At 47.7% G+C, this 55,314-nt stretch overlaps 1 protein-coding gene across 2 annotated transcripts; it reads right to left on the reverse strand.

Moving 5' to 3' along the window:
- Positions 1 to 562: 562 nt before the first annotated feature.
- Positions 563 to 50,844, reverse strand: PTPN9 (protein tyrosine phosphatase non-receptor type 9). 2 transcript variants are annotated; one of them, XM_048867035.2, is made up of 13 exons: positions 49,943 to 50,844; positions 25,052 to 25,195; positions 23,620 to 23,709; positions 22,518 to 22,642; positions 17,054 to 17,159; positions 15,534 to 15,644; positions 13,102 to 13,430; positions 12,183 to 12,276; positions 9,852 to 9,921; positions 5,435 to 5,513; positions 3,871 to 4,021; positions 3,082 to 3,289; positions 563 to 2,358 (listed from the first exon to the last, which is right to left on the reverse strand). In XM_048867035.2, the coding sequence occupies exons 1-13, from the start codon at positions 49,973 to 49,975 to the stop codon at positions 2,144 to 2,146; spliced, it is 1,755 nt and encodes a 584-aa protein (XP_048722992.1). In that variant the 5' UTR covers positions 49,976 to 50,844; the 3' UTR covers positions 563 to 2,143. The 2 variants fall into 2 exon arrangements, with proteins under 2 accessions (XP_048722992.1, XP_048722993.1); XM_048867036.2 differs by lacking the exon at positions 49,943 to 50,844 and adding an exon at positions 25,490 to 25,641.
- Positions 50,845 to 55,314: the final 4,470 nt, after the last annotated feature.

Consider the following 55,314-nt stretch of genomic DNA (forward strand, 5'->3'; position numbering starts at 1 on the left):
TAAGGGGTAGGAGGTCCCGGGGGGTAGTCAGGGGCGGTTGGATGGGGTGGAGGTTCGGCGGTGGGGGTCGGTTAGGAGACGGGGGGGGAGGGGCGGTCAGGGGACAAGGAGCAGGGCGGGTTGGATGAGTCAGGGATTCTGAGGGGGGCAGGAAGTGGGAGGGAGCCAGGCTGTTTGCGGGGGCACAGCCTTCCCTACCCGGCCCTCCATACCATTTTGCAACCCCAATGTGGCCCTCGGGCCAAAAAGTTTGCCCACCCCTGACCTAGGAGGTCCTTCTCCCATGGAGCCACAAACTCCCGCTGAGGCCAACAGGAGCGGAAGAGAGGTCTGCACTGGTTAACCCCCTGCAAGCCTGATGCTGCCCCCACTGGACTTAAGGATGGACTCCCATTGACTTCATTGGACACTGGACCAAGCCTGGGTCCCCCTGGACAAAGCTAAATTTCAGGCTGTCAGACCCACAATCCTAACCCAGTCCCTCTTTCACTCTGTGTCCACAGACTCCCTCACTTCAACTCCCCTCCCATTCCCCGAGCGGCTGCATTGATGAAGCAAGGCGTACGGATCGTCTGTAGGTATATTTATACGTAAATACAAAAACCGTCTCGCCATGCGACAGCGCATAGGAACATTTACAATGATCTCCAGCTCTGGCTCGATCAAGTGAACGTTAAATACAAAACCGAAAAGGTTGTAAAAATAAGAATGTACATTCAGAGAGCTTATTACAGTATAAAGGTACTGAGGGTCTGTTCAGCTGCCAACCTCACCTCCCTGGGCAGGGAAGGAGGGGCATGATGGTCAGATAGCTCAGCAGCACTTGGGAGGGCTGGGGTTGCACAGTCTGTGCGTTGAATGGCAGGCCGGGCACCGCCGGGGCAGGAAGGAAGGGGTAAGCACCTGCTCCAGGTTTTTGGCTTCTATACCTTAAGGTGGTTTTCGCTTGGCACTTGGCAGCCGCAGCTCATCCCGATGATGTCTGCCTGGCAGAGATAGGCAGGAGGGGGACTCCCTGGAAAAGCACCGCTTCTAGCACAGAAGTAAGTTACCACCATCAGTTGAGTTCAGACTTCCTTGATAACGCCCAGTTACTCTGACAGCACTTCACAGCCCTCTGCCCTGCAACATTTTGTACCTACTGCTGCCCGTCGCTGCCCCCTAGTGAGCAGGTGAGTCATCTCCAGCCTGGGAAGGAAGGGTCCCCTCATCACAGTAAAGATCTGCAACTCCTCACTCAAGGGAAAAGATGGGCCCCGGGACCCCTCCTCCAAATAAAAGACAGGTAAGACTGTGTAACCCCTGCACGGCACCCCGGCAGGGGGATGTAGCATGTGCTCTGACCTAGCTGGGCCTAGCGCAGCGTCTCCGCACCACTCCGATCCAACAGGAATGTATCAGCACAACTCACGCCGTGGTCTGTACACTGACGTGCGTGTGTACTAGCGAGTGTGCGTCTTCTACAGCTGCAGCAGAGGAGTGAAAAGAACAAAACAAAACAGAGCCAGTAACATCACAGCGCCATTAACAATGCAAGGCTATAACTCCCCACTCGAGAAATCACAGCAGTGAGACAACATTACAACACTGAGCCCCAGGAGCAGCCAGAACCAGGTGCGTGTGTATATGTATCTATAGAATACTTTCGTAGGCTAGACTTGAACACATGGAGTATATATTATATACACACATACATACAGACGGACACACACACCTAGTGGCAGGTAAGACTGACGTATGTGCCTTTTCTAAGCCCAAGGCTTGGGTGGTACTGGAAATGGATATTTATTTAAGTCAAGTCCTCCAGGTGGATTTCAGGTGGTCCCACAAAAACAAAATCATACTGAGGAGCAGATCCTCTTCCCACTTATCTCTAGTTACCCCTGGCAAGTGGCAGCCACAATTTGGTTTGAATAAGGCACAGTTCAACAGCAGGTGGTAATAGTTAAGACCACGAGTCGCTAGTCAGTGGCTACTAGCTGTGATTCATCAGAACCAGCTAGCCAAGGAAAGGTTGGAGCCCTACGACAAAGGAGTTTGGTTATTGAAGGCTCTGCTGAATCCAGACTGGTCGTGAGGAAGGCGGGCTGGTCGTGACTGACAGGAGAGCCAGTCCCTGCCCTCGGGTTGGGTTGTGTCCCCATTAGCTCTTCTCCTGGCCTGCCCGTGTGGGAGTGGGGGGCAGCAGGCCCTCTCTCTGCACATGCTCAATGATGGCCGTGTAACAGAAATAGTACTGCTCGGGGGTCTGGATGCTGAAGGCCCTCTGCGTTCTCATCCGCATCACCGTCTGGGGCACGTTCAGCGTGCCCATGTCCTGCAGCTGAGAGAGGCAGATGTCCAGCGCGCAGAAGGTACCTGAGGGAGGGGACAAACAGGCCATCCATCAAAACACTGCCACTGTAGCAGCACCACCCCACAGAAACACCCGACAACCCCGCTCCCCGCTCCCCCTTGTAGACTCCCAGTTACTGTCCTAAGAAGTCCTACAATCTCAGCTACCCTTGGGGAACCGCCTGCCCTAACTCCACAGATTAACACTGAATTCTTGCAAGGGGGAGGAATTCCATCCCTGAAGGACATGCAGGGATTTAAGGCTCCAGGCGTGCATGTGTCCTTGTCAATGTGCCCAGGCGGATTCCACAGAAAGGAGTTCCCGCCTGAGTCTCCCATGAAGGACCAGCCCAGTTGGGAGCAATCTGCCATGTCAAAGAGACGCTCTCGGGATCCCAGCTCTCAGGCTGAAGGTACATGGCTCCTCCCGGGAAGGGACTAAGGACTGCCTGAACCAGAAACAAATCACAGCCAGCCCTCAGTGTGCAAAAAGCCCCATGGGGCGCGGAGTTGGAATTGGAAAGTACCGGGGGAGGGTGACAGTCTCTGTGGCTTCACAGTGGGTCTGGAGAGCATCCCATGCGGGGGAAATACAGTAAGAAGAAAGAAGAGCTATTTCCTTCTGAACTGCGGCGCCTCCTAGGGGTTCACTAGGAATGACGCCAGCAGGGTTTCACTCTGTTCTCTCTGTCTCCTATTTACAGGGGCTCCCCTGGCAGCCTGCTCTCCGGAGTTGGAGAGAATTACCTGTCCTGCCGATGCCAGCGCTGCAGTGGACCACCATAGGCGGCCCTCCTGCGTGACCTTTGAAGCGAGGCCCCAGGACACTGGCCGCCAACCTCTGCTGCTGCTTGACTGCCCCCAGGAAGTCGATCAGAGTGGCAGCTGAAGAAGGGACGCCGTAATCCGGCCAACTCAAGTACTGGAAATGGGACACCAGACGCCTCTCTCTGTGCTGGGTGCGAAAGCCCCGCCATCAGTGCTTTTTGCTTCCATTCCATTCCCCTACCCCCATCCGCCCCGGGAGCGCCCCTACAACGTGGGACTCCAGGCATTCCCTCTTCTTCCTGGAGCAGCTGCACACCAGCCACTGCAAGCCCAGCAGCATGGGCCTTCCCTCATCCAGCCCATCCCTTCTCCTGTCACATCACCCACATACAGCATTCCCAAGGGTCCCATCTCCCAGCTGGGGATCAGGAGGCCGCCATCAATGCCAAACAACCCAGACACAACCTCTCTCCAAGCCAGCAGAGCTCATCAGCACAGTGGGGTCCCGAGCCCAGATGGCCCACACCACAGTGCTGCCGAGATACCATGCTCCACCCCACGTTTCTCCCTTCCGCAGAGGTGGCCGTACCCCTCTCCCCACGCAGCTGCGATTCTCCGCAGGCAGCCGAGAGGATGGCAGCTGGGGCTCACCCACGCTGCCTGCTCCTTCACGGGCACCAGTGAGGACTGCAGCCTCCTTCCCCCACGGAGCCTAGTCCTCTGGCCCCTTCCTGGAGAGGTTCCTTGCAGCAAGGGGCGGGGGATTACCTCAGTGTTATAGATCTCCAGAAGGGTTTTCTTGTAATGGTTCAAGTTCTCCACCCCAAGGTTGGTGACAGTGAGGGATCCATAGCACACCTGGAAATCTTTCTCCAGTGGCCAGTACTGGCCACACTTCCTCCTGCCTCCCTCCTCAAGCCTGTAATATACAAGGGGTGGGGAGAAGGGTGGGTTCTTCATTGCCTCCTCCCTGAAGCGGATCGGGGAGGTTGTTCCATCCCGGCCAAGCCACCTACCGACCTGCAGGGCAGCTCGGTCACAGACATGCTGGCAGGCTCTCACCTGCCCGTACCCTATACTCAGACCTTGCTTGGTAATGGGAGAGGAGGGAAATGGGAGACACAGTCCTCCCCTGCAGGAGGGGTGAAGGACGTGATGAGCCAAGCACCTTAGAAACAATTGCTCTGCTGAGGTTTAGCAGTGACCTGACAGCATTCCCCAAATGCTGGGCAGCCACATGTCAGACTGGTAAACACTACACTCAGACAAACAGCTGGGCCACTTAATCCATCCTTACAGGGGCCTATGAATCTGATAGGTCATTTCGACATACACCAGGGTACTCAGGTTGGGAGTCACAACCATTGTTCCTTTCTTGCCTTTTCATTTAAAAAAAAAAAAAAAAAAAAAAAGGTTTCCAGCCATAATGGTTGTGGAGAGAACCTTGTAAACCTGATCAAACCGTAATTGAATGCGGTGAGCCCTGCCTGACAGGGCGGTTAACAACAGTTCAGGGGCTCTCAACTGGAGTGGTGGACACCAGCAAGCATCAGAGGTTGCAGTTATCCTACCCTTCCAGGTATGGAAAAAGCGGAGACCCACTGATGTCAGCTATTCCCCAGAATGCGAAAATCAGACTCCACACTTAAAATAATCATAATGCTTCGCACATCTTCAGTGTGTTTCACAAACATTAAGAGACTCAAAACTCCATGGGGGCAGATATTAATAGACTGATTTTACATATGGGGAAACTGAGGCAGGGAGATTAAATCACCTGACCAAGGTCACAGAAGGAGCGGGCTTTAGAAATGGGAAACAGGATCCCAAAGTACTATAAGTACTATACAAACTCTCGCTGCATATATATATATATATATACACACACACACACACAGAGTGAATATATATATAGTGTGCGTGTATGTATATATATAAAATTTGTGTGGCATTTCGTATACACATATACACATGAACTTTTCCTATACATATATACACATGTATAAATTACAGCCACCAACAATCAAAATGCAGCCACTTCTTGGGCAGAATATGGCAGATGCTTTAACAGTGCACAACACCTCTACAAATGTTTAGGGCAGCAAGTGAAGAAGAAAGCAAGCTATGCCATATCCGGTGCTGTCTGCTCAAGTCCCAGGAGTAGAGATTTAAGGAAACAAAATGTGGTCACCCAAACCAGACTTCAGCCTGCACCATGGCACTAACTCTCATTCTGTAAAAAGGGACATAGGATCTTGAATGTCCCCAAGTGGCCAGGACCTCTCATCCAAGAGGCTGAGTGGGTCTCTGCTCTCCACGCACACTCACTCACCTGGTTGTCATGACAATCACCAGAACGTTTTGCTCCCACACCATGCGCCAGAAGTCGCAATACGTGTTTTCCAGAGGTCCTGACAGGACAGATCACATGTGAGAAAGGTTATAAGTGTTGGACACATCAATTCTCATCCAGCATCCCAGTGAACGTGGGGATGCACAAATTGCACCTCCCACTGGATTGCTCCAGCCAGTCCCCTCTGGCCACACCCTCAGGAACAACCCAAGAAGGCAGCACCTGGACCATTGGTGTATGGCAAATCAGCACTTAACAACGACAACAGATCCCCTAGGGCTGCCTCATCAAATCATGTGGGTCACTGCGATGCTACATGGAGCTTCTAGGAGTATTAGCTCTAAATGCACATATGGTAGCTCCTGCTCTTCACTGCCCAGCACTCCTGTGTGATTATTAACGGTTGGGTGGTTGGTATTAGTTCCCTTCCCCTCCCAGCCACATTACCGTTGCTGTCACTGGTACCAGAGCCAGCTCACATGGCTGGAGAACGTGGCTAGAGTAGGAAGAAACTGAGGAAAATGACCCACTGTAAACACTACACCCATTCCTCCTGCAGACCAAACACGATACAGGCCAAGTGCTTAAAATGGCCAACAAATTTCTAGCTGGCTATGTGTGCCACAGGTTTGCACCCCATTCTTCTGGCCCCGCTTAGCTGCTGGCCATGTCTCAGTTGCATGCCACCAGGTTTGTGAAGAGCAATGTGGTGACATGAAAAGCTTTTGGGAAGAGCTGGAGGTAGGGTTGTGAATTTGCTGTGGACCCTAGACCCCGTGGTGGTTTTGTGTAAACATTGAGAAAGGTGTTGACAACAAAACAGCTGAGCCTTCTGTGGTAGAACGCTGTTGCGTCAGGGATGGGCTGGCCCGTGTAAATGAGGCAGGTCCAGTGCCTGTGACAGAGCGGTACTCCCAATTGGCCATTAAGAGGGTGGGGCAGCACCTGGAGGCTAGAAAAGATCTGGGAGAGACCCAATGAGTCAGTCAGGAAAGTTTAGGAGACTGGAGGGGCTCTCTAGGGACAACTGCCGCATGCTCTCCGCAAGCACTCCCTGGGAAGAGGGAGGAGTTGGCAAGTTTGGGAGAAGGCTGAAGAGCAGCAAGATGGGTTTGTTGGCTGGCCAGGGCCAGAGAAGGCTGAAGGCAGGAAGAGCAGCAGAGGACCTTACCTGCTGACATCTCCAGAAGAACCATGAGAGGCCCTGGGGTAGTGAGGGATGCTCCCAGCAGAGAGGCTGTGGGGAAGCTGGCAACAGAGGGGTTGCACTCCAGCTGGAAGGCTGGGGAGGCTGGCTTGCTACAAGGCCAGGAGAGGGCTGCGCTGGAGATCCAGGGCATAGCAAGGGACACTGAGGCTGCGCTGGACAGCCAGGGTGTGGCAAGAGATGCCAGGGCTGTATACTGCATGTACTGTCTGGACAATGCTGGGGAATTCTGGACTATGGTTATGGGACTTGTTATGATGCATATACATGAAACTTTTGTAATGAATTAACCCCACCAGAACATTTGGATTGTTTCGAGGGACTCTAAAAGGGGAAACTGAGGCAGATGCTTCTGTCAGGCCACGACTTGCTGCAAAATGAGGAGTCCTGGGGGGCTGCTCCACAACAGACAGCATCTCTGCTGCCAGATGCACACCAGGCACCTTGTGAGCTCACTGGGATTTGACGGGGGAGCTTTATGCTGCTACGCCCCTATTCAGTTGGAAATATTGATGGGGATTTTGTTTGTCTGGTAGGAGACCATGTGATCCTCTTGAAACACTTTTTTTGGGGAGCAACAGGGATGTAGGTACTCGAGAGAGAGAGAGCGCGCTCTGTAACTAGGCAACGGCACTGAGTGATTTGATACATACTTTGGGGGCAAATAATTTGTGGAAGGGTTTTTTGTTTTTGTTTTGTTTTTTTTTAAAGTTTGACCACATGGCTGGACCATGGACAAATCAAATAAAACCAGCCAGTCTGTCCCACCCCTGCTCTGTCCTGACCAATGGCTCAACTGCTCCCCAGAGGAGTAACGGGGGAGGTTCCTGCGAGATGATTTGCCAGGACTGTTCCATTCCCTGAGACCCCAGGGCACATGAGAGTTATACGAGCTCTGGCAAAAGGGGCCTTGGATCATTCCTTAAATGCAGGCAGATGCTCTGCAAGCCCCAGCACAGCGAGACGGATGCTTCTATTGCACGGCAGGTCCCTGATTCAAAAGGAACCAACGTACGTGGTGCCAAGTGCCGTAGAGACTCAGGCTGTGACTGTTCCCGGGAGAGGGTATCTGCCTTAGCCAGGACGCTCGTTTCCAAACAGGCAATCAGTACTGGGTGAGACCTTCGGCTGCCGTACGCTCATACGGCTGATGGGAGAGGGAAGCCATGTTTCAGGACAGACCCCATTCCCTGCCCGCGGGGCCTACAGATACTTGGCCTGATTTCCCCTTGGACTTGAATGGGCGTCAGCACCTTTGAGATATCAGCCTCAAATGGTATGTGCGTGCTGCGATTGGGAGGCACAGCTGCAGCACACACAGCCGTGCCCGCGCTACCTCGGATCCAGCTAGCTCGCTAAAAATAGCAGCGAAGCGGCAGGGGCATGAACTAGCTGCCCGAGTATAATCCCGCCGGGGACCCGCGGTGCGTGCTCTGGTGGCCAGCCCACGCAGCTGCCGCCATGCTGCTGTTTCTCGCAGGCTAGCTAGCTCAGGTACGTCCACACGTGCTGCATTTGTGCCTCTGGATCGCCTGTGGTCACACCCCCTCTCCGCCAAACTTCTCGTTTCCCCACCCCCCAAAATCCCTGCTCTCCCTTCTCAATGGGCATTGGCCAAGCTTCTCCCCCGGCCCTCTGGGCTTTGTGCCAGCCTGCAGGGAGGGATGTCTGGTGTCCCCGGCCAGTGCTGCTCCTCCACTCTGCAGGAAACAGTTCTGCAGCACTTTATCTTTGCACAGAGCTCTCCGGACGTTAACTAACCCTCACAGCACCCAGCTGCTAGGGAAATAAGTAGGGCCCTACCAAATTCATGGCCAGGAAAAACGCATCACGGACCATGAAATCTGGTCTTTTGCGTGCTTGTACCCCGTCTTATATAGATTTCACAGGGAGAGACCGGTGTTTCTCAAATTGGGGGTCCTGACCGAAAAGGGAGTTCGCGGGGCGAGGGCGAGTCAGGGTATTGCCACCCTTACTTCTGCGTTGCCCTCAGAGCTGGGCGGCCAGAAAGCGGCAGCTGTTGGCCGGGCGCCCAGCTCTGAAGGCCGCTCCCCGCCAGCAGCAGCACAGACAGGGTGGCAATACCACCCTTACTCCACTGCTGCCTTCGGCGCGGGGCTCCCGGCCAGCAGCCGCCGCTCTTCAGCTGCTCAGCTCTGAAGGCAGCATCGCTGCCCCCAGCAGCAGCGCAGAAGTAAGGGAAGCAGTATCGCAACCCTCCCTACAATAACCTTGCAAACCCTCCCCCCCCACAACTCCTTTTTGGGGCAGGACCCCTCCAGTTACAACACCGTGAACTTTCAGATTTAAATACCTGAAATCTTGAAATTTATCATTTTAAAAATCCCGTGACTGTGAAATTATGGACCATGAATTTTGTAGGGCCTGAGAAATAAGCATGCCACCCTCCAGAAGGGGAACAAACCGGCCCAGAGAAGCGAAGTGACTTGTCTAAACTATTGCTTCACCTCCCAGACTTGTCCTACACACAGCTGATGAATAGCCCGCTGAAATCAATGAGAGTCTTTCCATGAACTCCAATGGGCTTTAGATCAAGCTCTCACCCGATATCTCCCCTCCCCACCCCTTTGAGTGAGCTCCTCCCACAAGCAGCCATACTCTAGGGATGCTTCCAACACCTCACCACCGCACGGGGAAAAATTAGCACGTGCTCTGCACCCATCGGCAGCCAAGCTCCCCCCCTGCCACGGCGAGTGCGCCACGTCCCCGCTCCTCCGCCTACCTCCCAGCGCTTCCTGCCTGGCTGCCGCCAAACAGCTGTTTGGCAGCATTCGCATGCTCGCGCGGGGAGGGGGGAGGAGCGGGAAGGTGGCACGCTCTGGGGACGAGGCGGGGCTGGGGTGGGGATTCGGGGAAGGAGTTGGAATATTGGCAGAGAGGCGGCGGAGTTGGGGCGGGGCCTCATGGAAAGGGTGGAGTGGGGGCAGGGGTCGAGTACCTACAGGAAAGAGGGGAAGTCGGCGCCTATGGCTCCACCCTGTTCCTTCCAGCCCCTCCAGAGGCAAGAATCACTCTTTACAGGACTCTGATGAGCACAGACTGGATCAGTGCCGAGACTCCCCCAGCCAGCCACGTTGGCATCATATGAACAGCAACTTGCCAGCTCACTGCCCCGACACTGCCACGTCGTGGCGTACTGACCCCATTCTAAGAAGAGTATGATCTTACCCTGAGTACCAATGTAAGCATTCCTTTGTTTATAGCCATCCATGAAGCTGGCATTGATGTAGTCTGTCAGCTGGAGAGAGAAAGATACACAGACCGTTACCACGCAGAGCGTAACACCACAACATGCTGGAGGAGGAATGCCCAAGGGCAGGGGAAAGCTGTTAGTCAGCTGAACAACAGAAAGAGTCTGAGGTATGCAGGTTGGGACAGATAGAAGAGGAGTGGGCACCATGCGTTCCCAGATTCCTGAACCTCATCTGGGGCATCTCCCGCAACCCAGCTTCCATTCTGGGAGGGAGCTCAGGTTTGCATCAGTTTTAAAACACTTTGACACTGGCCTATTTTAAAACAAAATCCGCCCACGGCCCATTGCACAGCCATGATGCTGTTTACAATTATGCTACCACCACACAGGCCAGTTACACTTGGGGCAGCAGTGCCATGGGACGTGCAACCTGCTCCCACCAGGCTGGGTGGAGCTTAGGCTATTGCTATTTCCAAATACCCCTGACAAATAACCGGGGGGAAGGAGTGCAGTTGAAAGAGGGGAGCCCAAATGCCTGCAGAGATCAAATAGCAACTAAAAGCAGGGGAAGGGAGTGAAGATGGAGCGAAACTCCAGCCCTTCCGATCACCTGGAGGCGTCTTAAAGTAACGAACTCAGCAGGGAAGAGAAACTATCAAGTCTGACCAGATTCAAATCAGAGCCCCCAAATAACCTCCCACGATGCCTTGCTGTCCATGTCGCCCAGGGACGCAGAGGGCTGTTCCGGACATGGGCTCTCTTCACTCCCTTCCTCGCATAGAAAGCTCAGACATGCCGGAAGCTTAAAGGAACAAAGATCCCTTTCTCTGCAAGGACCCAAGTTGGGGCACTCAGGGGTCTGTGTTCCTCCTGGGGCAACTGAAAACTTGACACGCACCCCAGAGTGATGCCCAGAGCTGTATCTCTCATGGATTTAGGGGTTAGTGTCATAATCAACCATTCTAGGAGTGGCGCCCCCAAGACTCCAACTTGGGTAGATGAACGAGGCTCTCGTCAGCAATTTTCGGCTGCATGCTCACGCAGCCGCAGTTACTCCGAAGCCTCCCCGTGCGCTACGTTCGGGTTCAGAGCTTGACAGGCTGAGCTATTGTTTTTAATGAGTGCCACACTGCTGTCCCTTGAGCAGCCAGCCCAGCGCACTGTTTGGCTCAGTGCCCCCCACATTCACTCTGGCAGGAGGCATTTCTCACCAGGGAGCATGTGCGCTGAGAGCGACAACAGAGGATTGAAACTGGCATTTGGGAGCTTCCAGCTAGCAGAGCCCATAGCGCGAGATGCTGGCTAGCTGTCGGGGCTCAACGTCGTACCCGGCGAACGAGTTCCCCTCTTGCTTTCAGAGGAGAAGCTAATGCTTAGAGCCAGACCCTCAGCAGGTGTAAATCAGTGTTAGCTCACTGAAGTCAATGGAGCTAGGCAGATTTATTTCAGATGAAGATCCAGCCCTTAATGTTAAAGGCCTACGTTCTTCCGAGTGTTAAAGTAGGGTGGGACATGGGGTGCTCCTTTCCGGTCACCCCAGCATGGCCAAGGCCCTCAGGGTTCCCCTTGCCCAGCGCTGCTAGGCATGTGGCTCTGTCCAGGAGAATTCTCCACTACCGCTGTAACCGGTGCTGGGGTTTCCGATGCAGGGACGAGGAGGGCCTGTGCTGTTGTTTAAGCTCAGAGCAATGCACGACCAGGTGGGAGATGTGGGTTTGAGACTCTAATTCGAGGCACCACAGGCTGGCAGAGCATGTAGGTGTCTCCCAACTCCGAGGGAGGCCTCTTCCCACCAGCCACACTGGCCTGCGGTTTTGCCTATGTCCTGAGTGCACAGCGTAGGAGACGGAGGGACCTGGTGAGGAGTGTAAGGCAGGACCTGAGGATGTTCCTCAGGGGTGGGAGGGAGCGGCAAGAGGGGAGAGAGTTGCCAGCCTCTCCTAAGGACCTGGCCTAAAAGCACCTCAGGGTCCCACCCTCCAGAGCCTCTGCTCTCCCAGAGCTGGCTGCCCCCGGAGAGACCATGCTGTGAAGGAGCAGGCATATGTGAAAGCCTGGAGCAGGTGGTGGGCTGGGTCTCTGGGCTGGAGAGAGGAGTCCCCAGCCAAAATAAACCCACCCTCACAGTTTTACGCGGTGCTTTCAGAACACCAGGCCACGCACGGCTCTCACACTGCCCCAGCTGGCAAATCACTCACCCTAGCACACAGGCATGTCCAGCATGCGACTGCCACCCCAGGAATGAGGGTGAGGGGCCGTCTAGACAGCGGAGAGTCAGCGCCCCAGGGAAAACTCTGCCTGCTTACCTCCGAGCGGCTGTACTGCTTGGTCAGCTTCACTCGAGTTTGGTCCAGGCACGGCACGTCCCCATATCGGTTCTTCTCCTGGTTATATGGAGCCCTGTGGGGCACCGAAGAGGCAGGAAAAGTGAGGAAGAGAGAGCGGACAGGAAGCAGTGAAGGACTCTGTTCTAGATCACACCATGCGCCTGGTGCCCGAGTTTGGGCTCTGCCGTCAATCAGACCCAGGGCTTTCCTCATCTAGGGAAAGGCCCGTCTAGCAGATTGTTATGGTAAAACTGACACCCACTTCTCGTCTCTGGTAAGCTGGATCATGATGTTAGGAGGGTTGCTTTGTTCTCCCTCATGCTCTTGGACAGCACTGGTAAGTCTGCAATCCAATAATAAACCAGGCTGAATCTTCCCGGGCAGCTAGAGCGAGGGATCACCCATCCCAGTGCACCTGACCGGCACCCGCAGCACAACTGCAACCTTCTCAGCTGGAAGCACTGCCTCCTTCCGGCCGCGGCTTTGCACAGCCACAAAGGAAGGGGCTGGTTTGGTGGCTCTCTGCATGCAGAGGCACACAGCAGAACCAGGTTTGCTCTCCCCTGGCGAGGCCAGTAAGACGTGGACACGTGCACAGTAAATGCATCCTGGTCTGAGGAGTCCCTTTTTCAATCTTACTGCTGATTTCTAAACCATCCCTCTGCCCTCCGTCTCCTGCTGCTGAGCCTGCCGTGAGAGGAAAGAGACTCAGGTCAGACCCGCTGCCGCTGCACGGACTAGCCAGCCCGGGATGAAGAGAATGGAAGCAGCTTCCTCATTAAAAGAGAGGGATTGTGTCAAGCAAGCCCAGCTATGGTTCTGATTTTGCAGACCCATTGGTGATCTATCCCTCCGACACCGCCATCTCCGTGCCTAGAGGCTTTCCTTGCATACTTACAGGGAGCAGATGAAGGTCCCTGCAGGACTCCTGCGCCGGATGTCTTCGTACTCCTCGTAGATTCCCCGCTTCTGCTTTCGGTTCACATGGTCCATCAGTTGATGGACAGTCATGCACTTTGGTCCAGGAACATGCACCGAGCCATTATCTCGCGGTGAAACCAGCGGTACCAGGATCAGCTCATCCAACGGGTCTGGGTGGCCATTCTGCTGGGGGAGGAACCGGCAGTTCCAGCTGAGAGGGTCCAGCTTGAGGGATCCCCCTAGGTATTCAGGGAGACATTCCCGGGGCAGGTGTTCCTTCAGCTCTGACATCTTCACCATCTGAACCTGGGGGAACAGAGTGAGATGGGATGGGGTGAAACACACCCCGAGCATGGACTTGACCAGCCTGTACGTGAAGAGAGAGGGGCTTGCTTGAGACAGTGGGCACGTAGAAGGGGATGTAGTCTGTCTGGCTGGGGCTAAGAAGTGAACTGATCCACTTCCCTCTTGAAGCCATTACAAGCCTTGTAGCCTGGAAAATTCCTCACAAAAGGGTCTTTGAGTAGCTCCCTTTCCCCTCCATTCTCTTGTTTAGAAATCTGGTCTCTTTAGTGAATGGAGCTGTTCTGACATACTCCAGTAGGGGGAGTCTGCCTTTCCTCAGCTGGAGCAGAACAGAGATCTGGTCTGTGAACCGTCTGGATAGAAACAGCTCCCTTTCCGCGACTACAAGGCTCGATTTGTGACTACTGGGGAGAAGTCCACATTTCAGGTGGGTGCTTTTCATACAAGTCTCCTGCTCTAATCAGGAGGAGTGGGGAGGGCAGGTGCAATTCAAAGCCACAACATTATAGGACCTGGGAGCATTAAACTCTGAGGACATGGTTCCATCTGAAGTTATTTAAGGATACTGATGAGGTTGCCAGCTGTACAGCCTCTTTGGTTAAGAAACATTCACACTATGGTCATCATTTTGCTAGTTATCTGAAAGAGGACCCCTTCCAGGCATGGACTTGGTCTATAGAGCGTGGCAGACACCGGGGGCCGTAGAAAGACCGTACACTCTGATTAAATTCCTTTACTTTGAAATGCTGCCCAAATTCAAGGTCTGAATATGATCTCTTGGTTGATGATTAAAAGGGAATTAAAAAACTGTCCTTATTTTCCAAAAAGGAAGAAATGGTTTCAGACCCTAGATGGTTAACAGAACTCATGGGCAGCCCTGGAAATGGACTGTGAAGAAAGGATTGTTTTAAAAAATAAAATTATTTGCCAATACCCAAGGTCAGGCTTTGGAGTGAGACGATGGTACCTCAACCCCTTCTTGGGAGCAAAAGCAGGAAGCTGCACTCCTTACATTTTGATGACAATATAAACACCCGAACCACTGGAAGGAATGCAAACCCCTGCTTTGCCTTACTACTTGTAGATTCTGTGGTGCTAAATGAAAAGTGAAAACCTAAGACAGACAGTAGTTGGATGTGATACAATCCACTTTTGCAGGAAAAGCCCAGAAGCCTGATCAAAGGACTTTGCAAATTAAAGCCTTTTCCATTTAGCCTGTTAGAATATGATCTGCAATAGGCCGAATGCCCTAAACCCCGCCCAAAAAGTCAGGACTGGGCCTTTAATTTAAGGCTACCTATGAGTTCTGGTAGACCCCAGACCAGCAAAGCAAGTACAGTTGAGTAGTTATGCTGATTTTGATGGCACTATTCATCTACTTAAAGTTAGGCACATGTTTACTTGCTTTGCTGCACTGGGACCTAAATCAGATGGTGGTTGTTTTTTTTACATACACCCTCCCACACATGTTAAAAAAAAAAAACATTTAATTTCCCCTTTAAACACAACGGGGCCCTGAATGGGACTGGGGCCAGCAGCCACAGTTATCATACACATTAACAACAACAAGAGAGTCCAACTGGAGATTCTCAGCCAAGGGCAGCCTCGGAAGCTTTGGCTGCAAGAGAGCATGTCGCTGTGCCAGCAGGGTAACGGTGCAACCATTTGCACAGACACAAAAGCACTTTGGTGTGGACACACGCAGGCACAAGTGAGCGGAGATTCTTGCAAGTTCAACAGTCGGGCCCGTTTTTGAGTGCTCAGGGCTAAGTCAACCCTGGGTGTGATGGACACAACCCAGCTGGCTTCAATGCAGCTGCTCCTGTTTGCACCCTTCATGCATTTAGCCCTTAGGCTTATGTTTCTTTAGCAACCCTGGGAGAAATACCCAGCTGCCATCACTGGAACGCATTGGCCAGCGTGTATGAAAAGGGCTGCACCAGAGGCTACGAGATCACCTATCTATCACGCAACATCAGCCTTTGCCTCACAGTCTCCCTGCGTGGCACCCTGTTTAAGGAGAATTTCCCCATGGCAGGGACTCTGATTCGGGGCTTTTTCCATGTGCCAGCACCTCCCCACCCCGGCCCATGTTTTACTCACCCTCTCTCGGAGCTTCTCTTTCAGCAGGAGGCTGATGATGGAGTAGGGGACTCGGAACCACATCGGGGCACCCACAATAAACACCTTTTTGAGACGAGCCGGGAAGGCTCCCTGTGGATGGCACACGGATGCATTTTAAAACAACAACCTCAACCCATGCCTTCTCTTTCCTGCCTTCCCCGCTCACGGCCAGCAGGGGGAGGATACAGCACATGCCTAGAGAGAAATTAGGCAAAGGGCCCAACAGCAAGAGGCAATTTAACTGGAGGAAAGAACAAGCTGCTTTAACTCTTTGCTCTTTAGGAAGTTACAGGTGTGGAGCCCACAGGCCATGCTGATGGGTGCATTATAAATGCCTAGCTGTGTTAACACACAATTGGAACTTGGGGATCTTTTTTTCCTTAAAGCTCATGAGTTAATTTGTTCTGGTTTATTTAACTTTTCTGTATATACATAAAATGCATTATGGTTACAGTTTAATTGTCTGTGCGTTGAAAGGGAAAGTCTTGTGGTAACATTTCCCTGCGTAATGCTTCCTTATTTCTCTTAAGTTTTCTTCTGGGAAATCAGTAATTGTCAGGATACTAAAAACAAACTAGTCAAAAAACCTTGGCTCTGTTTTATTGAAACATTCTCAGCCATTGAACCATGAAGCAGAGACATTCTAATAGCAAACCCTTCACATTATATAGTACTTACAGGCCTGGTCCAAGCCCGCTCCAGTCAGTGGTAAGATTCCCACCAATTCCAGTGGGTTTTAGATCAGGCCCTACATGTCCAAAACATTTTATGATCATTAACTAACTGATCCTCACAATACCTGCTTTGAAGTAAATGGGGAACTACTCTTCTCCCCATTTTACAGATGGATAAACTGAGGTTGACTAGCCCAAGGCCATACAGTGCACCGGTGGCAGAGCTGGGACTAGAAATCAAATCTTGAGTCTTGTGCTCTACCCACTAGACAGCACTGCCTCACAGTCTAGATAGCTTTGGATAGCAAAGTAAGTAGAGCAGAGATATTAGTGTTTGAAAGAAGTCACTGCAGAGATGGTGACTTCCCACAAGTACTCTCACCCTTTCTATTTATAGCACTGGCAAAGGCTTTGACTCCTGCTACCATGAAGAGTGGAGACAGACATGTGTTCTGAACTCTCAGGGTCTAAGGGAAAGCAGGGTTCAAAGAGAGCTGCTTCACTCTGCAGTCTCCAGCTAGGGACATATAGGGCCCTCTTCACAGTCTTTAAAATGGATTTTATCCCCATGACACTTCTGTGAGATAGGGCAGCACTACTGTACCCATTTCACAGAGGGAGAACTGTGGCACAGGATGGATTAAGGGACTTGCCCAAGTTCACACTGGAAGTTTGCAGAATTGAATCTAGGGCTCCCAAGTCCCAGTCCAGTGCCCTATCCGCTGCGCTATCCTTTCTACCCCCTACAATAGGTTGCAGAGTCTCAGAATACGCAGGGGGAGAAGCCTCCGTTCCCATCAGCTCCCCCTGCACCATTTCCTTTACCTTCAGCAGGTTGAGGATTTTCTTGCTCAGGTCCAGCTCGAAGTTGGTATAGTGGGAGCCTGCCATGTCGTAGATGAATACCAGACCGTTTCTCTGCGTTTCAAAGCTGTGTGCACGGGGGAGAAAGAAAAAATCACCTGCCACTGGTGACGTGGAATCCTGGCGCACAGAGCCACGCAAAGCACGGAATCTTTTAACCCCTTAAGTACCATGATTATTTTTTTTTGCAATGCGTGAAGGAGGATATTCACTTTGAACAACAGAGGCCAGACCCTCAGCTCATTGATACCACTGAGGTTCTGACCCCAGGTTTTTAGTAACAGGAAAAAAAAAAAAAAAAAGATCACAGAAACTCAAATAGGGTATTTGCACTATCAATTCTTGGCATAGATGGCAATTTGGCAAACTCCTCACTAGGGTGACCAGACAGCAAGTGTGAAAAATCAGGACGAGGGTGGGGGGCAGTAATAGGCACCTGTATAAGGTAAAACCCCAAATATCAGGACTGTCCCTATAAAATTGGGACATCTGGTCACCCTACTCCTCACTGAACTCACATTGACGTCCATAGGACTCAACTGCATGCTTACAGTGTTTTGCTGTATTGGGGCCTTACTACAGGCAAGACCCAGTAATCGAGCATTCAAAGTTAAGGAGAATAAAACCAAGATGGATGCTGGGCTATCAAGTGTTGTAATCCTCTCCCCTGTAAGCAGTTTGGAAATGGCACTTTCAACGTAGCATTTCTACTACAGAAGCACGAGGTCCAATGAATGGGGGAGCTGGCCCTGTTGCTTTAAACAGGATCTGGCCAGTAAAATAGCTTAGAAATGTAACACCTGCAATGCAACAGTTCCAGATGTAAGGGGGCCAAATTGTGCCCACAAACTGCCCGTTATTTTCTGAACTGCAGCCTAAGTGCTAGGTGCACATCAAAAAAATCATTGGTCTAAACTTCGTGCAGTTAAGTGATCCACTCGGCAGATTAGAAAAGCCTGGGGAGGGTTTGTGCACGAGGAAACTGATCAAGGTGCCCGTTGCTTGTTAATTACACCTTGCTTGTAATTAATATGTGCACCACCCTGTACAAACATCTTCTTGCCTCTTGGTTCAAACAATCAATAGCTTCAGCAGTGAAAAAGAAAATCTGTAACAGGTGAAAACCTGTTTTTTCCATTCATGCGGAAACCAAAATTCCTGTTCAGCTGAAAACAGGAAGTTTGTAAACCAGGGATCAATGTGACCCCTTCTCTCTCATTTTTGCAATGCATGAGACAGAGATGGGGAATCAGGATGCACCTAGGCAGATACGGCTTCACATCTACTTGCAGCATGAGACAACGCCTCTGTCTGGGGCTCTCTGAGATCACGCTGGATGTTTCTGAAGTAGGGTGCATGGTGAATCGGGCATAGCTAAGAACTTGGTACATTAAATGGAGTTTACAGTGTCCTCTCAAGATTTTTAAATGTGTATTTCTGATTACCTCGTTCGCTTATTGTTGGACGTGTTTAATTATTTCAAAACTGAAATTAAACTGAACGTGCAACGTTGGCCTGCTAGGCAGAAGGCAAAAGCCATCTTTTCTGTAGGGTTTCTGGGGAGGGTGGAGGCTGGGCTCCTGGATGGAATGGAAAAGGAAGGGGATTTTCTGCTGCTTTGATTTACTGGCTCCTTGAGTTAATCTGTCCCTCCTCCCCCATATGGATTTTTTGTATGTTGCTGGGAGGTTATAAGAACGACAACAAAAAAATGCCAGTCTAGATCAGGCCAGCACCAGCTACTGCCAGGTTTCTTGTTATGGGATAACCTGCCTGAAGGTAAAATTTCTACCTACCCCTCTTTGATAAGAAACAGGTTTATGCTCTGAAACATGAGGGAAGGGACCGTCTCTTTGTCATGTGTTTGTACAGCACCTGGTCCAGTGGGGCCCTGGGCCATGACCAGGGTTCCTAGACACTCTGGCAATACACATAATAAATAATGGCGTGTTCCTCTGCCTTCCAAAACTCCTTTAAGGGTAAAGTTTTCAAAAGGGCCTCACTGATTAAGAGGGCTGAGTCCCACTGATTTTCTTGTCTGTCAGGGACTTTGGAAATGTTCCTTAACCCTCCTAATATTAACTCTGGATGCTCTTGTTATTTACAACAGTGTCCAGTCCTTTTTGGAGCTCTGCTAGCATCTTCAAACTGTGAGTTTAACAGTCCGCTTGCCTTCAGCCTGTGTAAAGGCATCTTAATTAATTTATCTTTAATTACAATAGTGAGAAAAAAACAGCCAAAAAGAAAATCAACAATAATTCCAGTGCTTTGCCAGCTGAGATCTATTTCAACTTTGTAACGCTTTTATCCAAAGGAAATTTAAACCTTCACTAAGTACTTTCCCGATCCAATTTATTCCCCCCGTACCCAGTCACAGCAAATGGAAATAAAAGCATTCCAAGCTGAGCTCTTTTCAGTAACTCCTGATTTCTGAAACTTACAAGCACTTTCACTCAGTTTAGGACCCAATTTACACTCACTGAAAATTCTGATGCTGATTATTTCTGCAGTGCCATGGCACTCCAAATTCACTAGCACCCCAGAGCCATTCCCCCAGGTCAGCCCACATGTTTTATAATCTCAAATGGTAGCTGACTAGATGTACTCACAGGCAGAGGTGCAACTACCTGCCCATTTACAGACAGCAGCCCTGATCCTGAAATTGAATCCACGCTGGGAGTCCTTTGCATCTATACAGATCCATTTGCAGGATTGGGGTTCACATTTGCAGAAGTGTCAGGTTTTGAGGCCATGTCTACACTACAGACTTCTGCCATCAGGGGTGTGATGAGTTTTGCCAGTATAAGTTGCAGCCGCCGTGGCTCTTTGCCAATCTAGTATATCACTATAGCTATACCAGCAAAGCCTTCCAAGCATAGACCTGGCCAAAGATTATAAGCTCTTCGGGGTGGGGACTGTGTCATCCTGTGTGTTTCAACAGTGTCTAACCACATCATGGGTGCTACTGGAATACAAGTCACGAACAATGATAATCAAAGGGACGATGCATCCTTTTCTGTGACGCTTGAGGAGAATCCATGAGCAACCCCAACAAAAAGCAATCTTTGCACTGCTTAGAGATTGGACCTTTCAATCCCCAGTCCTTCAGGGTACAAGTCTGAACTGCGTGTCTGCCCAAAAGAGAAGATAAGCTCTTGGGATAATGAATGCATATTCCTCTATGCACTCTATAGCAAAGCACACACTTCTTTTTCAAAATTTAACTTTATGCAGTAGACTATTAGGGTTGAGGGTGCATCAGGCATGGTAACACTCCAAACTAGCCTTGTATTTAAATACCAACAAAATGCATTCATGTTGTATGGAGCAGTGTTTCTCAACAGGCCAGTCCCCGATATGTCCCTGACACAGTTTAAGAAGGCAACAAGCCCGGTCCCTGGTATCCAAAAGGTTGAGAAACACTGATATGGAGCACCCGACAAGCAAGACAATTCAGAAGTAAAGAAGCTCTTGTTTCAGCCTTCTCCACTACGTTCTGACACTGCAACTTATTGGATTCAGAATTCTCCCAACGCAGAATGATCATCCCATGCCCTGCGCACTGCAGACCCCAGGGATAAGCAGAGTGGGGAAGGGGTGAATAGCTAAGAATTTCCTTTCACTTTTGCATCAGGAAATCAAAGCCCTGAAAGTGGGTCAGCCTGTCATGTGTCACACAGTACGCTCCCTGTTTTGTTACATTAACCTTTGTGCATATGAGCTGCTCCAAAGAATGATACTGTTACATATAAAACGAGTATTCTCCCTGCTTCCAAATATGCATGCCCAGATAACATCCTGCCTCGTCCCCCTACCAAAAATCCTCCCTGAAAATCTTCAGGGGAGACCATGGTTCTTAGCTCTTTAAAGCATACCGGAGCCAATGACTCAGGGATTAAGAGATCACGGCTTCCTCGAATACAGTCGAAAGCATCAGGGGTGCAAGATCTTTATGAGTTTTAGCAAATTTCTCAGGGAAGCCAGCTGGGCCTAGGGATTTTCCATAAGCTTACTGAAGGGCAGCAAGCTTTTCTTTCGCAGGCCTTTGGCCTTTCTGACTGAGCCCCGCACAGACAGCTCTGAAGAACAGAGTTCATTTTGAAAGCTCGATGAAAAACAAACAAACAAACAGCAGCATTAGGGACATTCAACCAGCCAAGTGCTGGGATTCAACAGATTAATGCACCTCGTGTAGGAGAGTTTATATTGCCGGGGGAGGGGGGCAGCCGTACCACAATTACAGCTTGGCGATTTCAAATCCCTGCTTTAACAGCACCGATTCAATTAATACTCCTCAGCATTTCGGCCAAACTCCCCTTGACTTCTCTTCTTTATGGACCCTTCAAAGGCAGATTCAAGGACATAAACCACCTATGGGGCATCTTCAAAAACTAATCAAGGGCTTGTGTAGCTGTTAGTGTAATCTCCTACATATACGTAGTTATAACACACATGCAAACTACATTCAGAGAACATGGCTAAGGTTGCAAAGTCAAGCACTCAAGAGATAGGGAATGCCAGAATGATGGTTGCCTGTGCATTGAATGAGGCAGAGGCCCTGTGGGGAAAATAGCATGTGACCATGACACCAAAGCCCATATCATAATGCAGCCGCACAAAGGGACCAAATTAAAGTTTCACAGGCTACCTGAATTCTGGCATTTCCTCTTTTGCATGCTGGACTTTGCAGCCTTAATACTGTTCTTTTTGTGTGTGTAAGTTCGTAGGTCTTTAAGAAAGCAAACTGAAAAAAAAACGAAATTCCATCATGCGGCATCATATCAACACCACAATGAGATACAAGGGTAAAACCAGCCAAGGTAGCAGCAGTTACCCACCGTGTGATCACCGATCATGTGGCCAATACAACTTAAGACCCCCACTGCACAGAAATCCTATCCTTGAGTGCTGCAGGCCTCCACCAGCAGCTGCTCACACAGGCAGGCTCTGCCGTAGGCCTGGAAAATCAGCTAGTACGCAAGTCTCCTTTATATTGTAGGAGATAGGCCAAGGTCATTCAGATGAATCAGCTCAGGTTTGCTCTCTTATCCCAAATAGCTTGGGATCTGAAAGAGACAGATTCATGAACTCTGGAGTAGGGCTTAAAAAAGAAACCCTCTGCCTTGATCCCCAGGCCCAGTCCTGCATGCGCTCACATCTGTCTACAACAAGAGACAGAGGCTGGAAATGCTGCAGGGATTGGAGGCGGAGGGGAGGGAAGCCAAGATTTCCCCCCAAAATCCATGCTAGAAATTCAAATTCCTGCCGGGCAGCGCATACTGATGGAAACCCTGGATTGTGGAGTTCAGCAGGACAGGGAAAACCACCCCGCCTAGATTGCAATGGGCATTACAGGTATTAAAGCCCATCTAGGAACAGCAAGGTGAGCAGGCAGGAGCTGCGTGCCACACGTGTCTGTACTCACCTCTCCACAGCTCTGTCCAGCAGATAGAACAGCGCCTGGAGCACCACATGTTGGACGCTTTTATTGGGATGATGTAACTTGGCGGTGAAGAGGGCGATCGAGGCTCCGGAGGGGTCCCGTGCGCTCTAGAAGATAATCAGGGGAAAAGCATAAAGACCAGACAGGTGGCAGAACAGTCTCTGCAGAGACCATGGATGGTACAGAGCTCTTTGGGACAGGGACAGGGTCTACTTGTGTGATTGTACAGCACCTTTGCACTACAAATAAATAGTAATGATGGAGGTTTCATGCTGCAGCAAACTGGAGATGCAGAACTGCGAGCGTGAATGTAGCAGACATGTGCAGGACACCCCATACAGAACGGATTTATTTTAGGGAGACTATTTTCCCCTTTCACAATGTTCATTAACTTGTGAGCTTTCCTGCTCTGATCCCTGGGGGACAAGAAAAGCATGACTTACACCCATGGAGGAGAAGACAATTCTATCTCCTTACTCATTCCATTCTACGAGCCTCCCACTAGTCTACTGCACCCTTAAAGTGAACCAGAGGAGCCCCCGAAAGCTGATCATCTTTAGCTGGCATTTTCCCCAGACCAATCAGATAGCCCAAGGGAAGGGGATAAGCCCAAGGAGTAGCTAACGCCAACTATTGCTGCACATGAGAGCTGGCCCAGGAGCTCCCTTAGGACCCCCACTTCTCAGGACAGTGATGAGCTAACAGCATCTCTGAGATGTTGCCATCTTGCTCAGCGTGGAGGTAGGAGCAGTTCACTGATGCAGCCAATGGGAGAGGGAGAAAAGGAGAAACTAAGAGGGGAAAACAGCTGTTGTGGGTGAATAAGCACAGCCCCCACTTCTTCAAGGATCCCAGCTGGACCACCCCAAAATCTGGAATCCCTGCCTTAGGGTTACAATCTCATGAGACACAATGGTGCAAACACCACCTTGTATTTCACCTTCCAAGACCCGTGCACACTTAGTTTCTCCCAGTGCTGCCCAGCTCTCTCTCCAGGTTGCAGGCCCTTTGGACGTGGAGAGGGCTCCTCTTGCACAAACCAGGCCCGTGGGAGAGAAAGGCCAGGATGTGATCCCACACTTACCAGGATGGTGAACTTCCCACTGAGCAGCTCAGAGCGCAGAGGTTCTTCGTGAGGTTTCAACTTCACAATTCCTTCCTTCAGCCGAGTTTCCTAAGGGTTCAGAGGCACACAACAATCATAGGGACAGCAGACAGCACAGGAAGCAGCTTCCAATCAGCTGCCATTACTATTTCCTGCTCAGCTGGGAATCATTAAAGGTATATGGCCACCATCACCACCCACCTGCTCAGTGACTAAGCCTCATGCAAATCTAACCCAAACAAATTTCCAGATCTGGCTTCAAAACTTGGGCCACCTTCTCACATCCCTGAGGCTGGCCAGAACCACCAATTCCCCATCTGGGCCACCAAATCTAGCCAGCTAGCCCAGGACTGGGGGTGGCGGAGAGGATGGGAGGCAAGCCAGCTTGTCTGGCACAGAAACAGCAGACTGGGGTTGTGATGTAGTTCCGGGGTTTATATAGGGGGGACAGACACACTAAGAGTTTAGCTGCCATTGTGTCCTTTGTGGGTGTGGTTAGCCCACTAGCCAGATCCCAGGGCAAAGGATTATGGGTGTATGCAAGAATCCATAGAGAAACCATCTTGGATTCTCAATTTAATGTTTGTTCAGGTTTCATAGACTGCTGTGAACATCTCCTAACAGTGTCGCCTGAAGAGGCTTAGAACAGATGTGCAGTGAAGTTGTTTAATGCAGGACCAGAAGGCATTTGGGTACGACGGTGATAAGCACGGAATAACTACCTCTACAGCAGTGGTTCTCAAAGTTTTGTACTGGTGACCCCTTTCACATAGCAAGCCTCTGAGTGCGACCCCCCCCCCCTATAAATTAACACACTTTTTAATGTATTTAACACCATTATAAATGCTGGAGGCAAAACAGGGTTTGGAGTGGAGACTGATAGCTTGCGACCCTCCATGTAATAACCTTGCAATCCCCTGAGGGGTCCCAACCCCCAGTTTGAGAACCCCTGCTCAACAGAATCCAATATTGTTCCTGAAAAGGGATGGGGAAGAAGGCTGGATGTTGGCATGGCCTAGAACTACCCAGTTCAATAATTCCTTGGACACATTCCTGTAAAAAAAACCTGTGACCAAGCAGGGGAAGACGAGAAGCGTCTGAAAGAGAACAAGTTTGGGGGATGGGCAAGTTTAAAACATTGTCTAGGTTTTTTTGCTATCATCATCTTGGCAGGGTGGTTTGAATTGATTTTGTGCCTGGGTGACTCACAATGATTTTGCATGGCTGATTTATACGCTTGTAGGTTTTTCACCAAAGCAAAAAAATATCTGAGAAAAAAAGCATTTGAGAGCATAACTGTTCCCCTGGAAACGAGAACAGCTTTTGCAATGCATCACATCACTTAGCAGCACAGAAAAGCCCGGCCTGACTCCAGCTCCCCCCTTCACCAAGACAGCTCCGGCTCACGTACCCTGTAGGAGTGGAACAGCTCGATCGCTCGGAGGACATCAAACTTCCTAGCCATGAGGAACTTGACGGCCACATTCCAGGAAAGCGGAGATACATTGTACTGCACAGTCCACTTGTTAATCTCCTCTAGGAACTGCTTCGTGGCCTATTTGAGAGAGAGACATGCATGGTAAGGCAAGAGGGAAGAGACACATTAGTGTTTGAACATACTAAATACCAAGGGATGGAAAATAATCTGGTACAGAAGCTATTCTGAAATCCACTCTAACCCACTGTGTATCTAATCACACCTTCTTGTCAACTGTCTAAATGGGCCATCTTGATTATCACTACAAAAGTTTTTTTCTCCTGCTGATAATAGCTCATCTTAACTAATTAGCCTCTCACAGTTTGTATGGCAACTTCCACCTTCTCTGTATCTAACTATCTATCTTCTTACTATATGTTCCGTTCTATGCATCCGATGAAGTGAGCTGTAGCCCACAAAAGCTTATGCTCTAATAAATTTGTTAGTCTCTAAGGTGCCACAAGTCCTCCTGTTCTTTTTGTGTATCTAAAAGCATTCGATGGATCAGATAAGTAGGTGACACATGGTAAGGCAGAAACAATGAAATGAGAAAGGAGATGCAAATCACCAGCTCAAAGCAGCCTGCACAAGTCGGCAGAGAGAAAGAGATGGAATGATTGGATAGCTGGCAGTGAAGCTGTACAGTATGATGCACCAATCACTCAGTCTCACTCTTTTCATCAATCCCAGCAGCCAATGAGAGCGGTGGGAACAAACGAGCTCTGTCTGATTGAGCAATAAAAGAACAGGGATCATTCATTGGTGCATTGTTAGCTACAGCAGCAAGTCACTTTTCTACTTAACACAGGCCTCCAGAGTTTGCATATTGCTTTCCATGGCAGCTATGAAAGGCATCCGGAAGCCATAAGAGTGCTGGGTCATAGCTATGAGTGATTAGTTAGACAAGCCTCAGAGACTGAATCTGGAAAGCCATCCAGTGCTTTTGGAAACCACGATAGCTGGTAATCCGGAGAAAGGGAGCTAGATCTCCTAGCCTCAGCACTGCTGGATACCTGCTGAGAATGAACTGTACCATCTCCAGACGATGCCAGGTACATTGGAATCCCACCAGCCTTCACCTTACCAGAGTCATGGTCTCTTACTGTCTCAGTTATGCCTCACTAGAGAGACATTTCTCACTTTAGACCCAGGTTCGTTTCCTTCCAACACCAACCTCGTGCTCTCTCGCTATTTCCCTGAGTTATTTACATCGACAGTTCCAACTGGGATAACGAGGTTGTAGATCAGTTACAGTGAAGGAATTCTGGGAGAGACAGAAATATGGTTGGGTGAAATTCCATGGCCTGTCGCATGCAGGAAGTCAGCCTAGGTGATCATAATGGCCTTTTCTAGCCTTGAAATCTATCAACCTATTAAATTTATTCCACATCAGGCAAAAGCATCCTTAGTTACTAGTCCTCTTTGTGTGACTCAAGCTGGGTCTTTGTCCCACATTAGTTATTTATGCAGCACAGTAAGTACATGCATTTCCATACAGTAAATGCCAAACTTGTAAACCTCTGCCTTGAAGGGATTACACTCTAACCAAAAGGCAAAAGCAGGTACAATCCATGATGGAATACACACAGCATGGGATGTGCTAGTGGTTACTGTGGAATAGGCAAAGGTTTGTATGGTTTATGAGAGAGAGAAAGAACAAACTTGGTGTGATCTGACAGGGAGAGAAGGCAAAGGGTGAAGACAAACAGAACAGTTGGAGAGGAGATAGGGCATAGCACAGATGATGCCAAGCCACAGGGAGGGGAGAAGTTTTGGAGAGCTCTGGAAGCCAGAAGAGGACACTTGCCATGGAAGAAGAGGTGAAGCCAATGGAGAGAGACAAGGAGAAGGGGGGTTCGGTCAGAGTAGCAGAGTTTGGGATGGAAGAACAGTATCAGGGAGGGATGGAGCAGAGATCAAGGGAGAAGGAGGAGTTGGAGCCACCAGGGTGGGAGGCTGGCGAAGGATGGAATATCTTGGTGACTGGGATGGACAGGAGGGGGAGGATGAATTCTGTTGTAGATAAAGAAGCAAAATGGTTTGGCCATTGGGGGCAGAGGGAAGAGGAGTCTCACGGTTTGAATGAGGTGAACAATGGTGCTTCTGTGAATAAGACAAAGAATTAGAGCAGAGAGGGGATTCTGCGGGAAATACAAGCTCTGGTTTGCATATGCTGAGTTGTTTGAGGCAGCAGCAAAACATCCAAAGAGAGAAATCAGAGGGACAGGCAGGGATGCAGGTTTGGGTTTCTGACAGGCTGAGGAGTCTGTTCAAAGAACATGAGCTTTGTTGTATACCAGCAAGAGGGCTTTCTATGGTGTTTGAAAGGAAACCTCCGAGGTCTTTGCCTTTAAATAGGACAGTGAGACAACTGCTGATGGCAATTCTCCCAGAGAGAAGAAACTCAGAGTTAAAAACCAGCCATACCTATGAACCTGTTAGTGCCCCTACCCTAGGCATTCCGTCCTGCAAAACCCACCTGGAAAGCTGACAGAGACCACCAACATTGGCTAGATACCAGAGCGCTCCATACAGGAGGGTGGATGACAAAGACATAAAGGTCACCACCAGCCATGGCTTTAGTAGCTATACCCCGACCTGCTTTAAATACCACATTGGCTGGGAACCAGTTAGCACCAAACCAGAGAAACAAGCTTTAGCACCGCAAGGAGGACTGGAACAGCAAACATCACAGTGACCAAGAAGGAAACAGACTGCTACCTTGGACAACCCAGGCCAGGTGAACAAACAAAGCCCAGGGCAAAGGAAGGAAGAAATTAAACCACAACCAAACATATAGGGCAGTATGCTGCTCTCCGCTATACCTAGCATATCCATAGGATCGCACAGGTGTAACCACAGGCAGGAGCTGGATGAGGGTCAGTTCCCCTGATCGCTCCCTGAGACAGTGGTTTCCTTTTCTAGCCAAGACAATACTTTTTTTCGCTAAGCTCCTAACGGGATCCTCCAAAGATCCTAGCAGAACAAAACCCCAAATATTCTGCTGTGAGAACACACAAAGGACCTTTTCATCCCCTCTGAGCTGATAATCATTTCAAAAATAAATAACCGACAATAAATCTCTAGATAGAAGAAGCCAAGAACCCTCCGCAGAATGGGGTGCATCACCCGGCAAGATATAAAGATGGCTCTGCATAAAATAAACCACATGTATGATTAATCCACACTATTTGCCTTTCTCAAGCAATAGCGGCATTGCCAACGTTCATCATTTTAGTGCAAGACTCATGATATTTGGTACTTTCCTCATAGCCTCAGCACCAGGAATCGTGTAAATATAGGAGACTCTCGGCTTTCATTAAAAACGTGAGATGATTTTTGAGGCTTGGCTAGACAGCTCTAGTTGTCACCACAGAGGCAGTGGGATCTAGGGTAACGTTTTCAAGTGTCTAAGTTCCGTTTTTTGCTTTTGAAAATTTTACCCTTAGTGGAATAGGGTGCAGGGGTGGGTGGGATTCAAGACAGTTGAGTTCCCTCGCTGGCTCAGTCAGTGCCCTGCTGTTTGACAGTGGGCAAGTGTCTTTACCTCTCTGTGCCTCTGTTTCTCTCCCCCTCCCCTTTGTCTGTTTAGATGGGGAGCTCTTTGGGGACTGGGGCTGTTTCTCAGTAGGTGTTTATACAGCACCTCACATGACGCAGCCCCAGTCTTGGTTTGGCCTCTGTGCCCGTTGGGAACACAAACATCAAATAACAATAATCTCTTTAAACTTAGCTCCTCCTCTGAAATGGCCTCAACTCCCGGGGGCAATTGCCGGACTCTGCCTCCTGCTGGCCAGGATGTGATTCTTGGCTCAGAGCATAGGAACAGTTCTTTCGGATTTGGCCTGGATATTGGTCCTTGTGAGAATAACCTGATCTATATAACGGTGGGATCTTAATAGATATGACAGATACAAATATGCCACTTGCTCTGCTCCATCCCTAGCAACAGCAGCATCAGTCTTGCAATTTCCTCTCTAGTTTTTGTACCGTCCCTTTGAATAGAAGGGAGAGTGGATGCAACTAGCCCAGTTCTATGGGGCAGGGACTGTCTTTGACAATATGTTTATACAGACCTAGCACAATGGGGTCCCAATAGTGTTTGCTGCTTCTTGGCAATCCTCTAACACAAGTCATGATAGCAGCCTTTAAAGGTTGAGAAATAAACTTAAACCCAACCCAGTAGGTTCCCCCCCACACATGGTTTTGTTTGTTTGTTTGGGTTTTTTGATGTGCTTCTACATCATTCCAAAGCACATCCAGGGACAGAAATAGACTGGAAAGCTTTTAGATAGTAGAAATTTTAGTTGACTCGCAATCTGAGAATGAAAACTTTGATCCTACTGAGTTACACGGGAAGTGATGAGAACAAAGTTATTGTTTCCAACTAGGCACAACAAGAAAGTCACAGAACTGCCTAGAAGGGAAATGGGTGGAGTTGCTACTGACCGGAGACAGGGGCATGGAGAGTGGATGGAAACAAAAGGAAGACAAGACAACTCAATTTAATACTGTGTCAATTTTAGATGCCCAGTTCAAGCAGGTCAACATTGGTTGAGGAAATGTTTGCAGGATGCAAAAAGCGCACGCACACTTGACTTGAAATATATGCCTAAGTATTTGTAGGATCTTGGCCTTAGATTTGTTTGGTCGAAACTTCATAGTAGGCTAGGTGCTGAAAAAGCAAACCAACTGGTAAAGAGAATAGATATCGAAGGACTGATCCAAAAAGAGAGCGAGGCTGAACTAGTTAGCAGACTGAGAACTTGCTCGTTGTGTTTTGCTTATGGAACTGCAAGTCTGTACACCAGGGGCCCTTTTATGTTTGAAGACTCCATAGCGAGTTACCCACTTGGGGTTCCTTGGTGTGGTCTTTTCAGGTTGGTAGAAATCTTGCACCATCCTGTAGCTCTTTCATCTACCTCACTAAAGCCCCCATCACACACATCAACTGGGATAAAGCAAAAAGAAAAGGAGTACTTGTGGCACCTTAGAGACTAACCAATTTATTTGAGCATAAGCTTTCGTGAGCTACAGCTCACTTCATCGGATGCATCGGATAAAGCAGTCGCTTTACACGGTAGCAGCCGAAGAGACAACCAAAAACTTACAAATAAGAGTTAGGTTAGGATCCCAAAAGGTAGTTAAAGAAGAGGGGCTCTGAACCAGAAAATCCGAAGTGACACCATTTGTTTCAGTGGAATTACTCAGGATTGTCACTGGCGTAAATCAGCTAGAATCTAGCCCTCTCTGGGTGTCCCCTGGCACTGTTTTAAGCCTGGGTCAGCAGCTGCAGAGGATTAGCGCTACACTCCTGGGCATAAGCACTTTCCCAGTGGCATGAACACTGACTAAGAACATGCATTCCTGGTCAGTTGAGCTATGCGTCCAGTCCGTGCAGCTCCAACAGCCAAGAAGTATAAAACCCATTATAACTACACACACACAAAAATTAAGCGCCTAAACCATTCTCAGACCCTAGGGGTGAACTTACAGCTTATAAATACATTATTAAAGCAAATATTTGCAATTCATTTCCTCCTTCATTTACCCGCCAAGACCCACGGTCAAGATTCTGTTGTTTCCCATGCGAGAGATGGTGACAATACAACCCCCCCCCCAGAGCTGAGAATTTAAGGGCTGCTCCCTTTTGTGAACTAACGGGCTAGCGAGGTCATCTGCTTTCAAAGGAGAAACACAAGGACTGTTGAACCAGGGTCTTGGCAGGTTGAAATAAATATTTCAGTTTCCTTTTTCCAATGCCTTTTTTTGTACTTTCAACGCTACACACGTATTATGCAAATGATTTCAAGCCAAATTCTGCGATGAGCCATGCATGTACAATTCCCATTAAAGTCAATGAGAGCGGACCGCACACAGGAGAGGACAGAATTTTATTTATTTCCGTTTGTAAGGAAAGTGCCCATCTGGTCCCCTGAGTGATCTCAGAATAACTAACCTCAGCTATCAATATTACATGCTATAATGACTCAAAGGATCTATTAGTAGGAGGGAATTACAGTTGCACCAAGAGACTCCAACTATAGGGATCTGGGGCAAAAATTGGGGATTGGTCCTGCTTTGAGCAGGGGGTTGGACTAGATGACCTCCTGAGTTCCCTTCCAACCCTGATATTCTATGATTCTAAGATGGGGGCCTCATTGTGCAAGGCCCTGTACAGACACATAGTAAGAGACAATCCCTGCCCTGAAGAGTTTATAGTCAAAGTACACAAGACAGACAATGGGTGAAATGGAAGCACACAGAAATGAAGTGAGTTGCACCAGGTCACAACCAGGTGAGTGGCAGAACCAGAAAAAATGCAGTCTCCTGACTCCCAATCCAATGCATTATCTGCTACCGTGGTTCTCAACCAGAGGCACATCAACTCATCTAGATATTTGCCTAGTTTTACAACAGGCTACATTAAAAGAACTAGCAAAGTCAGTACAAACTAAAAGTTCATACAATGACTTTAGAGTGGTAGCCATGTTAGTCTGTATCAGGAGAAATAACGAGGAGTCCTTGTGGCACCTTAGAGACTAACCAATTTATTTGGGCATAAGCTTTCGTGGGTTAGAACTCACTTCATCAGATGCATGGAGTGAAAAATACAGGAGCAGGTATAAATACATGAAAGGATGGGGGTTGTGCCAGCAATGCGCCACTGCCATGTACATTGGCCAAACCGGACAGTCTCTATGCAAAAGAATAAATGGACACAAATCTGACATCAGGAATCAGAACATTCAAAAACCAGTAGGAGAACACTTCAATCTCTCTGGTCACTCAGTAACAGACCTAAAAGTGGCAATTCTTCAACAAAAAAACGTCAAAAACAGACTAACGTGAAGCTGCAGAACTGGAATTAATTTGCAAACTGGATACCATCAGATTAGGCCTGAATAGAGACTGGGAGTGGTTGGGTCATTACAAAACCTAAACTTAATTTCCCCAATGCTAATTTCTCCCTACTGTTACTCACACCTTCTTGTCAACTGTCTGTAATGGGCCACTCTCTTACCACTTCAAAAGTTATTTTTCCGCCCTTGGTATCCTGCTGTTAATTGATTTATCTCGTTAGACTGACCTCACACTTCGTAAAGCAACCCCCCCATCCTTGCATGTATTTGTACCTGCTCCTGTATTTTCACTCCATGCATCTGATGAAGTGGGTTCCAACTCACAAAAGCTTATGCCCAAATAAATGTGTTAGTCTCTAAGGTGCCACAAGGACTCCTCGTTATTTATACAATGACTTGTTTATACTGCTCTATATACTGTACACTGAAATATAAGTACAATATTTATATTCCAATTGATTGATTTTATAATTATATAGTAAAATGAGAAAGTAAGTAATTTTTCAGTAATCGTGTGCTGTGACACTTATGTATTTTTATGTCTGATTTTGTAAGCAAGTAGTTTTTAAGTGAGGTGAAACTTGGGGTATGCAAGACAAATCTGACTCCTGAAAGGAGTACAGTAGTCTGGAGAGGTTGAGAACCAACCACTGATCTACTGGACCCAGCTAAAATTAAGTGTCCACCTCAAGTTTTTCCTAAGACACCTGTCTGTCTCACATGGTCTCCAAACTCCTTCTTCAATAGCTTATTGGATTTGCTGTTAAAAGCCTTTGAATTTCTCGCTGTGGACACACATAAATTCCTGTTAAATGTGCCAGCATGGATCCATCTGTAAATACAAACCTCCCCCAGCCAGCCAAACTGTCCCACATAAACCAAACTACTTTTAGGTTTGGAGAAGCTATGAAGGAGCCACAAGCAACAGCTGGAGGGGCTGGACAGAGGACAGAGTTTTGATTTGTGCCTAAAGGGTTAAATAATAATAATTTTTTAAAAGGCACCGGTTTTAAAAACTGGAATTCTTTCTAGTTCTATCTTTACCCTAGGATTTTCTTTGTACAAATAAGTCTGTTTTAATAACTCATGATAGGGGAATTGGGTCTCTTGTAGTTTAAGAAATAATTAAAGGTTAATGGTTTCAATTAAATGAATTTTTTTCAAAACAAACGTTATGTATTCCTTTATCATTTTTGTAATGCTGTGTATTTATCAGACTCCAGTGTGTAGTCATGTGAAGGTTTTATTCATATAGCAGCATGTGATTTTCCTGTTTTGAAAACTTGATGAGAAGAGAGAGAGAGAGGAATCAGTACTGCTTTTAACACCATTTCATTGCTTAAAAGGTGCACACACAAAGGACACCCAATCCCTCCAACTCCTTTGCTCTAAGCTAGAGACCATCTGGCGTGGTGTGTTTTAGTCAACCGTTCAGGATTAAACTAGGCTTCCTCTCCTCCTCTCCTCAAACAAACCCCAGTAGAAAGGATACAGCCAAACGAACACAGACAAAGAACTGAAGTCACCCAGCCCGTGACATAAAACAGGAAGAGCCATTCTGAAATGAAGGAATTTTCCATTTTCCCCAGCATTGTGCAAGAGCAACGAACAGCAAGCAAAGGCAGCTAAGATTGGCTTTCGAGAAATGCCGCCGTCGCAGCGGGAACAGGAAGAATTTGGAAGCTCAAAGTGGTGGTGTAGGGTGTCTGGCTGCTCTGGGGAGCCGGCCAGCTCCCAGCGAGGCAGAACGGCTGGAATGATTTGGAGCCAGTCAGCATGAAAAGGGCCTCCGTGTTAATGACTTCCTATGGGAGGAAGTGAAGGGCCTGAGTTTATCAGCACTTCACCGGCCATGTGTGACTGGCCTGGGCCTGGGCCTGGGCCCCTATGTATGGCTTCACCTCATGATTCCAGCTAATGGGGCAGGATATTTGCCACGTCCCTTCCATTTGCACTGGCTGCTTTAATATGATGAAGCTTGTTATCTCACCAGCCATCCCGGAGCGGCTTTTAAGTTATCCATTAACACCACCATTTCCACAGCCCCACACTCCCAGTAGAGCCTTGCCTGAGCAAGGACGGTAGGGGAAAGCTCCCCACCAGAGGTAGCAACAGCAGGCGGGAACCTTTGCATAGGCAAGATGATGATGAATTGCACTCCAGTGGTGCCAATCAAAAGTCAGCCCCCCACCCCCACCCCTCATTGTGCTGGGGGCTTCACAAACAAAGCCGGCAGTGCTTTTAAACACAGCCTTGCTCGGAGCCTGGAGCTAGAGCTCCCACTGTTGCTATTGCTGGCGGTGTTAGAGAGGGGGGGAATTTCCCACCCTGCATGTAGGCATGGCCACACAGGCTGTAATTAACTAGTTTCTTTGTGCTACATCCATCCCCAGTGTGCAGATCTACCCAGAGCCGAGCCCTCTCGCAGCTCTGAACTAGGACTCCAGCAGCGTGAGCTTCCGCACAGCGGTTTCCTATCAAAGCCTGCTAGGATTCCAGCAGCGTGAACTTCTCAGAACAGTGCCTGACCAACAGCAGCTACTACTCCAGCAGTCTGAGCTCTCTGAAAAAAGGTTATGAGCAATGCCCATCCCAGCCAAGGCTTCTGGCAGCTCCCTGGCAGGGTCCCCTTGAGATTCCAGGTTGTAGGAGAGCAGCCTGCATCCTGCCACACTCAATATTCTTTCAGATAACATGAAGTCATCTCTCCAGGGGATGCCATTTGCCATGGCCATCAAGTGCTAAGACACCCTCTTGCCATCAGTTCTTTTAATGATCCCTGTTCCAATTTCTTTTTCTCCCCGGGGAATTGCAGTGCTTTGTCCTTCCTTCCTGTAAACCCTCTACCGCCTACAAAATGATCTCAGCTGGTCTCTCTTGTTAAATACACCAGGGACTCAAACAGGTGCTGAAGTGTCACATTCTAATGCAATTATTAACACAGGCACATCCTGTTTCCAGCAGATGGTACTTGTGTTTGGGATACTGAAGGCACCATAACGCATGAGCAGGAGGAGGAGCAGGGGAGGGGAAAGGGTTGCCTTGGTTCTAACCTCTAGTCACACAGCACATAACAGGACTCAGCAGCACAGTCCCCGCCAGCCACGACACCACAACCACAAGAAGAGAGATTGCAACGTCAGAGCTCCATCAGAGGGCATGTTCATTCCAACCCCCCGCCCCCCCCCCCCCCCCAGCTCTGGCATTTGCTCATGTAAATTACCTGAAACTGATCACACTCTGGGCTCCAACCAGCAGCAACCTTGATGGAAAATTTGAAGGGAAAAAAAACCATTTTCAGTTATTTCTGAGATATCTGGGTGGGGAAGGAAATGGCATTTTTTCAGCCATTAGGAGAACAGATGTTTTGTGTCCAGCTTACTCAGACTTAAACAAGTCAGTAAAAGTGCCATTCTTTTGACCTTCCAGTCCAGCACTGGGTGAAGAGGGACAACACTGGCTTTAAGTGTCATTGCAGCCTCCTGAATTCCAAGGGGGGCTGCCCAACCCCTAGCCTAAGGGCTGCTCTAGTTTATGCTGATTGCAAGCTGAGGATAGCCGGAGTGCAGTGTGCTCATGCTACTACACCTCTTCCCTTCCACTCTCTGCTCCCATACAGTGAGGCATGAGGGGAAGGCAGATTAGAGCTATAAATAGGACCCTACCAAATTCACGGCCATGAAAAACACGTCACAGACCGTGAGATCTAGTCTGCCACCAGGAAATCTGGTCTTTTGTGTGCTTTTGCCCTATACTACACAGATTTAACAGAGGAGACCAGTGTTTCTCATATTGGGGATTCTGGCCCAAAGGGGAGCTGCAGGGTGGGGGGGTCGCAAGGTTATTTTAGGGGGAGTCACGGTATTGCCACCCTTATTTCTGCACTGCCTTCAGAGCTGGGCAACCAGAGAGCAGCAGCTGTTGGCCAGGCGTCCAGCTCTGAAGGCAGAACCCCACCAGCAGCAGCACAGAAGTAAGGGTGGCAGCACCTTGCCCCCCCCCCCCCACTCCTTTTTGGGTCAGGGCCCCTACAATTACAACACTGTGACATTTCAGATTTAAATAGATGAAATCAGAAATTTATGATTTTAAAAATCCTATGACTGTGAAATTGACCAAAATGGACCATGAATTTGGTAGGGCCCTAGCTATAAGGATGGTTCTGCATCAAGTGAGGAACTCATAAACTATCAGGGTTGGAAGGGACCTCAGGAGGTCATCTAGTCCAACCCCCTGCTCAAAACAGGACCAATCCCCAATTTTTGCCCTAGACCCCTAAATGGCCCCCTCAAGGATTGAACTCACAAACCTGGGTTTAGCAGGCTAATGCTCAAACTACTGAGCTATCCCTCCTCCCAACTCCTCTAAGAGCTGGGGGATTCCCTAAGAGCAGGACTGAAGAATGGGGCCCACAGAATGTAAAATGCTCAAGGCAGGGGTCTGTGACTTTTTTTCTTATGAAGTACCTTAGGCACTTTATCAATAATAAATGTTTGTTAAACACTCTCAGAAGGAAGTTTCCCTGGTCTCCCAGTGAATTGAATCCCTGGAGTATGTTGTCCGTCAACTCAGATTATAAATTCTGGGCTCATGTCTTGCTCCAAGTCTCTCGCAGAGCAGACCACACTGTCCAACCCTAAACAACTTGGAAGAAGTTCATCCCCGAATGAAAAATAGGGCTTTGACTTAGTCTAGGAAAGTTGCTTTCGAAATTAAGATACAAGCAAATTGAAAATTATGTGCTGAGCATGCTCAGCCCAGTGTTTTCCTCACCGAGTCAAACACATGTTTGCGTGTGTTGCTTTACGTGAAGGCAAAGCTATTTGTATGGGAGATAATTTTCCTAGCCCCCTCAAGCTGTAACTGACGAGCGGTGGTTTGAAACAGTGGCTGTCAACCTTTCCAGATTACTGTACCCCTTTCAGGAGTCTGATTTGTCTTGCATACCCCCAAGTTACACCTCATTTAAAAATGACTTGCTTACACAAATCAGTGTCAGAGAACACTAGTACTGAAAAATTGCTGACTTTCTCATTTTTACCATATAATATAAATATTGTACTTACATTTCAGTGTATCGTCTATGCCAGGGTGGCCAAACTTACTGACCCTCTGAGGCACATACGATAATCTTCAGAAGTTTGAGAGCTGGGCGCACCTGCTGGGGCTCAGGGCTTCAGCCCTGCAGCGGGGTGGTGAGGCTAGGGCTTTTGCCCAGCTGGGGAGGGTGGTTTAGGGGCATCAGGCCCGCAGGAGGCAACTGCCAGGGTCCGGGGCTTCACCCCTGCTCCTGCTGAAGCCCCCAGCCCCAGCAGGTGTGCCCCACGGGGCTGAAGCCCCCAGCCCTGGCAAGTGCCTTGTGCAGGGCTGAAGCCCCTAGACCACCCTCTCCAGCTGGGCAGAAGCCCCAAGCTCCCCACACAGTTTGGTAGATGGAGAATGGGGATGGCATGAGGGGCTCCACGAGCCACAGTTGGGCCACCCCAGTACATACAGCAGTATAAACAAGTCATTGTCTGTATGAAATTTTAGTTTGTACTGACTTTGCTAATGCTTTTTCTGTAGCCTGTGGTAAAACTAGGCAAATATCTAGATGGTTTGATGTACCTCCTGGAAGACTCTACATGTACCCCTGGTTGAGAATCACTGGTTTGAACTAAGCTACTTTATGCAAGTGTTTATAGGTTTGGGACTTTAAACTGTAACATTAGTTGTGTAAGAAAACTCAGATGATACAGCAGTTGTATAAGTCTATCCTGGGATGAATAAGTTACGGGAGTCACACAATGTAATTTCTGAGAAAACAATCAGTGGTCTCCATTCCCAGGAGATGGGGCCATCACAAGACAGCCCTCACCATAAATGACAGCCTTGTTGGCTAGCAAACTGGGGAGAACACAGAGTGAATGGACATGGAAAATTAACTGTTTTCTCAAGGCTAGAGCCGATCCCTCCACATCACGATTGAGGCTAACTGGCAGAGCAGTGTGGGGAAAGCTGACATTGGCCTTGCCTCTGCTCTACAACATCAGTGCTGTGGGTTAAACAGAGGACTTCAGACTCCAGCAAGGCTGGGCTTGGGCAGCACTTGGATGGAGACTTCCATAGGGGGAAAAAGGAGTCTGGACATGTGTGTCTATTGCACACTGAACTGTTTAAGGGCCTCACATAGGGTTACTACTCACAGCAACACCGGTTTGCCTTTAGCTCAGATAGATCCACCTTTCGCTTTTGGACACAGAGGTCCCAGGGTAATTGCTTGCTGAAATAGATTCCTTCTAATTAAGGATCTATCTAATTCATTACTCAATGTTTGTGCAGCCTGCTACTCTTCTGCTTTCCACTGTACCCATCATGCTTTGCAGTTTGTAGTGCATTCCGGCAATAGTGAATTTCTCTCCATTTTGATTATAGTTTTCAAATCGCACACACTGCACTTATGGTGCCAATTCACCTTCCAGGATAACGCCCTCTACTTTCACTCACAGCTCTCCGCAAAGTTCAACCTTTGGGACAAACCTTGCCCTTGCAGCTGATGTTAGGTGTAGCTGTGTGTGTTTTTCTCAGAGCAAAATTTGTTCTGCCATTATTTAGTTACAGGAACAAGGAGTTAAAAACTTGTCCATTTAAAAAAAATAAATAAATAAAAGGACGTCTTGCGCACAAGTAAGTCAAAACCAGCTGAACTTTAACGGTGCACAGGTGGGATTTCCCAAGGCACTCGGCACTGGCCTGATGTCACCGGAAATTTTTAAATGGACTCTGGCAGCACAGTTAGGCCAACTCTTGAGCGCTTCTGAAAATCCTGCTCTATGTACACTTAGACCTTGCTGATAGAAGGCTTCCCACAGTAAACTGGACATGATTCACTATTAAGGCCTGGTCTACACTAAGAAGTGACATCGACTCAGCTACGTCATTCAGGCATTTGAAAAATCCACATCCCTGCGCGACAAAGTTAAGCTGAACTAAGCCCTGAAGGCAGCACTAGGTCAGTGGAAGAATTATTCCATCACCTACCTACTGCCGCTCAGGGCGGCGGAAGCCCTCCCATTGGTGTAGGTGGTGTCTCCACTGAAGTGCTGCAGCTGTGCATTTCAAGTGGAGACAAGCCCTATTTTCATGCACGCATGTTAGCTTCGCAGAACTCAATTTGCAATTTTATCATTTCAACGGATAAGATCAATGTTTATTTTTAACCCTTTTTTTCTCCTGATTTGTATCTATTTAAATTTTCACAGTTACGGGAAATTACGATGCGGACAGGTCAGACAATTATTTAACGACAGTCTCTAATAAGTTCTCAAGTAGCATTTTTCTTATTTTTACCTAGCTGTAAATTTCTATTATCAATGGAGATTTTTTTCCCATCTGTTTGTGTGTCTACCTGGAACTTGACGTTGACTGACATTCACTAATGCAAATCTAACCTGTCCAAGCCTACACGTACACAATGCGGCATCTGGGCTTTTTCTGTATCCATATACCGGTGTGGTATAAAACCTGTGGAGTTGCAAGAAAAATGAAACTGTGAGAGTTAGGGCGTGTCCACACAGGAAAGTTTTCCAGTTAGGCCAGTATAGTTAAACTCCAGTGTAACTCCACATCTGAACACTCTGATTCTGGAGTAAGAGGAGTTTGCTTTTTTTTTTTTTTGGGGGGGGGGGGGGGGGTTAGTTTAAACTGCTGCCAAAGTGACATAAGATAAACTGGCAATAGCCACTCTTATGCCACAAGAGCATGTATCTGGGGAATTATGCAGATATTACTACAGCGCTTTAAATTCATGCCTCACTTTCTATTGGTATAACTTTCCCATGCAGACAATGACAAACAGGCTGCTGGAATTTATGGAGTTGTGCAGTTCTATTTTGCATAATTCCATAGCGCTACGGCTATTTTTAAACAAGGGAATTAAATGCAAAATTCCTATCATTGCTTTAGGTAGGTGCTTATATCAGTCAGGAAATGCAGTTGTAAGGGTAAAGTTAATTCACCAATGTTGTACTTGAGGAAATCTGGATTACAAGGGAGGCTGTTAATTTAATACTTTAATACAGAGAAGGCTGGATATGCAACCAAGCCCTAACTGGGCCTCCCCTTTTTGTGAATGTAATTTTCTGGGTACAGTTTTAAGTCCTATAGGCCTGGATCTTGCTAGAGTCTCCCATACACAATCATTTGCAGGTTGGGGCTGTAGACACCTAAGCACTGGTACTCAGATGTCCAAGTGACAGAAATCGTGGTCACAAATAATTGCAGGCCTAAAACTTTACCAGTAATTATGTGTGGATGCAAATGGTGAAGGCCATCTTTTGAAAATTTGGTCCATTTTCAAAGACAGATGAGGAAACACGGCTACAAGGACTTTAGCTTTTGTATGTCCTGACTTTTTCGCTGTAAATTTGCAACCTTTGCATAGCATTAGCACGTGTATATTTGCATTTATTTATAGTTAGGGATTATGCAGCCTGTTTGCCCTTAAGGCTTCACTTTCACGGTCTCATAACTTTCCAAAACACATACTTTTTAGGGCTTATCCTAAAGGCAAGAACTTTTTTTTTTTTGGGGGTGGGGGGGGGGGGAGTTTGAAGAAAACATGTTCACCTTTTATTTAAAGACATAAAATGTTTCATGTTTTGCAATTCAGACCTTTACTCCCAAGTATTACAAACCTCAGATGTCCTAACCATTGATCTAAACTAGCACCTGGGTTACAGTAATATTAAAATCAAAAATAATAAAACCATAATTTTAAATATATTATGAACTTCATCTAACCTGGAGAGATGTGCTATTTCATTATCATTCTCTATCACTCACCTGGAGCAAGCGATCTCTATCATGCATATGGAGTCTTCTATTATAATTCTGCTACACTACCATTTAAAACACAATAATCCATTTAGAATGTTTGAGCCTCAAGCAGTCAATAGAAACAGATGGGATTTTTTTAAAAGTGTAATAATTACTGACATGCTATTCATGTGGTGGTAACTCCCAACATGTGGTAGGTGCTATACAGACTGGGGTGGACTGATTTAAATCAAAGGGATTAAATGATTATTAAAATGGGTAATTTAAAATCAGCAAGCACAGGAATCCTTGATTTAAAACTGATTTTAATCTTGTTTTGCATTTGTACTTTTTAATTATTTTCCTAAAGAACAGTTCATTTGCATTGGTTGGTAAACATTAAAACATGTTGATTTGCAACTAAATACAGTCTTTACACTACATTTGGTGCTTCTTTTTGATAACCAGGAAGATACAAAATATCTCTATGTGTTTATTTAAGCAGTTTAATAGTTTCACTTACATTTATTCAGATTCTTAATTTTTACATTTTTATTACATTAGACAACAGTGACTGATGCATTTCTCATTTACTAGATTATTAACTTTTGTACTTGTGATTTGTGTATTTGGATGGAAATTTGAATTCAACTCAAAATGCACAAAACCAGCATTTTTAAATTGATTTTTTATTAGTTAAAGACAATTATCTCAATTATGCTGGACTACAACAGAAAATATAAATTTATCAAAAGATGTTTTGCATTTAAAAGTAGCTGGTTTATTAAACAAAGGAAGTATTCATTAACCTGTAGTTAGTGAATTGAACATACTGTTTCAGGCCACCATGTCCTTCAAGATTTTAGAACTAGTAGATCTCATCCTCTTACACCTCATTTTTATTTACAGATTAGAAGAAAACATGCTTTCTTACTTTATCAGCTCCCAATTGCTGTCTCAAGTTTGAATGAACTAGTCATTGAATGGAAATAGCTGAATAAACCTAAAAGAAGAAAATATTCTCTCTGCACCTACAGAAGAGGCTACTGATGTCAAAAGCTGGTTTAGCCTTTTAGCAAACTCTGGTTCCAGGTGCTTGGCCAATGATTTCCACCAGTTCAGTGGTTTGATTTTCTTTAAAATACTGGCAGCAAACATGGACTGCTTGAATTTTGTTAGTATAATCTATTAAAATAACTTAAAGTAAATTTAGGGCTTAATATGGGTTGTCATAAATTTTAAATATGTTCATTTTGTAAGAAAAATATGTATTTAATTTAGATCCTAAAAATATGTTTTTATTTTAAAAAAATTGATTTTAATCTAGACAGAGTCCCTGCCTCAGCAAATAGATAATCCGAGAGTTAAACAAAGAGAGGAAAGACGTTCCAGTGGTCAGGATTCTATCCTGGGCCACGGAAGATCTGTATTCAATTCCCTGCTCTGCTACAGACTTCTTGTGTGACCATGGGAATGTCACTTAGTCTCTTTGTGCCTCCATTTCCCACCTCACAAGGATTACATTAAAGATTGTGAGGCACTCCCATATTATGGTGATGAGGGTCCATATATCTAAGAGAGACAGAATTAATGGCTGGAGCAACAGGATAGGCAGAGAGGTCTCTGTAATGACCAGCACTCACACATATTGCAAGCTCATCTTCCCTCCCTTCTTCCCCTGACCCTGCCATGACTAATCTACTCCCAGCTGCACTTCAAATTAGCCGACTAATTTCTTGTATACATCAGAGCAGATGCAAAGTTTGGGGGACAAAATCTGAATAAGAAGAGGGTAAGGGCTTTGCAGACATGCGTGGAAAGAGCATTCCAAAGCATTCTCTTTTCAGCAGAAGATAAAATCCAAAACATACTTGTGTTGACATTTTAATGGCACAAGAATCAGGGAATCCAAAATTGAAGTGTAAGTAGTACTTGTAACTGTACCCCTTTTTTACGCATTGCAGTAGGGTCTTATGTTACAGGGCCATAAATCAGAGACTCGCGTGATAGTCAAACAGTATGACAGAAGAGAAATAATTTTTCCCTACACTGTTCCTCAAAAAAATCCATGTAAATAGAGTGAATTGTACACTTCTGGAGTGAAATACAGCAACTCTTCAATGGTATGCTTATGACTGCACATTAGAACAGGAAGTGAAAAATACATTTTTCTGAAATTACAGGAGTTATTTAGGTCAACAGAATGTAATTAGTCAGTTTCTCCAGACCACTACAATTAACTTCCCTACTCTTGTGAAAGGTACCCCAAGATTTCCAGTGACCACAAGCTGTCAGGTTTTAACTCTCGTCTGGGAAGTGACGCGCCCAGAAGCGCAGCGCCCTGTAGTATCAAGCTAGATCACTGGTTCAGAAATGACTCAGAGGGAAGAATACTACCTTAATCAACAACACTTTAGACAGCACATGGATGTTTCTTAAGATGTCTCACCCAAGTGCTAACTAAACGAAGCTGACCCTGTTTAGCTGGTGAGATATGGCAGGCTCATAGCACAAGGTGATATGCCTGCAGCTGTGTTCTTTTATGTAGAAACTGCCCCTTCACCTGGATTTGTACAGGGACACCATTATCCTGAAATCTAATCATGTCTAAATAGGAGGTAAAGTCATTTCAGGTCTCCCCAATCCACCTGACCTGCCCTCAGTTCTCCTGACAACTGTCACGGTTGCAGTTGTGTTTTAATATTAGCCAAGGGTAGGATTTTCAGTGGGCTCACGGCGCTAGTCTAACCGCTCCACTCTGAAGCGATAAAACTCCCAGTGCCTTCACCGGAAGCAGAGTTAGGACAACACTGAATGCTCCAGAAAATCCCTTTCTAAGAGTTTGTCTTTTCCTGTTGCTGTGTGAAAGACCCAAATAAACAAACGGGGAAACTGACCCTACAAGGGAAACAATAAAAAACTTACTATGGACCAAAGTGCTCAAATTCACAAAGTAAACAAATGACAAAGGGGGTGGGCGTGGGAAATCATTCTTGTTGCTAAACTCTTTAAATCAGCATCATTTTGGGCCCCAATCTTGCAAAGATTTATTCACATGCTTCACTTTAAGCATTGTGAGTAGTCCCACTGAATTCAATTCGGATTTTACACACACTTAAACTTAAGCACGTCCTTAAGTCTTTGCAGGATCAGGGCCTTAAGCATTACTTCTGGCAGTAGGTAACATTTTCAGAAAGAAGTCTGACTTATTAAGTTGACAATATTGCTTTAAGTGAAACTGTCCACAGAATTTTTTAATCACTGCATGCCTTTTATGTGGTTATGTCAGAAGTCCCTCGTTGCAAGAGGGTGGAATTAAAAAAGTATCAATAACTCTCAAAACATTGCACTGCCCGACATTTGTGCAATTGAACGTTGCAGCCCTGGCCCATCAGCCCACCCATTTTCTGGTATGGCGTATCCAGTGACATCAAGAAACCCCACTAGCTTCTCAACAAAAAGTTGGGAGATCATTTTATTCTGTACAAATTACATCAGGATATAATGGATTTAGCACTTCTGATCCATCCACATTACATTAGTGGACAATGTAATTGTCCTGTACAATGTCAGAGATCTCCAGTCCTTACTGACTGAACAATTCTTTGCAATTACCTCGTTTTCCAGTGTGCCATGTCACCCCTATTTGACCACAGTGGCCATTTCTTTTTCAGAGGAAAGAGCAAAGAATATTTTGTCCCCACACACTGATTCGTGCATCCGTAATAGCAGCAACACTGGGAAAGAACTAAAAGCTGGCACTGGTCATATAAACAGTTCCTCTTGCTTCCTTGAGGTGACATGGAAGACTAGAACCCTTCCAAACTAACGGGAGGTTGAAGGTTGAAATCCCGGGGGGTTGGGGGAATCAAAATGGTAATATCCATTTATATGAGGACAGGTGGAGAGAATGGGTTTCAATGATAGCACTACCCAGCATTTCTACTGTAGCCTGAACAGCATCCATAGATCACTGCACAGAAATTATAGAATCATAGAATCGTAGGACTGGAAGGGGCCTTGGAAGGTCATCTAGTCCAGTCCCCTACATGCATGGCAGGACTAAGTATTATCTAGACCATCCTTGACTGTTGTGTAACCGGCTCTTAAAAATAAACAAGCATACAGGATTTTTTAGCATAAAAATCTTTAGACAAACTATCAAGGTCAAAACTGGAAGAATTCTCCCTCCTCTCCCCCCCATCAGAAGAACCATTAGTTCTTTCCCGCTAAAGGCCTCTGCTTGGATTTTTGAGCCATGAGTATTGTATTTGTTTCTGCTTCCTCAGTGCAACATTAGTAGTCTCTAAGGTGCCACAAGTACTCCTTTTCTTTTTGCAAATACAGACTAACACAGCTGTTACTCTGAAACCTGTCATTAGTAAACAAAGGTTTCAGATGTCTCCCCCCCCCCCCCCCCCCGTGTTACCTATCAGCTCTGTGTTCTTGGGGAACCAGGGCACAGTGTCCAGTCTGTCTGACTCGTGAAAGACCTTCCCCCCACCCACAGCCTCTGCTTGAACCAAAGCCAATCAGAAGACAGACTTACAAAAAACAATGAAATGGCAGTTGGAAGACACACCTAAACCACTCCCCAAGGATGACAGGATTAGGAAACTCCCCTAGCCACATTTGCAAAGATGGGACAGGGAGGCATCCCCATTAGCATACAGAATGGAGAACAGAGATTCCAAGGAAAGAACCAAATGAAACTCTGGGATTAGAAAAGGAGGGAAGCACTGTATGACCAGGGATCTCTGCTCCAGATGTTAATGAACCCACGCCTGCACACACCCAGCTCAGTGGTTATCAGACCAATCCTAGTAATAAATCCTTTATTGGTATCCAAAATAGTGAAGCTCCCTAATTGCATTGTGAGTTTCCTCCAAGGAACACCGCCCATAGCCAGGAATGATCAGCTCCCATTGTCTAGCCTGAACAAAACAACTTTGGTATACTCCCTTGAGCCATCAGTTTATCCATAAACAATCTCGCGTTCTCCCTTGAACCATTGTTCTTTCCCTACAAAAACCCCTACCCATGCTCAAGTAAGCGTTCTGATGCCTGTATCCAACATCTGCATCAGTTCCATTCAGACTTCATTTTCTTCTGACTGATCATGCTGAGAGCTTTGCCTGTCTCCAGCACTCCGGACCCTCAGTTATCACCACCACCTGGGAACCCTGATCGATTCAAGCTTCAGGAGTGGTGAGAACCCAACCCTCTCTCCCTAGGTATAGCCTTCTGACCCTGACATGTGTGATCAGTTACAGTTTTCTAAACCTGACTTTTATCATCAAATTTAAGTTAGATTTAATATTATAACTGTTTTGTTTGTTTGGCACCCCTTGTATGGTTATTACCTGGCAATAAATAACTCATGGTTAAGCTGATAGCTTCTCTCTCTCTCCCCTTCATGGATGTTTTTGGCTTCCCCATTCGCTCTGCAGCAATGCTCCTCCTACCTAAGCTAAAGATCCCTGCAGCACCCGAAAATTCTGTGGGGTTTGCTCATTAAGTGGGTTACTACCAGTACCATTGTAATGTGAAAGTGGGGATAGGGACATGCTGAACCTGGGACATATGAGGGTGGCAGATTGAAAGTGCTGCTCGACTCAACCTGCTCAGGCATGCTCTATTCCAGTGCAGTGCCCATGGCATAGGAGGGTGACAGCTTGGAAGTGTTGCTCGACCCACCCTATTGAGTCCAGGGACATATAAGGGGTCAGCTTGGGAGTGCTGATTAACCCGGTCCCGTCAGACGCGCACTGTTAATGTGTGCGTTCGTCCATCCGATTCTGGGGCTGGAAGAACCCAGCCCTGGGGAACTCAGGTCCTGCAAGATAGCTCCACTGGGAGGGAACTTGCAGCAGGGAGAAGTAGAGCTCCGTATGAGAACACAAGTGACACGAGCAGTACATTGATAGAATTACAGAACCTCTCCCCTCCACAGAAGAGTAACCCTAATAAATTAGTGTATCCCAAAGCAATGGGCAAATCTGGTCACACCAGAGAGATTGGGATAAAGGAGTTTACCTGTGACTCTCAGTGCAAACCAGGCTTCCTCCGCAACAGTAGAGTTTGATGTTAAGAAAAAGAAATCTACATCAAGTTTAATGTGGAGCCTTGACTTACACAGGATCGATGTCTACTTCAGTTTCTTTGCCAATAATAACCCAAGAATCATCTTGATTTGTAGAGCAGTTCATGATATTTTAAGAGAATATGAAGTTTAGACAGGTGATGAACCAGCCAGGATCTCAGAGATAGTGGAGGAGTAAGACGTGAGGATAATTAACCATTGGCACAATTTACCAAGGGTCAGGGTGGATTCTCCATCACTGACCATTTTTAAATTAAGATTGGATGTTTTTTCTGAAATATATGCTCTTCTAGGATTTATTTTGGGGAAGTTCTCTGGCCTGTATTATACACAAGCTCAGACTAGATGATCTCTTCTGGCCTTAGAATCATGAATCTATGAACAAAAGATCTGCCAAATCAGATTGGAGCACTGGTCTTTCAAGTCTGGCACCCTGTCTGAGACAGGAGGCACTAATTAAGGATTCAGAAGATGACCAATAATAATAATGCCCCGGACAAGTTGTGCAATGATGTGACAAGGGGAATTAATTCCTATCTGACCCCTGCAGGAACAACCTGCATGGGATCTGATTAACCTCACTTAGATTTCACCACTACAAATCTCTCACGTGACCTAGAAGGAGAGAGAACGTTGTGCTGAGTGCACATGCCTAGGAGCTAGGAACTGTGGAGTTCTAGTCCCAGCTCTTATACTGATTCCTGCGGCCTTGAGCCAAGTCACTCAAACCTTCTGTGGCTCAGTTTCCCAAGCTGTAAAATGGTGATTACAATTCCTGCTTCACAGGGGTGTTCTGAGGATTGATTTATCAAAGACACTTTTAAAATATAAAGCAAAGTATATCTTTAAAAAAAAAAAAAATCCAGGCCCCCTTTCCCCACTGTTTAAAACCTAGCTATCGTGTTTTACTCTGATCTTATACAGAAGCCAGTTGCTGAGGCTGACTTCATGTTGTAATGAATGTCCATGAGGACCCATGCCCTTGACTTCAGTGGGGCTCAGCACAGTGGGTCTACCTGCCTGCCTGGAGCTCACTGCAAGTGCAGGGCACCGGGCTTTATTTTTACTGAAACCAGAACCTGGCAGAGCCCTGGATTTTCTACAGCTCCAAACCAAGCAGATCTGATCTACAGATCTGTGCTGGAAGCTGCATTTCCCTTCCTCTGCTCCCAGGAATACCAGATAGAGATATTTCCTTGGCTGGATTGAGGACCACTCTGGACTGCTCAGAGGACACTGGTCTAAGCTTGGGCAGAAAAAGGAGCTGCTGTGAGCCTACAACAGTAGCAGAGAAGAGTGGGGGGCGAAGACAGCTGGGTACGGGAAGGGGAGAGCGCCAGGCACAGCAGGCAGAAGCTGTGGACATAGAAGTGTTAAAGATACAGACTATAAGAGTTCTCATCTTTAAAGAGCACAGGAGCATGGGAAAATCAGAGCTGGCTTGAATCAGCAGCACGACCCATACTCACCAGCTTTCCCCACCTTCCCCCCATAACCAAGATGAGGTTAACACCCCCCCTCCATAAAATTCACAGCACAGTCCCTATATTTATAAGTATGCAACATCCTCCTGCAGTGATGCAACCCAGTGACAGGAAGATACAAACGTCAGAGGGAGGAATGGGGCGTGGGAAGCACAAAATCTTAAATCCAGCCTTGGAGAGAGTGAACTGAAGAGGGCAAAACAGGAAAAGGGGGTGGCCCCAGTTTAAAATGGCTGAGGCAATAATCCCAGTCATCCCCTCATACCACTGCCACAGCATATTTGCTGGGGGGGGGGAGGGGGCAACACAGCACAAATATCCAGTAAGGCTCGCAGCACACCTGACGAGGTGGACAGCCCCATTCTACAGACGGGGAAACTGAGGCAGAAAGGCATAGCCACTCCCTCCCAAGGTCACACACTGAGGCAAGTCCAGGAAGAGATGCCAGCTTCCCTGAGCACAAGCTGCCCTGCGGAATCTCTCGGGAGCTGACAGGGACAGGAGGCAGATTCTACTGAGTAGCAGCCCCTGGAGCAGCTGGGGACACACGGCCTGGGGGAGAGTTGAGTCTTTTCTCGCCCGCCCCACTCCCTAAAACATTACGGGAAGGAGAAGGAGGGAGAAGGGAGGGGGAAACTTCTCTGCACAATTTTCAGTTTCACGTCCCCGCCCCCACTCAAAAGAATAAAAAGGGCCGGGATGATTTTGCGGGGGTGGGGGGGGATAAAAGGTGGAAAGGGGCACAGATTGGAAACCCCAGAAACACCCCGGGCCTGTCCCCCCGCCGGGTCCGACACTGAGGCCCCCATCTGGCTGGGGGTTCAGCCCTCCTACAGCAGCCCCTGGTGGAGGGCTGGCCCCCCATCGTCCCCCTACACACCTGGGGGGCTACGGGCGATTGCGGATGGTCCCGATTGTTTTTGCCTTTCGGGCCCCCGGGCGGCGGCTGCCACCGGAACAAGGGGGCCCCCAACTCCTCCCCCCGCGCTGTTCGTCCTGGGGCGGGGCGGCGCCCCCTGCGTGGAGCCCCATGGGGTGGGGGCGCTGGGGTCCCCATGGGGCCCAGCCGCCAGGCCGGAGACTAGGCCGCGGCTCCCCTAGACCATCCCCGCGCCGCCTCCTCCCCGCCCCCGCGCACCCTGGAGCCCCTGCCCCCAAATCGGGGTAATCCCCCCATTGCTTCCCATGGAGGGGATAACACCCTTCGGGGAGAGAGCCCCGGGACCGCCGGAAGGGAACCAGCCCCCCAGAAGGGAGGGGGAGGCTAGACTATGGGGTCCCCCCTACCCCGACCCTTTCCCAATCGGAGGGGCTGGGGAGCCCCCCAGTTCAAGGCGGAGAGGGGAGAATGAAGGGGATGTTGCGAACGTGGGGGGCACCGGGGGCACTAATCCAGCCCCTCGAGGCACCAGCCCCCCGCTGGCACCCACATCTCCACAGAGCTCAGAGAGAAAACACGGGGGGGGATGGGGAGCAGTATGTGCCCCCACTTGCCTGCTCCCACAAGGCCCATCCCCCAGTTCGGATGTGCGCGTGCCCGCCCTACTTTGGGGCGCCCGGTGTGGGGGTACGGCTTTACCTGCTCCTCCTCCGGGCTCAGCTCTGCGGCCATCCTGCTGCCGCAGCTCCTGCTTGCAAACTGCTGAGGAGGAGGCGGCGGCGGCTGCTGCTTGCTTCTTTGGAGTTTTTAAACCAGGGCTTTCAAACATCGACCAGTCTGACTCAAAAGCAGCAAACCGGCCCCCTTTCCCCCAGCCAACACCCCGGGGAGGGCAGCTGGCCTCCCTCCCAGCCAGGGGCCCCTCAAACACCCCGCTCAACTGGGGACGCTGCTCCTGAGCTCCCAGGGAGCACCCATTAGTCTCTCTTGTAGATTAGCTACACACTTGGAGGGAGAAAGGTTAATGCAGTGATCCCTTCCCCCGAAAAGCTGATGCAACTTGCAAGAAAAAATAAATTAAAGTTCACTTTTGTTCCCTTTTAAATTGCAACGATTCTTTTGGTTTCTTTGCAAACGTCACGCTCTTTTAGTTCTTCCTCGGTTTCATAAAAGCTTTTGCAGGTTAGAGAAAATTGCAGACACAAGAAGGGGGTAAAAAACCCAGCTGCTCTGGAAGTTTCATTCCCCCCACAAGATCTGCTTGCGGCTCAGTCCGCCTGGGCTTTTCTTCTCTGCCTTTGCAAGATCCCCCTGCTGTTGCTTCCTGAATATAGTTAGCAGGAGACCATCAATTCCCTCTCTTCATTTGTATTTTCCTTTTAGAGAATGAAGCTCTTTCCTGCAGCCTCCATCTCTCGCTTGTCTGTCTCACAGTCCTTATTCCTCAAAAGCAGCAGAGAGGGAGGAAGGAAGCAAAGACAACCCGTCCCCCTCCCCTTCTCATGGCCAATACTGCTTCCCCTGATGAGCCAGCCAGAGCCCCCAGCAACTCCATTCAGAAACTGAGTCTCATTCACAAACAGCGGCAGAGGACAGCCAGGGAGGGGAATCTAAGGGAAGGAGGAAGGCAGAGAGATCTGCATAGCAGAAAGGGGAGGGGGAAGGAAGAGAGGCATTCGTCCAAAAGAAGGAGAAACAGGAAGCTATCCATTGGGGCAAAGGAGATACAGGGAGGGGGCAAAAAAAGAACAGAAAGAGGAATCTAGGCAAGGGAGGGAGAGAGATTCATACAACACAGGATATTAGAAGTCACTCTGTTGCAAGAGAACTTCTGCATACCTGTGAACAGTCTATTAGCTCAACAACCTCTCCCCCATTGCCTATAAGTGACCCAGTTGAGGTGTAAATTCTTTCCCTATCACCTCTAGTCTACCAAGCACATTATAGCTAGATCAGAAAACAACATGCTTGCCCCAAAAGACCTTTGTTCTCTTATGTGTTTGTAAAGTGCCTGACACACTATGGGCACAGCTGTTTGCAAGAACTAGCCCACGCAATCTAAGGCCTGGATCCAGCAATCAGGTTAATGTAGGTGGGGCTCCTGCACCCCTGCAGATCACTGGTGGAAAGATCTGCCTGAGGGGATTCAGTGGCAGGATCGGGCCACAGATAAACAACATGCAGTAAAAAGGGAGGTGGAAGGGAATTACAAAAGGTGCTCAGATGCTGGGGTGATGAGCAAGATGAAGAGAACAAAAGACAGTGTGACTGAGTGGGTAAATGTAGTATGTTTTACAATTATGGATGCTTTCTTCCAGTAAACCCCATGGGTGTGGAGGTGAATGGTGTAGGGTTAAAAGGCCTCCTTGCAAATAATTCCCACTTTTATTCCTTCCAGTGCAGCCCTATCTGTGGTAGCAGCCCTGGGAGCACTAGCGTGGGGTAAACAACAGTCCAGTAGCCACTCGTGTTTCAACTACCATTTTGGCTAAGCCAGAGCAAATCTACATGACATGGTGGTTAAAATGGCAGTGATTGCTGCTACCTTGTCTACACTAGAGCTCCCACCTTCCTTTCCTACCTCCCCTGGAGCTGAACAGATGTGAAAAAGTGCCTTTTGAGGAGGAAAGAGTGGAAGGTCATGAGAAACGAAAGAACTGCTGATCAGGGGAAATTCATGCTGGGCCTAAAGAGCTAGCTCATTTGATCTCAACTTCAGATGCCTGCTTTGTGGCTGTTTCCTGTAATCCAATCTGGATTTAACTACGGTTTTTAAAGTAAATCTCCCCTTCTGTTTTCCTCATGTCCAAAGTCTCTTCCAGAATGTACTTGCTTCTTTTTTCGAACTCCTTGCTTGAGCAGTCCAATACATTCACAAAGAGATGTGATTAGGGTGGACTATTGCAGTCTCTGCAATCCAAGATCTGACATGGCCCAGACTCCAAGGTCTGTGTCACGCCACATCCCTGAGGATCACCCCTCACCAGATGTCAGAGAGCTTCCCCTAGTCCACTCTTATCTACTCCCACTCTTGCATCTGGCCATTATAGAGACAATGCAGATAGACAGACTATGTTGTCCTTAAAAAGTATTGTGATTACAAGAGCTTAGCTTTCGTTCTTTCCCATTGTTTACATGTATCTCTTCCCCTTTCCTGTCTACCACAATCCATTGTCTTTACTTACATTGTAAACTCTTTAGGGGCAGGGACCACAGCACTAGTGCAGCAGAGTTCAAGTTCATGACTAGGGCTCCTGGGAGCTACAGTAGTACAAGTAAATAATATCTCTCATAGATGTTCATCTTCTCAGAGCAGGGGCCTGGTCTTCTAAGTGTATAATGCCTTGCCCACCAATGGCCCTTAATGGTGATTTTTGTGCTGTATATTACACTGACCTCTCTGGCACTTGCCCTTTGGGGTCAGAGTGACACACTTTGTCAATTACCTGACATATCAGGATCCACAACAAGCAGTGGTCAAAGAGATCAGCTACACCTCCTCCTTGTAGCATGTTCTGATGGGGGGTGGTCACTATTATTATATATGAAATAAAAATAAATATTTACCTACTAAATTTCTCACTGGCTTAGGGGTTGATGGAGAGAAGAAAAATCCTCCTCTCCAGTTCACTTACACTGTGTAAGTTACCACACTGATATGCACAATATTCATATCTAGAATGATAGATAGATGATCGATTCCCTTGTAGGGGAACAAGACCAGTAATGAACTAAATCAGCGGTCGCCATTTTTTTCCGTACCCTTTCACCATGTCACAAATTACAGGTCCCATTTTCAAGGAAAGGGAGTGTGGTCACCACTTCCCCGAATCCATTAACTAGATCTACCTCCACCTCAGCGACAGGCACTTAAAAGTCTGGGCAGATAGTTCTGCTTATATAGCTGAACAGTAGCTGCTGCTAGTGGGGAGTGGGACAGCTAGTGCTAAAGGGCTTTTAAAAAATGTCTTCAAAGCTTTGATTCAGAGCAGTTTTCATGCTAATCGCTGCACACTGCCTCTGGGGGGCACGTCTGGGTACTGCAACAGGGCTTGCTCAGAAAGCTATACCCCAACTGGCCTCAGTGGCTGTGGCAGGGGTGGACATTTTGTTCCGCTGACAAGGGCTGCACTGGCAACTTGCCTGCAGCCGGAGGGTTGGTATTTAACTTGCAGGAAAATGGAGCACAGGGCAGCTATCTCCATCTTTTCCACGGAAGCGAGGCCTGTGGAGGCTGAAGATCCTGCAGGCTTACAGAGCTCTGAGCTGGGGCTTGATTGTAGGCCGCCTTTCCACACTAAAGATGAGCACACCTCTAGAAACCCACAGGCCACGCTTTGGCTAGTTCTGCTATACTGGGCTTTGGCATTACATCCTCACAAGCTCTCCCCACTTGCCCAGCTATCTCCTTGTCGCTGCCTCAGCAGGTTCCTGTTGCACCTGGCAGTAACTTACTTTGCCACATACAGATACAAGGAGCGGAGGCAGCTGCTTGTTCCACCTGGAACAGAGTGGAGAGCACTCTCTTACCAGCATCTCACCCAACAGCTATGAGTTTATGGAAACAGTATGCTTTGCAGCCAGGGACTTTTGTTTAACACCTTCTCCTCAAACACACCCTTTCATTTTCAGCATTAATTGTAACGTAAAGATTTACTCCTGGAGTCTGCTAATATTTTTAAAGCAGAACTATGCAGCACTATCAGCAAGGGATCCTTTACAACATACAGTTTCAGTTTCCCCCTTCTATCAGAGAAAAGGCTTTTTTCTTCCTACTGTATTTTATACTGGTGACTCCCCTCTTTGCTGGAGGACCTTGGAAAGCTCTGTGAAGGACAGCATATAAGATAGTAACCGGAGCTGCAGCTTTCCCCTTCCCAAAGCAAGCAGCCAGGGATGCTTAGCCTTAGATTCAGATTTCTGGATGATTAAATAAATTAGCACTTTATTGTATCTGAAAAGCACCCTGATTAGAGGCCCAGGCTTCCAGTGTGACTCTTGCACCAATTTCCCCCAACCAGTTGGATTTTGCCATCAGAATCTGAGATTCACAGAGAGCAACAGCATTATGTTTCATAAGCCTGTCACTAGTTTAGGCTACAGCAGGTCTTAGGACACTCATTACCTCACATACTTTCTCCATCCCTCACTGTGCAGGGAAGGGGGGGGAGGGGTAGTACAGCCCTCCCACCGAGTTGTTTCACACTAATAATAAACAGCAGTTTGAAGAAGTCTGTAGCATATTCAAGCCACATGTTAACAACCAAATTCATTCACACATCCAGAGCGTGATTTCCTATGTGTGTGTGAATGAAGGGGGATAATAGGCCAACATTCTCTTCCACGCTGAGTTTTCAGTATAGTTATTACAGTTCCTGCTGCCCACTTGTGTTATCAATATCAGCTGTACAATCAAACCACTACAAGCCACCTACACTCTTGGCATAGAAACCAGCATTTTCTGGGGAAAATGGGGGTGGGTGGGGGAGTATATAAATTGATCTACTATCTACGCATAAAGAATCATTCCTAGCATCAGGGTGCTCATCACCTACAGTACATAATGCAATTTCTCTTCATAACCAAGCAGAACTATCATCATGGAGAATCAGGTACATCACCTGCAGTAGTATTTATAGTATGAAATTTCATCCAACTCTTTTAACTTGAGTGGACTGGTTGGAACCATCACTCGTTTGCTGTCTACATAACATAATAAAGAGTTCAAACCTGTGGGTTAGCATACTGGCCTTTTATCGCCAGTGAAAACCTAGTTTGAGTAACCAGTCAGTTGAGTTTGGTGGTCTCACCCTAGCAGATACTTATTTTAATCATAAAACTAGGGCCTGGTCTACCTAAAAATTAGATCACCTAGCTACATGGCTCAGGGCTGTGAAAAACTTCATACCCTGTGCGACGTAGTTATGTTGACCTAACCCTTACCGCAGAGCGGTTGGGTTGATGGAAGAATTCTTCCATCAACCTAGCTGCTACCTCTCAAGGAGATTGGTTTAATATAGCGACAGACAACACCCTTCTGTTGCAGTACCAAGTGTAGACATACCCTGGTA

The sequence above is a fragment of the Caretta caretta genome, chromosome 10 (assembly GCF_965140235.1).
Source record: "Caretta caretta isolate rCarCar2 chromosome 10, rCarCar1.hap1, whole genome shotgun sequence".
NCBI classification, from domain to species: domain Eukaryota; kingdom Metazoa; phylum Chordata; order Testudines; family Cheloniidae; genus Caretta; species Caretta caretta.

What these genes read in the sequence shown, in the direction of transcription:
- PTPN9 (XM_048867035.2), bottom strand. Translation starts at nt 49,975, where the DNA reads ATGGCCGCAGAGCTGAGCCCGGAGGAGGAGCAG. An exon ending in GGGACCTTCATCTGCTCCCT is followed by an intron (nt 12,277 to 13,101) that starts GTAAGTATGCAA and finishes GGTGCCCCACAG; the next exon opens with GGCTCCATATAACCAGGAGA. An exon ending in CGCTGGCATCGGCAGGACAG is followed by an intron (nt 2,359 to 3,081) that starts GTAATTCTCTCC and finishes CCCCTCCCTCAG; the next exon opens with GTACCTTCTGCGCGCTGGAC.